At 45.2% G+C, this 72,089-nt stretch overlaps 2 protein-coding genes across 2 annotated transcripts; one reads left to right on the forward strand and one right to left on the reverse strand.

Moving 5' to 3' along the window:
• Positions 1–6,490: 6,490 nt before the first annotated feature.
• Positions 6,491–42,337, reverse strand: Sfxn1 (sideroflexin 1). Its single transcript, XM_052156922.1, has 11 exons — positions 42,230–42,337; positions 30,643–30,817; positions 27,169–27,339; positions 23,962–24,060; positions 22,841–22,916; positions 22,205–22,290; positions 21,249–21,376; positions 18,481–18,530; positions 9,664–9,713; positions 9,127–9,174; positions 6,491–8,442 (listed from the first exon to the last, which is right to left on the reverse strand). The coding sequence occupies exons 2-11, from the start codon at positions 30,804–30,806 to the stop codon at positions 8,346–8,348; spliced, it is 969 nt and encodes a 322-aa protein (XP_052012882.1). The 5' UTR covers positions 30,807–30,817; positions 42,230–42,337; the 3' UTR covers positions 6,491–8,345.
• A 20,282-nt stretch (positions 42,338–62,619) lies between these two features.
• Positions 62,620–64,566, forward strand: Drd1 (dopamine receptor D1). Its single transcript, XM_052157045.1, has one exon. It carries the CDS (start codon positions 62,781–62,783, stop codon positions 64,119–64,121), a length of 1,341 nt encoding a protein of 446 aa, XP_052013005.1. The 5' UTR covers positions 62,620–62,780; the 3' UTR covers positions 64,122–64,566.
• Positions 64,567–72,089: the final 7,523 nt, after the last annotated feature.

Raw genomic sequence — 72,089 nt, forward strand, 5'->3', positions numbered from 1 at the left:
CTCTAACGATCAGTCAGCTTTTGATAATGTCCCATTGCTGTCACTCTCTGTCCTTGTCCCTCCAAACTCTCCCCCCTACCTCTGGCCCTGTTCTGGGATGGATTCAGACCTGCTTCCTCCAGTTTTTGCTGGGAGGCTCTGCCTAAACACCTGGGGATTCCTTTGTTCCTCATGCTAAGTTCACAACACACTGCCTTTTCCTCTGTAGCAGCCCTACTTTACAAAGGAGCTTCACCTCCCTCCCCTCTCCTCTCCGTCCTCCTGTCCTCCTCCTCTCCATCCTCCTCCTTCCCCTTTTCCTCTCCATCCTCCTCTCCATCCTCCTCCTTCCCCTCCTCCTTCCCCTCCTCCTCTCCATTCTCCTCCCCCTTTTCCACCTCTTTCCTCTCCCTCCTCCTCTCTGCCCTCCTCCTTCTCCTCCTCTCCCTCCTCCTCCTTCCCCTCCTCCTCTCCATCTTCCTTCTCCTCTCCATTCTCCTCCCCTTCCTCCACCCCTCTCTCCTCTCCCTCCTCCTCTGCCCCTTCTCCTCTCCCTCCTCCTCCATTACCACCACTACCAGCTCCCACCATCAGTACCAGTACCGCCTTCTTTGATGTCTCCTGGCCTGTGCCTCCTTCTCTGCCCTCACCCACCCACTGCCCTTCAAGCTTCCCACCCTTCCTTACCCCACACCGCTCCTCTCTGAAAGTGGATTCCCAGCCCTTCCTTTCTCGTCTGAGATTATTATTCAGAGTTTGTACCATGGGGTTGGGCCCGTTCTTATTTCAATAGAACTGGTATTTTCCTCTCTATTTTTAGTTTTAAAAGGCTGTTCTCTCATATTACCATCTTTGTCAGAGTCACTGCTTCTGTAGTCAGCATTTTCATTATCAGAGTTGTGCACAGTCTACTAGAAAAGGGAAGAGAACAGAGCCTGGCTCATGACTGCTGTTAGCCTGGTCGGATCTGTGTGCCCAGGCCTGAAAGCACCTGCGCGGCTCTCCAGGACCACCTGAAGCTCCCGGAAGCAGCATGAGTGCCTTTCCATTTGGATGTTATTTTACAGGAAAAGGACAAGGGACTGGGTGATACAAACAGGCCCAGGGTTCCCTGGGAATCCTTATGTTCAGACTGCTCAGGGGAACGGATTGACCCACATGAGGAAACAGGCTCGGAGAGCCAAATTGACATGTCTCCTATCACAAAAGCAGCTCCAGACTATGCAGGTAGCCCAGGGCTGAGGCTGAAGCCATGCTGTCTCGGGTGCTTGGAGCTCCCAGGACAGGGATCCGTGGACTCTTTTCCAAAGCCACTGCGTGCTGCTCTGCTCTCTGGGTCTCTGCACAAAGCTGCCTTCCCCTGCAAGTGGCGTTCCCTTCCTGGTGACTTCTGCCACCATTATGGATGGCTCATTGGTGACAACCCAGGCTTGCTGGGGGCACACCCGCTCTCTGTCCCCTTCCACAAAAAGTTCAATGCTCACTTTCTGAGCTCCTGGAATGGCATCAGCTCTGGGGACACAGAGGTCAAGGGCAGGGCTTGGCCTATCTTAGTCCGGGGCATGACCATGCCTTTCTTATTTCCACCTAGGTCCCCTTTTACAATGTACTCTAAAGAAATGCACAGGGAGAGGAGTCCATCCTGCCCATGGACTCCAAACCACAGTGATTGCTACTGCTGGAGGAATTGTGTCTTTTTTCCAATCCTCTAGAACCACCTGCTTACGAGGCCTGGAAATTTGAGGGTCCATGCTTGGGGCTAGCCTGCTGCTTCAAGCCACCAGCAGACAGACAGCTCTGGGAAGCGGCTAGCACCAGCCTTGAGATCTTGCAGGCAATGCTGCTCTCTGGTGTCACCTCACAGTACTGCCATTCCTTTCTGGTCTGGAGCTAGGATCATAAAACCTGGCCTCAGGCCTGACAAGAGATGTGAGATAGATGTCTCTCATTGATTGGCCTGAGGCTCACCTATTAGGCCAGGCTGCCTTCCAGTGAGCCCCAAGAGACCAGCCGGTCTGTGTCTCTCCAGTTCTGGGTTACAGGTGACCACCAGGTGTTACAGCTTTTTCTGCAAACACTGGGGATTGAACTCAGGTCTTCATGGCTTTATGACCTCTTCAACCTCAGATTTACAGAGATCCATAAGTCTCTGCTTCCTGAGTGCAAAATTAAGTACTACTGCGGTCTATTATAGAGTTATTTTTCAATGTCAACAAACATTTCCTGAGATTAAGAAACAGAAAACAGGGGGAAAAATAAACCTCAGGCTACGGTCGGTCTTAGTGCCCGGTGGCAGTTTTTCTTCTTCCCAGCTTAGTTTTACATTGTGACAGTCAACTGCAGTGTACCTAGAGGTCTATTTTGCAAGACTTTAAAAAATACTAAAGGACTCGTGTTCTGCTGTCTTTGATTATTCCAATAACATTACATGCCTATTGGTTTTTGCTAGGACATACCTCACCACCCACTGGGAACATTCTCCAACCTCTCCCTCACCCCAGCCCTTGCCCCTTCCCCGACATACTTAGTTCACACGGCCTGCATGGAAGAAGCCAGAGGGCGTATCTCTGTGGGACTGATGTGTAGACCTGAAGTAGTTAAAAAGGAGGCATGCAAGTTTTATAAATTTTGACAGATATTGTCAAACTTGTACTGTGCCGTCAGGCATGCCCAGTTTCCAGTAGGGCCGCAGATGAAACGCCGTGGAACTCTATCTCAGAGTATTGAGCACAGACCATGCCAGGCAGCATGCTATGTGAACCCTCATTACCACGCAGGGAAGGAAGCCAGGCTACATGCTACGTGAACCCTCATTACCACGCAGGGAAGGAAGCCAGGCTACATGCTACGTGAATCCTCGTTACCACCCAGGGAAGGAAGTGCTGTCTTCACATTACAGCTGCGGGAACTGTGGTTTCAAGAGCTTCGCCTGCCTCAATTAAAGGAACAGAGCTGAACCCAAGCCAGGAGAGCCCAGCCACAGCCTGATTTCTCCCAGCCAGTGTTTCTCAGGTCTGTGTCTTTCAGAACCACTCAGGGTGTGTGTGAAAGCTGGCTGGGTCTGTCTACAGTTTTTGATTCCAGAAGTATGGGGTGGGCATGGGGATGGGCAGTTCTCAGTCTCCAGGGATGTAGCACTGTTCCAGGAAGCACACTGTGCTCAGGGACAACCATTGATCCTACGCTGGGACGTGGAGATGCTTAACTTTGGCTTTGACTGGGTGTGAGTTCAGACTGTGTTATTATCAAGTCTGCACATCTGTCTGAACAGACCCTGTCGTGGTCTTTTGAGTGTTTCGGGTAAGGTCTGTGATATCCTCTCTCTCTCTGGCATGTTATACACACTTGTTACTGTGTAGTGTATGCATGTGTACATGCACATGTATGCTTGTGCACGCATATGGAGGACAGCAGTAGACTTCAAGTATCTTTGCTTGGCTGCTCTTCACCTTTTTGTTTTCTTTGAAAGAACGTCTCTGTCTCTCACTGAGCCTAAACTTCATTGACAAGGCTAGGATGGTCAACCAATGAGTTTCAAGGACTAGCTGTCTGTCTCCTTTGCACTGGGGTTATAGGCAAGGCCTACCTTCCTGGCTTTTTAAATAGGATCTGGGATCAGAACCCAGGTCCTCGAGCTTGTACTTTACTGACTGAGCCATCTCCCATCCTTGGGATCTTTTCTTGCTTCCTGACTTTTGTTGTCATTGTTAACACGGCTTTATGACAGTTCTTACTTTTAATGGAGAAAATGCCCAGAGGAACCTTTGGGGGAGTTACTGTAGAGAAGATAGTTACATTGTAACAATGTGGAGTCACATGGAGATGGTAGAGCCTGCATCATGGACAGTTACATTGTAACGACAGATGAGCACCTCCAAGTTCAGCAGATATTGGTGGAGATAGCGGCTTGGCACCTGAGTATCACCAGACATGCCAAGCCACCTCTCAGAGTCTCACATCTTCTGAGAAAGGATGTATATGCACTAGAGTTAAGCAGACCATACAGAAACGGGGTGGGGGGTGGGGACTGGGGAGTGGGGGGGTGGGCAACCCTCTCAGAGGAGAAGGGGAGGGGTGGATTGTATGAGAGGAGGATCAGCAATCGGGATGTAAAATGAATAAATTAATGGAAAAAAAGTATGTACAACTCTAAGAAGGTTGCGTTGTGTTAGGCACTATGCTTTATGTAGATTTAATGACTACTCACATCCATCATTGCCACGAGGATACTATTTCCTTTAGCGTTTAGTAAAATTCTGAACACAGAAAAGACTAATTCTGGTTGTCTGTGCTTTATGGAGAGCTGTAGATTGGGCAACAGATCTGGGCTTCTGGTATAGTTTCAAGCGATCAAGACAGCTTTGAAAAGCACCGCAGGACAGCAGGCCTCAGTTTCCCTCCTGGGGGCAGAGTGCCCTCCTCACTCTCAAAGTGGTAGACCTTGATTGTTAGACAGGAAGGGATGTAGCCAGGCATCTATCTCTACTGACCATTTTAACCTGATACTTTTAGTTATCTCAGATGAAGTTTTCAAGGTTCTGAAAATTCTTAGCTGGAAAGATATACAAGCATCTAGAATACATAGCCTGTGCTCCTCCAGCAAATACTCAGTTGAAAACCATTTACACAATGTTTATTATGTGCCAGGAAACATGGTAACATCTGCATGGGGGGTTAGCTTCAATATTTACAGCTACTCAAGGGGCAGCACTAATTACTTTCTCTAATAATCAACACATAAATAGAGAGACACATAAACAGATACACACATTGTTCACAACACCAGTTTGGGTTTGACACACTCCTCAGTGGTCCATTTGTCAAGGTAGGGCTCTCAGGTAGTACCGCTGGGAGGTAATGGAACCTATAAAGCATGCTGTCTAGTCGGGAGGTCTTTGGATCACTGGGGACAAGCTACTGAAAGAAACCAAGGGGCCTTCTGTCCTTTTCTCTGCACTTACTGGTCAGTTCTGCAGTCTTAGCCCACCACTGCCAGCCCACACCTCTACCAGAGGCCCGAGAACAGTGGGCCCTTCTAAGCACAGACTAGAACTGTTAAATCCAGTAGCCAAGCAACACTTTCGACTTACTGATTGGCCTCGGGCATTCATTATAGTGATTGGATGCTACCTGTTGAAAAGTGGGCACACCCACCTTTATCTGACTCCTAGACCCACACTCTGGAGTACAGCACACAAGGTGAGAGTAGACACAGCAGTGACATCAACCCAGAGATATGAGCGAAGAGTTGAAAGCACTCAGCTCGGGGACTGTCAGGCGCCTCGGTAGTAGGTGCCTGCTGCTAGGGGTGATGACACACACTTGACCCCCAGGACTCACAAGGTGGAGTGTGACAACTGGTCCCCAGACACCATGACATCTATGTACACGCACCCACACAACACATACATGTGTTAGTCAATGTTCTATTGCTAGGAAGAGACACCACGGCCATGCAACTTTTAATTGGGCTGGCTTACAGTCTCAGAGGTTCAGTCCATCACCATCACTGCGGGGAGTGTGGTGGCACACAGGCAGACATGGTGCTGGGGGAGATGCTGAGAGCTGTAGATCTGGATCCAAACAAGCAGGAAGGGAGGGAGAAGGAAAATGGAGGAGAGAGGGAGGAAGGAAAGAAGGAGGGAGCAGGGAGGCTGGATCTAGCATGGGCTTTTGAAACCTCAGACCCCATCCCCAGTGACAGACTTCCTCCAACAAGGCCACACCTCCATATCCTTCTCAAGTAGTGCTACCCCCTATTGATTAAGCATATGAGTCTTTGGGGTCACTCTTATTTAAACTATCACAATAAATTTAAGAGAAAATAAAAATTAAAGTACTCAACTTTGTATCGTCCATCAACAAATCAGAATCACTTCCCAGTTGCAAATCAGGAAGTTTCTCTGTTTGAAAGGCCAGGCCTGGGGTGGAATCTGATGAGTAAACTGACTTCAGCCTCACAGAGGTCTGGAGCCAATCGGTTTACAATCAATGCTTCCAACTTACACCGTGTGAGGCTGGGGGCGTGACCGCCGAGAACTGTAGGTTCTTTGTAAATGTTTTTTTCCTGTTTTTCCTCATTATCCACCATGATCCAAAAAACATTATGGAAAAGTCCAGAAATAAACAATCCATGCATTTTAAATAACATATTATAGCACTGTTATAGCTCATGCCTCCTTATTGCCAGTTATCACTGTTACCCTTGTGTCTAAGTTATCAATGATATTTTCCCACTAGTATGAATATACTAGACAATACCCTACTCTTCAGAGAGCTGCTTCAGGTCTCCTTTGGGTGTCTCTGAGCACTCTGAGGAGAGAGGAGAACCATACTGCTCCTGTGAGGTTCAAGGGGATGGAAGACCAGAAGCCCAAAGCAGAAAGACACTATTTGTTAAAGGACAGATACCAACAGGAGATGTTACAACTGGGTTTTTTGTGATACCTGGATGAAGGCAGAACAGGTCACAACACTCAAGCCCCACACTTCACAGACAAGTAAGAGACAGTTTGTTTTCATTCTGCATTTATTTGACAGTTCATCCAGTTAAACTGAAATGACACACTGACTCTGATATCGGCAAGAGACCTCGCTAATACTGATAGCTGCTAGCCAGTCACACGCACACAATTCTATCTCGCATCAGAGAAATATCAACAAGTCACCGCACAACCTTATTGCACTTCATGTGGCTTTTTTTCTTCAGAAAAAAAAAGCATTTTTCGAAGAGCAGCAAAGATTGACAATTTTCATTCATTTGTTCATTTTTTATATATATATATAAATCATGATTAAACCACACAGTGAGTATTCCTATCCAAAAGCATTAAGAGGCTGAAACTTCACAAAACAAATTTAAAGGAGCCCAGCTCCATGTGTACTGCGCATTTCTCGCTACCTGGGCTGACACTTGGTGTGTTGGTCCATTTTACAACCAGCTACTTCATGTTCCTAGAGCTACACTCGCACTGGGGCAAGGACTCTGAGATTGGCTGGGTGGGCAGACCTCAAGGTTCAGCTTCTTCTGAAAGTGTCCTTTAAGCACCCATGGACTCTGCCTTGACCGCCAGGCTCTCACCACTGTTTAAACAGAAGCACTGAAGGCAGCGAGGCTCACCCGAGGCCAGAGTGTCACAGGGAGCCACTGCGTTTCAGGTGGCTTGTCAGTCAGCTCGACAGAAGATGCCAGCAGCGTGGGGGAGGGCCGAGAGCTTCGGATCCATCTTTCCTTTCAGAGAGAGAAGCGCAGACACAAGGCACACCATTTTTTCTTTATGAGAAAATTCGATCTGGAAACATTATTGGGAAAAACGTTTCTACAGAAACTAGACAGTCTCTATTTTGTTGTTGTTGTTTTCCCACATACAAATCTCTGAATTAATAGTGATTTTTCACTCAGTGTAGCAAGTGGCTTGTCTATGACATGGAACAGTCATAGACTTCCAAAGCTGCCTCAGCTATACTGAATATATCACATGTAAAAATCACTACAGAGATGTGGACATGCCACACAGCTTTCATGGTCTTCAAATGGTTTTCTTTCTATCTTCCTGAAAGCCCAATAATTCTACAAGGATGACAAAAAAAAAAAAAAAAAAAGGACTATGGTTTCACTTCTGAATAAAACACTCAGTAATGTCATATTGTACCGGCACTGAATATAGTCCTAATACCTGGCATTTGTACATTTCAGTTCATTATTTGATGGAAATTCATGATTAAAGTACCTGTGAGGTAAGATTAATATTTTAAGGACACTAAATAAATTGAAAAGTTAACCAAGAGAATCCAGGACTGCAGGGAAGGCACCCTCCCCGGGTCTGTGGCTGACTACAGGGATGTGTGTGGAGTGTCTATGCTCTGAACCTTCCATTTTTTTTAAAAAAATTAAGGTTCTACCTCAGAGTGGTCCATTGACAAACTGGAGACAAAGTTTCCTTAGTATTTAAATTTGGATATTTAGTCTTAGACCTTTTGTGTTTTCCCAATTCATTGCTGAGACCTCTGTGGAAGAGAAGTAGAAGTGGAATCTGGTAGTTGAGCAGGTATCCTTTTCAATGATTGATAGCCAATGTTTACTGTGTAACTGGAGCATCTAGACTATGGATACCAGTGCTTTTGAAAGCTCAAGGTGAGGGCTTTGGAAAAACAGAGTTATTAAAATCTACCAGAAGGGTATTTTTTGTAAATTACAACATGATTCAAATGTCAGGCTCCTGGCCGGCAGCTTGTCTCTAGCGCAGATCCCGCAGAGGCTTTTGTAGCTGGGAGTGCCCCGGCACACATATCTCCTCACTGCTGTGGCTTGGCGAGGCTCCCAGATGGCTCCGGCCTCGGCCTCTGGTGCTTGCTTGATCTTGGCTTCACAGGCCCTTGTTAAAGTACACACGCCGGATTTCAGGATGGCTCTTTTGGATGCTGGCTTGCAACTCATCCTCCAAACTTGTCACAGACATGGAACTGGGACAAGGTAGAAGGAAGAAGGTTATGACACAGGCCAGCATGGGAACCCTGAGCCAGGAAGGACAGGGAGAGGGCACAGGTTCAGAGACCCAGGGCTGGTGCAGAGCACACAGTAGAAAGGTTGCACCTGGCTACAAAAACAAGCATCCTGTTCTCTTCAGAAAAACAGTTGTCACTCATGAAGAACTGTGAGAAGCCATTTGCTAAGCCTGTTTACCTCTTATTTCTAGATGAAAATGTCTCATTGCTGGTAAGAGCATATGGCAAGGACATTCACAGTCCTGGATGACCATGGCACCGGGACTGTAGACAGCTACCCAAGTGAAGCGGAGAGCTGTGGTCAGGGAATCCACACTAGTGGATGAAGGATACGGATATGCTTGCTAAAGCTTGTAGAAGTGAAACCACGCAGGAGGTAGCCTGGTTCTCACGAAAGCTAAAAGGTTCCCAAATGTTACAAATAGTAGGGGGCAGACAAGACGTGGGTAGGCCGTCTTGAGGCCCCACAGACCAGAGCTAGCCCTCTAGCCTCTTTTTTTTTTTTTCCCCAGAGGCATGGTCTGCCCTGGCCTTTTAGAGTCCCAATTTCTTGCCACTGAAATCAAATAACTGCACTTGTGTCCCCAGCTCGTTTTCAGGATCAAAATTGACAAGAATTCTTAAGAAAAAATCAGCACCTACCTCTTCTGAGGAAACAGAGCGCAGCATAGGGGAGTGGCGAACACCAAACTTAAAAAAACAAAACCAAATGGAAAGTCAGCAGGCTGAAGGGGTCACTTCCTTTTCTCTCTATACGTATTTTAACAACAACCTCTTTCCTTTCTTTAGAGCACAAGATTGCCTTACAAATATGGACTGTCTGATCACCAAGATGACAAGCAAAAGTATCAAAACCATAGGGTTAGCTGGAGCTTACAGGAGAATACCTAAACAGCCAAATATATAGGCTCCCATACAGACAGTTTCCGTCTTTCTAATTATTGGAGCCACACATTCTAGGCATTTGGGGTTGGTGTCATTTTCAAAAGTTTTCTCTCCTATCACCCAACCTTCCATAGGCATTAAAAATAATTATATATGTGTAATTCCTGTTGGCTATCGTGATTATATACACTACACACACACACACACACACACACATACACACACACACTGAATACATACTTGCACAACAATAAAAGTAGTAGTCAATTTTTTAAAAGATTAGTTTCCACTTACCAAAAGCCAACCAACGTGACTTGAATTGGTGCACTCATCCACGGGAACCTCTGTGTTGAGAAAGACACATGTGTGAATACTTTTCATGTGCTTCTTCAAGGCAGTGTCCTGTGCTGACTGATGAGCATCCACAGGGTAGCAGACCCGATGGTAGCCATGGATTAGTGAGATCCAGGTCAATAGTGCCACACGCGTTAGTCCCGACTTCATGGACACGTGCAATGACCAGGCAGCAGCCACCACACCCCAAGTGTTATTTGTCTTTGTGCATGAGGTAGGGGACCAGCTGGCTAGCACTTACTTATGGTTTAACTGCTGCTAGGGAGGCAGAGGAGTCCGACATACAACCTTGAAGAGACATGAACTTGCACCAAATCTCTGCCTCACCACCACTGACTAACTGAAGAAAGCAGGCAGATCTCAGGGTTTGTTAAGATGCAAACTAGCAGTCCCTCTAAGGGTGAGGATGCAGACAAGCAGGAGCGACAGTGGTCAAGTGTGAGAAGAGCCCGGCAGACGCCACAGTCCACCCACTTGCACGTTCCTTCTTGGACTTAGCTGCTGTCAGTAGGTTAAAATTATTTCCGGAATTAACTATCGTTGCTGGGCAATAAGGGTGTAGCTTGGTATTTGAGAAAATAAACACGGTTAGATCTTTAGTTTTTAAAAAAGGAAAACATACAACACAAAGTGCTATAAGATACAGGGTTATCTAAGTAAGACCACAGACATTTCTGCAAGAGCCGTGAGTGGCTGGGATGTAATCAGACATCCCAGTTCTGAGTCACGCAGTTGTTGCAAGACACATGCGTCGGAGGCATACCCTCGTGCCCAAGGAGACTCCTTTGGTGAAAGGGATCATCGGAAGGTCAACATGGACGAGGAAAAGAAGGAAGAAGAGGAAGGGAAAAGAAGTCATCAAAATGAAACCAACCCACATGGGCTATGCTGGGGCGCCTTAACCCAAACGACTGAAAAGCAAACTACTGTCACGTGTCACTTAAAGACAGGGTACATTTTGAGAAATGCATCCTGGGGCCAGCTGTCTGGGTACTTACTAGCACCCATTCTAAATTCAGGTCACTGGGGTATACGATTTCAACACATATGGTCCTCCTACCTCTATGCAAATAACTGGTTGTTTAATGAGGGATTTTCACAGGGAGTTGATAAATTCTCACAAGATCCTTCTGGACATGAGACTCTGAGGATGGCACCCAGCCACAGGGATGGGACAGCAGGTTTAACTGTTGAGTGAGCTTGTAAGTGTGGAAAGACCAGGCCATCATCTCTAGTGGCCTCTCGTCTGCCTAAGTGAACAGAGCCAGACTTATCCAAAAGAGTGCACTTGGGTGTCACCTCAGGATAGATACACACCAACTGAAGGCTAGCTTAGGTTGAGGGTTCTTCATAGTGACAAGGACGCTGGAAAATTCTGACTTGCTTGCAAAACCGAACCCATCATCGGCCCCCTTCCCGACTCTGTCCCACTCCCTCATCCTCCCCGTTCTGCAAAGAGAATTTGCCCCGAGGCCCAGAAATGGGTGGACTGAGGATGTTCGCTCTTTTACTGCACACACACAATCCTCCAGGGTAAGGACATGTCTTTAACACTGTAAAAGGGGTATATTATACAAAAACCTTCAGATGAATCAAGATAACAGTAAGTTTAGAAGATATATTATCTTCAGGCTGATATGGCTCGGGGTACACAGTGACATAGCTATGCTTCTTGATGTTAATGTGAGTTTCAATTCCTTTCCCCTAATAGGTCCTTTTCCATTAAATTCATTGGCACACAATCAACATTAATCAATTAATGTGTACAATGTAATTTGTGACCTACATGCACAGTTACGATGCTGTCATCACAATAAAAATAATGAATCTATCCATTATTTTAAATCCTTTCTATGTTTCCAAGCCCTTTAGAGATTCCTCTCCTTTCCTGGTCTCTATCCCCTGGTAAAACTGTAGCTTTGATCTCACTATATATTGATATTCCCTAGGGTTTGAGTTAACATCTTTTTTTTCAGAGTCTCATGTAACCCAGGCTGGCCCAAGCAAACACATTACAGAGCCAAGAATGACCTTGAACTCCTGGTCATCCTGTTTCTACCCCCTAAAGGCTGGCGTTACAGGCACACATTACCAGGTCTGGATCTAGGCTTTTATATACAGTGGCTACATTTTTGTGTTGTTACTTTGGAAATTATTCATGCTGCTGCTTGCATCAATAATTCATTGCCTTTCACTGACGAGGTAAGAAGTTTTCCACAGAATGGGTTGACACACTTTCAGATGACTTTTGGACTGTTTCCAGTCGGAAAACAATATAAACAAAGTTTCGATAAAACTTTCTCCTTTATGGATATTTCTCTCTCTCTCTCTCTCTCTCTCTCTCTCTCTCTCTCTCTCTCTCTCTCTCTCTCTCTCTCTCTCTCTCTCTCTCTCTGTGTGTGTGTGTGTGTAGCCCTGGCTGTCCTGGATCTCACTCTGTAGACCAGGCTGTCCTCGAACTCAGAAATCCTCCTGCCTCTGCCCAAGTGCTGGGATTTTTTTGTTTTTGTTTTTGTGGTTTTTGTGTTTTGTTGGGGGGGGGGGCAGGATTTCTCTGTGCAGCCTTGGCTGTCCTGGAACTCACTCTGTAGCCCAGGCTGGCTTCAAACTCAGAAATCCGCCTGTCTCTGCCTCCCAAGTGCTAGGATTTTTTTGTTTGTGTTTGTGTGTGTGTGTGTGTGTGTGTGTTTCGAGACAGGGTTTCTCTCTGTAGCCCTGGCTGTCCTGGAACACACTCTATAGATGAGGCTGGCCTCAAACTCAGAAATGTGCCTGCCTCTGCCTCCCAGAGTGCTGGGATTACAGGCGTGTGTACCACCATCGCCCAGCCCAAGTGCGGGAATTAAAGGTATGTGCCACCACTGCCTGGCTGGACCTTCGTTTCTTTCAGGGAAACACTGAGAAGTGCCTGGATTGCGCTGTAGTGGATGTTTGTATAAGTGACTAGCAAAGCTTCTGAAGTGACTGCACTATTTCACATGGCTACCAGCAGCCTGTGAGGGCTCCAGTTCCTACCCACACTCACCAACACTTATTACTGTCAACCGGGAGCTGTGGCCATTCCAACAGGCATTTCATGTGGTCTTAATTTGAATTTCCCCAATGACTAAAAAAAAAAAAAAAAATCCAAGCATTTTCTATGTGCTATTTGTATGTGTGTGTGGTGGGCTTCCGCTGAACTCTTTGGCCTATTTCTGCTCTGTGTTATTTTCTTGATTGGGTGTTTGAAGTTCTTGACAAAATTCTTGGTTTCGTTTATTACCAAAAAGAGTTTCTTTGCTATATGTCTCACCTCCTGGGTTTCTTCTCTTTTACTCTCTGTGTTTTTGAAAGACAGAAAAAATATTTTAAAATAATCTAATCTCCTCCCCCTCTACCCCCAACTGTCATTCAATGATATTCTCTTTTTACAGTTGAGTTTTTACATTTAGATGGCATGATCTGTGGAGAGGTGATTTGCATAGAGGGTAGAATTAATTCCCTCTGTGTGACCAAACCATCCACAAGTCCCTGTGAAGCCACGTTCTCTTCTCAGGAAACTTTTACAGGACATGTGCCACCAGCTGATCCTCCGTGAGCCTATGACAGCCACCGCTCCTCTGCATTGTCTGCTGCCCCACGCTGAAGTCACTCTGAGCTGGGGCCTCTGGTCCTGCGCCTTACTCTTTCCCTGAGAGCAAGGCCCATGCCCTGCTTCTTTGACTTCCACTTCTGTGATTCTGCTCCCTAACACTGCTTACCACAGGCATCCAGCAAAGAGCTCAAGACTAAATACGTCTATGAATAAGTAAAGAACGTCACACTCATGTCCATTAGCAAACAATCCCAAACAGCTACCGAGCACACACAGCAGTCTGTTATTAGGGAAATATAAAAGATCCAGAATGAAAAGTCCTAAGAATGACAGCGGGGACCCAAACCTAGCCTTTTACTCCCAATGAAAATACCAGGCAGCTGAGGCCTATCCTTCAAGACAGCTACTCAAGGATACATTGTAATTAGGCAGCGAACTTTTGGCTAGCTGTAGGGATGCTGATGAGTCACCAGCCCATAGCTGGTTTGTTTTCCTAGCTTTCCACTTGGAAAAAGATGAGGTGTGGGGGAGGATGAGTCATGCAGAATGTTCCCCGAGAACTGTTTAAAAAGCTGAGAATGTTCAATTCGGTTTCATGTTGGTAGAGGAGTTTCGTCATCACAGAAAAATCTGCATTTCCAAAAAAAAAAAAAAAAAAAAAAAAAAAAAAAAACAACGCAAAAAACAAACCAGTTGAGAAAACGTTTTAAGCTCTAAATAGGAACGCTGATGTATCCTGCCCCACTGTATGCTTTGTATGTTTGCACAGTGGTCACACTATTAAAGAAGCCTCATGTGCAAAGATAATAAACACCCAAGTAGAACTTCACCCTTGAACTTGGGAGTGGTCGGTATGTGGGGATCAACTTTGAACTTGGGAGTGCTGCATATACGTGGTTCTTTCAAGAACACTTGGCTTTGACAGTTTCAGAGCAACGCGTTCCGTTGGAATTGGGAAGAATTCAGCTACAATCAGACTCTGACGCATGGAATGATCTGGAACTGTTCTGGCCACATCTGGAACTACCATGCCACCAGGATTCCAAAGCCAGTGGGCCCCTTTGGGGATTGCGATAGAGGGCATCCGAGGAAGTGTAAGTGAGTGGGAAACTTCCAAGTTACAGGAGGGTGTGGACACAAGTCATGCTGCAAACTACAAAGTAAGATGGGTGGAGGGCACCGATGGCTCAGTGGGTAAAGACGCTCGCTGTGTAAGCCTGGCAACCTGAGTTCAATCCCAGGAGCCGACATAAAGATAGAAAGAGAAGCAACCCCAAAAAGCTGGTACCCCGTCTCCACATGTGTGCCTACCCCATACATACATATACAAGAATACATTTTTAACAACTAAAAAGGGTGAGGTGGGATGACCATGACATGTATGATTTTTTAAGTATGTAGACGTGTAGGACAGCATGGATGGTGTTGCGTTGGTGAACAGAGTGTTTATTTCATCTAATGTCTTCCATGTCAGGAACTGTCAGAATGTATATACATCCAGGAACTTTGTCTATCAGAGCCAGAAAAATGTGTGATCTGACTAACCATTCTGTCCAGTGTCTGCCATGGTAAGATTGGAGTTACCATGGTAACCATTCCAACACAGAGACCCCAGGAGTTCAAAGGCATGAGTGAATTGGAATAGCAAAGAACTGACTTTATATCTCAGGTCCTCCTATCCCCTGGCCCCCTGGCCATTTGTCCTTCATCAAACAGATGCAAACTTTCAGGAATGGATGCAATTCCAAGCCCTGCTATCAGATACACAACGGCAGCCAGCATGCTCTGTGTCCGAGGCTGGAGTCAGACTCTTGTGAATAATGTCCTTCCTAAGGTGATGAGATTCCCAGCTTCTACACCGTCAAGCTGCCCGTCTGCCCGTGGAGTCGTGGAGTCTTCTGTTTAATACGTTTGGACTGTGGGTGACCCCCTCTAAGTGAAGCATAGTGTGAACCACTAACTGGGTGTGGGGTGATTCCAGGAAAGCTTACAGGGAGTGATTCTGCTATTGAAAGCAGCCTGCAAACTTTCCATAGTGACATAAAATCGTGATGCCCATGACCTGAATACCAAAGGACTAGCATTGACTATTCTTTTCTTGCAAAAGCTGTTACTTTTATGCCAGAAGAATGAACAGAGATGACAATAGTCAAGAAATTTAGCCACGCGCGCACGCGCACACACGCACACACACACACACAAAATTTTTAGTTGTGTTTGTGTTCGTCTGTATATGGGTGTATGTACATGAATATAGATGCCCCAGGAGGTCAGAAGAGGGCACTGTGTCTCCTGGAGTTGGAGTTACAGGATGTGGGTGCTTCGGAGAAGGATGTGATTCCTCAGCAAGAGCAGTCTTAACCACCAAGCCATGTTTCCAGGCCCAGCCTTGTCTTTAAAGACTCATATAACTTGCCTTTGGCAAGAAGGGATATTTGCCTTATTTAATATGTTCTTGATTCTCTGTTATTTTCAAAGCTATCTATGCCAATGCTTTAAGATAGGACCAAGCAGTCAAAAAGGCTGATTGGGTCAACATACATCCTCAGTGCAGATGATGAAGATCTGGAGCCTTCCCAGATCAAGAGCTGGCAGAGACCAGCTCAGGACCCCGACTCCCTGTCTGCACTCAGAGTCTGAATCTGTTCCTGTACCTCAAGCAGAGACCGACAGAGGAGGGCACATTTGTTTTTAGATTATCTGAAAGCCATGGAAATTTCTGATGGGCAAACTGCCTATGATGTCATCATTCAGTAGTTTATAGATAGTTTTATGTTAGTTAATATAAATGATCAGAACTGTTCCTAAACTTTGTTTTAGAAAAAGACTTTAGTAAAATCTTTTTATGTATCATTAAAATAATAGTTTATTGAAGTGGGTTAAATATCAAGAGAGGACACAGTGTCATTTTGTTCTAGACGTCAACTCCCCTTCCCTAAGCCCCCAAGTGGTTGCCTAGAACTTGGAATAGTGCCAAGCCCGGCACATACCATGTTTCTGCTTATACGTGGCTTCCAAGGACCACATCTAACATAAATCAGAGATACGGAGCCAATAAGAACAGTATTGGCAGTAGCTGATTACATAATTATTAGTTCTAAGAATAAGAATTATTACAAAATAGTACAAGTGCCAGGATCACTACCTGCTCTTTGGGGCTGTTACTGAATAATTAAAGGATACTCAGAAGCAAGCACAATGAAACTGTGGCAGCTGACATGAGCAGAGAGGCGGCTGCCAAGGGCTGAAGAGGAAGATATTGTGAAGAGCATGGACACCCGGCACAAGAGGCTGATTTACACCCTAGCTGGGATGCAGAGGATCATTCAGAAAGGATCACAATTTTAAACATATGCACTGCGGTTTCTGGAATTTTCCACTTAGTATTCCTGGATTGTGGGTGACCCTAGGAAACTGAGACCTAAGGGATCCACTGCTGGGATGACAGGCTCACTCCGAAGTATGACTTTCTGCTTTTGCCTTTTTGTCAACTTGAGGCTAAGGCCACCAGCAGCCTCCCGCGTACGGCTTTCTGGAGAAACAGGAGGATTTCCTCTGACAATGCTCCAAGAGCGAAGAGACATTTTGTCAGTACCTAGTGACTCTGACACTACTGCACATTGCCAAGTTAGAGTGACAGAGCCTTGATGTTTCAGAGAGTATAGCTTGGGGGTTTTAATTCTCCACTGTCCCCAGAGGTTCTGGGAGCACGGCCGAGAGTTCCTTTCCCTTACAGGGGCCCAGTGAGGTGTCACACTGTCTCTTCACAGCATACTTTCTTGGCTTATACAGAGAAAGTGTTTATGGAATGCTCATCCATCATTTGGACTTCCTTTTCCCAGGTGCCCAAGTGGAGCACATACAATCTATGAACAGACAAAGGATCTCCTCCAGAAGCACCTGGTCCGAGGCAGCATCCTTTTCCTGACCTTCTGTGCATGCCACCCCCTTGTTTTCACAGTTCTGTGTTTAAGACTCAAATGGTCCACTCCAAGGGAGCTGCTGTGCTCACCCAGCACTCCAGGGAGGGCCAGGACCTCTGCTCCTGGGAACATCTCCATGCACAGCATGATACGAAAGAGCCATCCCAACTGGGCTGATCCTTGAACCTCTAAAACACAATCTGGAGGCACAGAGATGGTGCACAGTAACGCACACTTCCTTGTGTGATATTTCCAGGCCTTCAGGGTGAACAGTAGACATATTAACAAGCTTTTAGATACAACTACCTAAGAGAAATACTAAATTCAATGATCCACGAAGCTATCTCTCCAGATCTTCCCATTTCCCTTCCGTCTTCCCTGTGTTACCCAGTTAGGCATGCAGTTGATGACTGGGCGGACAGCCTCACCCCAGCAGAGTGGAGAAAAGTTCTCAGAAGCAACTTTGTAACTTTCCTAGGGAAACTGACTTTCAAGCTGTCACTTGGAAGCCACTTTGTAACTTTCTAAGGGAAACTTGTTGGAAACAGCAAAGTTGGCCTGGCCTAACTGCTGTGGGAGGCAGGCACCGGTAGGTTTTTCAGGTTAGCATCTGAGGCCCCTGGGGCACTGTGTGCCTTTGGGCAGTGAAGTGTTGTGTTTCTGCATGTTCCCTTAGAAGTCAAGGGACCATGGAAGGAGGGCAGGACAATTCAGACATTAATCTGTGTAATCTGTCTGTATAGCTTGCAAACACCATTGGATGCTGGCAACCACAACTGTATTGATCCCCGGCAATTGTCACTCTATTCTGTTTCTGATAAGGGTATGCAAAGTCAGTGCTCAATAAACTTGTCACAACCTCAGTCTTGCTGAGGCCCCTGCAACCCAAGCCTGGCTTAATTTCTCCACAGCAACATCAGGTAACCTTGGCCCAGTAAGTATGTGCACACACAGTCACTCTAACTTCTCTGTTCAGTGTTAAGTCTGAAGAGTACAGGAAAGGACTCACAGCTGTGCACACCTTTGATCCCAGCGCCTGCGAGGCAGTTGTAGGTTAATCTCTGTGAGTTCAATGCTAGCCTGGTCTACATAGTGAGTCCCAAGACAGCCAGGACTACATAGAGAAATCCTGTCTCAAAAACAAAAACAAAAACAAAAACCAAACAAGCGAACAAACAAACAAATAAACAAAAGAAAAGAGAAAAGAAAAGAAAAGAAAGAAAAGGACTCATAAAAGGAGAGCAGAAGAACTCATCTTACCTTCAAAAAGGCTTTCTTTTCCAAGGTGTTCATGATAAACGGAGGGACGGCTGTAATAAAGAAGACAGGCCACTTAAATCTGCACTTACTGCCCGTTTTCAGCTGCGTTTCCCACAACAATCTGATAGAACGCTGTGTCCCTTTTAGTCTAGTTTTACATTGGCAGAATGAAATCTACTGGAGCAATCTTTAATTGATTAGTTTTCGATTTACTGATTGTTACACGTCAGATGTGAGATGAATTATCCCAGCATGCCTCACAGATTTATCCAACAGAAATAATAATAAAGAAGGAACTGGAATCTTAGAGACGGCTAAGTGGTTAAGACAAATGCAGCTCTCAGAGGGCCTGGGTTGGTTCCTGCACCCACCCACACCGGCCACTCACAAACTCACTATAACTTTAGGTCCAGGGAATCTTTAGTCTTTATCCACATGATGTATGTGGCTTACACAGACCATGCATATACACAGAAATAAATACTTTTTTGCCTGAAATTCACAATACTAGATACTAGGAATGTTTTTCCTTCTTGTGTTAGCAAAATAAATGTCATTTTCCTTGGGTGTCTTCCATGCAGGGAAGGCAGCTGGAAGAGTCCTGCTTTGGCTCAGATAAAAACTGTTCAGGACATTTGAGGTGCCTTGCCTGCTGGGGGTCCTGGATGACCCAATTTCTAAGAGCCCCAGTTTTCTGTTTTCCCATTTATAAAACAGGGACCATTACATTAAGCTGGCTGTGCTGTGGGAGGCAGCCCCAGTTCATCAGCTCACAGCTCTTATGAGTTTAACAACACGTTGGCTATTTCAGCATGCCCATGACTCTCACAGATGCCAATAGCACAGAGAGACTGGGGCTTCTATGAGGATGAAACGGTGTGGAAAATAACCAAGCTTCCAGAAGCATGGACACTGAGCTGGTGGACTCTGGGAGGAGGGTATCTCGAAAACAGGAAAGACTCAAGCCAAGGCAAATGCAGAGCTGGAGCTGAGGGGAAGCTGAGGCACAATGCTGTTTTCAGGAAGTCTGGAAATCGGGGCTCCGGAGGTGTGCGAGGGGCTCATAGCCTTCTCTTTGGCAGCGACAAGAGCGCTGGTCTTGGACTGAATGGAGTCTCTGTATGTTGCAGGACTGTAGTTTCCTAGATACCTTCACAGACCACACTGGCATCCCACTAGAACACAGAAGGGTTTTTCTGTTCGGTTAGACAAAGGGGATCTCCCCTAGTTAGCTGAAATGCAGTGTTCCTTATCCCTCAGTATCTACAGGGGATGGATCCAGGACTCTTATAGGTACAAAGTGCATGGATACTCAGCCTTCAAGATGCAGTCATCTCTAGGTGACTTACAGCACACAGTATAACATAAATGATGTGCCAATGGTTACATTGTATCATTGAGGGTAACAGAAAGCCTGAATGTGTTCAATCCACAAGCCTTATCCTTTTCAAAGGTTGGCTGGCTTTTTGGATGCTGAGCTGCATATACACAGGGTCAACTGCAAAAACTCAGTTTTACTTCCTGTACTTTTCTTCAGCTTCTGTTGCTCATTCAAACTCAAGCCAGCTCAGTGCACCATGCGACAACAGCCAAAATATCAGCATGCAAACCCGGTGGCAGCTGACAAGATCCGCTCCGTGTGAGAGCATCTCCTAATAGCCAAGTGCTGTTCACACCGAGCTTAGGTGAAGAAGTCCAAGCACTCCTGGCTCTCTTCCTTTGTTTTTCCCACAGAGAAGGCTGTCACTCCCAGGCCATTGGATTCTAAGTGTCTGAGAACTTTCTCTAGGCCCTCTGAGGAGCCCACTGGGTAGCCGGGAGATTCCCAAAGGGTCTTAATATGATACAGATGTTCTCTCAGTGCATGCTGACCCCACATCACATAAACACCAGACCGGTAGTCAGGCGTATATTTTCTAAAAGCTGTCCTCAGTGTGACCATTGCTTGCTGCCTGTGGTGCTGAGACAGCCTCCCGAACAGTCTCCACTCACCCCTGCAGCATCCCTTTAACCCAGTCTCACATAGCACCATGGTCACATAATTACCACCTTCACAACTGTGCATGGTCCTCTATTGTGCAGAGCTTGGAATGCCCCAGTACCCAGCCCCAGGGTTGGCCCCAGGAGCTGACTCCAGTCTTTGGAGGCCTCTAAAAATCCTCTTTCTCCTCCAGCTGCACCTGCCTTTGCAGAATTCCTCCCACAGAAACTGCAAGCTCCTGTCTCCTCGCTGATACCTGCTCTACCTGATTGACCATGTCTACCTGGTCCCTTGCCTGCCGGCCATGCTTCTTCTATCCTTACTATCCCCTACCTTTAACTGTCATCTCTGAAATAGTTCCAGATCAGAAACTTGTGGAGAACCAAATGATGTCCTAAGTCACAGGACACATCTGTTGGGATGCATGCCTACAATATTATGAAACCGTCAGCAACGTTGCATGGAATTATTTTTAGGCCACATGTACCAGATGTATATGAATCATCAATAAACTTCAAATTTAACATTGGGCCTTATCTTCAAGATAGCTTGTTATATATGTGTAAATGTTCCAAAACCCAAACAAATCCTATATCTGGGATACTTCTGAAAGCCCCAAGCATTTGGGTAAGGGATGTCTCATTTGTAGTACATTTATTTACTTGGTCAATCCCGGCTCCGCCACCAGAAGGTCATTTCCACAGAGGGGAATTGTGTTTGCTGTTCTGTTTTCCGACACATAAAAGCTTGGCGTGGACTACAAGGCAGGAGCACCAAGCTCACTCACCCATGCCCGGGGCCGCCATGAGGATCCTGGAGACGACCACCTGAGTGATAGCTTGCTTTGCTGCGTTGGTCGACTCTCCCAAGCGCGTGCCGTTTTCATCAGTGACAGGAATCCCAACCTTGAGCTCCCTGGAGAGTAGAACACATACCAAGGGGTTCACAGAAGCCTTCACGAGCATCCCGAAGGAGGACTCTGTTGGGAGAGATCAAGTGCCTCCTTCACCCAGTTTCCCACCCAAGTGTCATTTTTTGGCACTGATAAGCCTATTTTTAAATACCACGAACAGGTTCAAGCCTCCCGTGATAGACATGAACGGAAAATAACACAAGTGCTTTCTCCCCACCCTGAAGGATGGATGTACCTTTCCAATAATGATATGATTTGAGGGGTGGATATGCCAGCTCAAAGGTGAGGTTAATTTCTATGCTCCTGTACAGATTTGAACAACTTTCTAAATCAGAAATAGATACGGTACATGGTGTTTTTGAGTAAACTCAAGCACTGAAGTCATTGTAACATAGCCCTGCTGGATATTCGTTAGCTACAGTTCTTAACATCGGGAGCCCAACTCCTATTATTGCTTCAGTTTTTGTCCAAAATGCTCACTCTTTTTTCTCCCTTTATTTCTACCCATTCTAAGAGACCAAAATTAACTTAAGCTGCATAAGGAAATTTCAAGGATAACTCAGAAAACGCTTGGTTTTTCTCTCTGGTCACGATCATACAGAATTCTCTCTTTGCAGAGGTTCTAGCCCAGAGTCACACCTTTGAAACGGGAAGGCTATGCATTCTAAGCCTCTAGGCAGTTTTTGACCCACTTCACTAAGCCAGAACCTAAAGGGCTCGCCCATACAGTCCTCACCCCAGAGTATTTCAAAGCAGAGGTCAGAATTCATTTCTTTCCTAAACTCTATTGTCAGGCACGAGGCCTTGTCCACTGCACCTGTTTATCTTACCGTTGTCTCATCAGCGGGATGTTAATGCAGTTAGCAGCAGCTACAGCAGCGAAGGGAACAAAACGTCCTATCAGTGGCGAGACACGCTGTAGAAAAGATAATTCCAGAAGCATTGCCTTACTTTTCCTGGATGGCTGAATGGAAATGCTATGTCCTCCGAAAAACACAGCAGCCCTGGCTGGATAGAGCCAGGCCAAGAGGCCCTCAAACTCTTGGCTTAGAAGTATTTCTGTATCTTAGGCAAGGACATACAGAAACAATGTATCCATCTCAGATACTTTGATAGTTTAGTTCAGGTGCTGAAAGCACAGGACTTCAGAGTCCTCAAATACCAGAACTTTGATGTGAGATGCTAGCTCTACCTCTTCAAGGCATATACCCTAACCCCCCACTCCCATTCCCGTCTCAGAAGGGCTTTTTAGAGAAAGGCATTTAATAGTTGATCCTCAAAGCCAGGAACAGACCAGTCTTGGATGATGCTTCTAATTACAACCCTTCCTTGATCCACTAGAAGATAAAATTAAAGATGGCTACAAGCAAGCTAAATGACTGAAACTCTGAGAAATAACAGAAGCATCCAGAGTGACAGGTGAGAACAGGTTGAGACACTTTACCATGGAAACAAAGCTAAAATACCTTGGTTAAGGCATTGAGTCCAAGGGCCGTCGCCACAGCGCCAGTGGTTGCAGAAACATAAGCTGTTCCCAGCTCACTGAAAAGAATAAAGACACTGTGTAAAGGACAGGTATACATCGGGGATCATGAACATAGGACCTGACCTGACAGAAACTGGGGAGATAGAAATGAACGATAAGAAACCGAGAATCTGCAGAGCAAAATCTGAGGTCACTGTGTCAGTGTGAGAGCATCCAGAGATAAAGCAAACACATCCCTACAACTGGGCTACAACCCCAAACAGGCAGACATGCAGATGGGGCACAGGGAAGGTGAGGAAGGAACAGGGCTGGGAGTGTGGAGAGCCACGGACACAGGAAAGCCTCTGGACGAAGTGTCCGGGGCACATTTGCACAAATCAAAATTATTACTCAAAATATTAACATACAGAAAGCAAAGGGAAGCTCTGCATTCTTACAGTGTTACCTCACTGTATAAAAAAAGAGTCCAAGCTTATCTCTAACGTGCAGCCAAGCCCAAACCATTCTGCTCATTGTGAGAGAGACACCACTGGGTGGCAGGTTTTGGAGTTCTTTGCTTTGTTTGATGATGTCAACGTATTGGGAGTCAAAGGCAATTTTCAGAAATAAACAGGAAAACGATTTCTCTTCCAAATACACCAAAGTGATATCTATAGTTTTATTTATTCAATCTCAGCTTGTCCGCACCCTCCAACCCCACCCGATCTTCTTAAACAGGAGACAAACTCATAAGGTCACTGCTTTCTGTGGACGCCGGAAATGAGGCGCTTTTTAAACCAAAGCGTCTAGAAAGGTCACCCAACTGCAAAGTCCCTTCATTTTGTTTTGAGACTGGTGGCTTTGACTCATGCAGCCCAGAGGAGAGTTAATTTAACAGAGGCAGGGCCAAGGGCTGCCTGGTAGGCATTTTGCAGGGCCTTGAGCTTGGGGTATAAGAGAGACATCACACACAAATAATGACACAAGTGACATCCGAGAAGGCAGGACAACAGCAGACAATCCGAGAGGAAGGAGGGGAGATGATGCTCGAGCCATGCTTTTAAGTCATTGCTATGTAAGGAGCAGGGACTCGTGGGGGACAGGACAGCCCCATAGCCTTACTTTACAGTGAGGGGAGCGTCGCCGCTTCTGTTGGTGTAGTTGACCACGGCATTGAAGGACTGGTTTATCCACTGCCAGAAGAGCACAGCCGGTGTGGTCCTACAAGACAGCAGAGATGTCACATAGCACTAGCACCCGGGAGCATCCCTCAGTACGTAAAGAGATGTTAACCATCAGCTACCAGCCAAGGAAAGGTGCTATGCAGGGAGACAGCCTGGGCTGCCGATGCAGGTTCCACAGAGCGTCTACCTTGACACTCCATTTCTTTATCTTCAAGCTCACAAGGCCCCTGTTTTTGGGTTTCTATTTCTGTGGTGAACATCATGACTAAAAGCCACTTGGGGAGGAAAGGGTTTATTCAGTTGACACTTTCACATCACTGCCCATCACGGAAGGAAGTCAGGGTAGGAACTTAAGGCAGGACCCTGGAGGCAGGAGCTGATGCAGAGGCCATGGAGGGTGCTGCTTACTGGCTTGCTCCCCTGGCTTGCTCAGTCTGCTTTCTTATAGAACCCAGGACCACCAGCGCAGGGTGATATTACCCACTGTGAGCTGGTCTCCCCCATATCAACTATTAATCAAGAAAATGACTAACAGACTCATGCCTATAATGCCTTCGGATAAGATTTTTCTTAATTGAAAGTCTCCCTTCCCAAATGATGCTAGTTTGTGTCAAGTTGACAAAAAGACTATCCAGGACATCTTCTATCACTAACTAACTAACTAACTAACTAACTAACTAACTTATAAAAAACCTGGCACAGAATAGATAATAAGTGGAAAGTTTCTTCTCTTGGGTAAAACAAAACTATTTGCAAGCAAGGCAGGCTTGGCTCGTCCTATGGGTTTAATGCACGAGGACGCTGCATCTTTGTCTATCGCTATGCCTAAGCACCTCTGCATCTACAGAGAGAAAGAGCAGAATTTGTTTCTACACTTTTTTTTTAATCTCATTTTCTTTCTTTTTTTTTTTAAACACTAAACAGGGTTTCTCTATATAGCCCTGGCTGTCCTGGAACTCACTCTGTAGACCAGGCTGGCCTTGAACTCAGAAATCCACCTGCCTCTGCCTCCCAAGTGCTGGGATTAAAGGCATGCGCCACCACTGCCCAGCTCTATCTCATTTTCTTAAGGCCTTCAGACTCAGGGAAAATGTCACCTTCTACCACACTGACCCCAGTAGAATCTGTGTGACAAGTTCCACAGACTGAGACATTAGACTTCAAAAGAAGGAGAGCGCCTGGAACTGGTCTGTGGAACTCTCGGCTGGAGAAAACAATTGAGTCATAGTTCTCATGGCAATTTTTCTGTTTTGTTCTCTTTCATTCCTTTCCTTACCTACAGGTCCCTGGTAGCCCAGACAATGATCTTAAGCAAGAATGATGGGTACGAAACCACCCCTTGAGACGGGTCACTAACATGACCTTCTCTCCAGGGAAACCAATGCTCTACTTTTCAAATCATTTACAAAATTATTATGATAGATAGAAACTTTCCCAACAATAAAATTTCATATGGCTACATGTGTGTCATCAGAGGTGGGTTTTGGTATATGGTAAAGAAAGCCTTAATTGGAAAGAATTAAAATAGTTTAAATTTATGCTTTGAAGATTTATAAAAATTCAGGCATTAGATGTTAAGCAATAATTAACCATAGGGGCTGGAAAGTTAGCTCAATGGTTAAGAGCACTGACCATAAAGATTTATTAACTTATTCTTGGGAATATGCCACTAGCTTTGGATGATTGCCCTATTGAACATATTCTTTTAGAATTGTTATATTTTGATGATGACATTACCTGTTCTGTTTGTGAGTCACTGAACATGTAGTTCAGAGTCGTAATGCTTAGATGATTTTTGTATTTTACTGTGCCAAATGATTCTTGTTAGTATTCATGGTTGTTTCTCTGGATATGGTTTCTAAGAGTTGTGTCATGTTTGGTTTAATGTATAAAATCCCCTGCTTGAGAGCTGCAAAATACACTCAGGTTCAACCTACCTCTGTGTTTGTTTCTGTTTGTCACTGCTGAATCCTTACCCACCTGGACTTTGAGAACCCTCATCCCAGGGACCCCCATACCTGGCTGGTCTGGTCTGTGGCAAACTTCTCTTTAAACAAAAGTGTTATTTAGTATCTTTTAAAAGAGCTTTATTTATTTTTATCTTAGGTGTATGAGTGTTTTACCTGTATGTATGTGTATGCACCATATGTATACAGTGCCTGCCAGAAGGTGTTGGATTCCTTGAGCCTGGAATTGCAGACAGTTGTGAGCGACCATGTGGGGCTAGGAACTGAGCTAGGTAGGGTCCTTCCTCTGCAGGTGCAGCAAGTGAGAGCTCTTAGCCACAGAGCCGCTTCTCTGGTCCCCTATTTTTCATTATTTGAGGCAAAACATGCATTCAAATAAAATGAATTGTAGTATTATTATTACCATAATTATAATTATTTTATTTTGTTTGACAGGAATGATGTCAAAGTCATGGCCTCTGAGCACCTTAGTTTCCTGTGTGCTAGGATTCCAGACATGCCCCTCTGAGCCCAGATAAACCCGGTGTTTATTTACACATCTCATGCTAAAGCCTGCTGAAGAGGGCGGCAACAGTCTCTCAGAGTGGACTCACTCTAGAAACACCTTAATGTAGAAGCAACACTGCCTCGTCCTTATCTTAGTAATTACTTTTGTTGTTGTTCTTGCTAGTTTGAGACAGGTGTTGGCTGTGTCACCAGGCTGGTGTCACAGTCAAAGACTTAGCCTCCTTAGAGCTGAAGTTCCAGGGGTGAGACAATCTATCCACTTCTTCCTTATTTCCAGCTGTCATATGTTCTATTTTATTTTAAAGTATTTAATTCGAATTTTTATTTATTTTGTACGCGTGTGCACATGCTCACACCTGGAGGTCAGAGGTCATCTTATAACAATTCAGCTTCCTCCATCCACAGTGGAGCCATGCGCTCAGGCTTGGTGGCAAGCCCTTTTACTCAAAGAGCCGTCTTGCCCGACCTGCATCTTTTATTTATTTATTTTTTTACTGACTATATTTATGGGGTACAACATGTTCTGACACACTTTTGGGATGAATTCATCTTTCTTGTTAACATTATCACTCTGACATTTATTTTGGTAGAACTCGTATTAAAATATTCTTTGAATGACTGCAATAGCGCTCCGACTAACACGTGACTCGCACCCCGCTGCTGTAACCTACCGGTAGAAGGTCATCATGCAGCCCGTGATGGTCATGTTCATCGGGACCTGAGCGGACATTCTTCCTATCAGAGTCATCTTTTCGCCCGTGTCAGGATGGAAGGCCGAGTCATACGCGTACTTCGCTCTCCATAGCTCATTTTCTGTGAGGCCGGCAGGAACGATTCCTTGTCTAGAAGAAGACAACAATTGGTCCAGCAACCGCCCCTTTCCCTGGGCATCGCCGACCGTGAACTTCATGGTTTTCACAACTTTACTATGCCTATGGGACCTGGCAGGACCCTTAGAGTGTGAGTTATAATTATTGTTTTGTTTTTGTTTTTGTTTTTTTTTTAATATTTATGTTTTGGGTGCTAGGGATTGAACCCAGAGCCTCACACATACTGAGCATGCGCTGTGTGTTCATGCATACTGAGCATGAACTGTGGTATTATTATTATCATAATTATAATTATTTTATTTTGTTTGACAGGAATGATGTCAAAGTCATGGCCTCTGAGCGCCTTAGTGTCCTGACCCACACTCACAGCCTAGAGCCTAAGAACAAATTCCACTGCAGCAAACTCCTCAAACCCACTCATCTCAATTATCCATAATTTGGAAAATAACAGAAAGTAACATGTCTACGAAGGAGTAACTTGAAGATATTCATTGTTTTAGGTTTTGTTTTTTTTGGGGGGGGAGGGGTGTTGAGACAGGGTTTCTCTGTGTAGACCTGGCTGTCCTGGAACTCACTCTGTAGACCAGGCTAGCCTCGAACTCAGAAATCCACCTGCCTCTGCCTCTCAAGTGCTGGGATTAAAGGCGTGCGTCACAACTGCCTGAGTATTCATGGTTTTAAATGACATATTAAAAGTGTCTTCTGAATCTGGCAAACTCTGAACCACTTTTAGCCAATCAGACCAACATGACAACTCTCAAGGCTGTTGCTTTATTTCAAACCTGTAGTTGGCGAACAAGTTAGGGACCGTTTGGTACAAATAAAGGGCTTGGTATACACTTTGTCATATTTTATCATCAATGAAATACTCATTGTCAGAAATTTAGAAAATGTTCAAATTTAGTGGAGCCATGAAATTACCCAGAACATATCTACTGTTTGCCACTGGCAACATTTGGGCAAAGGTATGATGCCAAACCAGATGCTCATTAACCAGTCTTTATTCATTAATAGTCTGTATATTTCTTTGCCTGTGTATATAACATTCTTCTAAACCATCAACATTGGGTTAACTCCCAAGTTAACTCCACAATGAAGAGCATATGGCTCTTTAGGTGCAATTAGCCAGAGTGAACTCCTATTGGATAAGTGGTCGATAAAGCCAAGGAATAGTGTCTACGTATAAGCAGAGAAGACTAAGAATACAGTCACACACCCATAAGCCAAGGCCAGGACAGAGAGGACTCTCCCCGAGAGTCTTCAGAGGGACCGTGATCCTTCTGTGATTCAGATCCCTCCTTCAAACATTACAGATTACACTATAATGCGAGTTTAAAATATCACTCTCCTAATATTGGGATTTTAATTGTCCTACCTTTTCCATTTACAAAGGATGTGAGAATTAAGCCTTCATAACAGAATTCTCCCCACATCCAAGATTATTTAGAAATGAGTACATTTGCTAATGCAACAGCCATGTAAATAAAATATTAAATGTTCCTATCATTTTTATATCCTTTGTACTTGAGTCTGAGTTTGTAAGATGTAGAGCAAGTCCCCTGGGAGAATGTATATAACAAAGACCAAGGCCTCAAATCCACGGGAACCTGGCAAAGCCAGATCTCCATATGGACCAGGCTCTAGGAAGATGGCCAAGGGTGAGTTCATGAATGAGTGTGCAAAGATCAGCAGCTGCAGCTTCCTCCTCCAGGGCGTTTGCAGCCCCAGCCTGCTTATCCACGGAGCCCTCCAGCCCAGCCTATCCCGTGCCTCCTCTGTGCTCTACCTATAAACAGCTGACGTTCTGGGTTGCCTGGTAGGTGCCCTCCAGCCCAGCCCACAGCCCCACTGGATGCCAGTTTCCCTGTATGCGCGTGTCTGTCTTTCCTTCCTTCCCTCCCTGCCTCATTCAGGGTTCCAGGACCCAAGCTGCAGGTTGTAGCAGCCAAAGCTACGCCTTTCACCTTTTGATCTCGGGCAGGAATGTATCATAAGTATGAAAATGTGAAATTGCTTACTCTCACTTCTAGTTGGCTGGCTTCTCTCAGCGGAGGTGTGAGGAGGCGTGAGGTGTGTCAGGTTTGGCTTCTAGGCTCCTGCTGTGTTCCTGCTTAATCCCTCCCTTCCTTCCTTTCTTGATATACTGCAGAATCTGGTCGGACTTGCTATTTACTGGTCGCTTTCTAACTGCCTGGCCTCAGGTGCGCTACTCCTGGAATGTTTCGGTGCAGCGTTCCTTGATGGCCCAATTCCCTGTATCTGATTGGCTTTTCCCTTCAGCAGAAGTCAGCCAATTACTGTCCATGGCCTGGATGTCCCTTGGATCATAGGGATCTTACTTTTAAGAGGATTATTCTGAGATTAGGGTATTGTCTCTAGAATGCATGATATTTGTTTATTTGTATTTAATTCCAAACGTTCCTCATTTATTTTTGAGATGGGATCTTACAACATTGCTCAGGCTTGTCTTAGGCACTGGCTCAGTGAGTCTCCTGCCTCAGCCTCAGTCGCTGAGACTCAGACAGGTAGCATCATGTCTGCGTTCTTTCTAATACATTGGTATCGTCTCTAGATTACCTGTCACACCTCAAGAAGTAGAAATGCCCTGTACAGTTAGACTGTGTATGGAATATTCACAAGAAAGTCTGTCCATGCCTAATATTGACATAAGGCTTTTTTTCTAGTGGTTTCTACTAGAACTGGTTGAATTGGTGATTTTAATTGAACCGGTTGAATCCCGGCCAGGGAACTGGTGACTATGGAGGACAGATTGTCCCTGCATGGGTGGCATCCTCTTAGCCTCCCGTGTGGCTCTCTCAGCGATGGGGTACATCTCATATCTGCATCCCTGAACTCCAGTTAGATTCTTTCCCATCTCAACACACACCTAGAAAGTCTTTCTCACTGGGGCTGTATCTCAGCAGTCATGACCCTACCCTAGTTATCAGGAGCCAGTTTCTTGAATGATGCTGTTTCTGTCCAAAGAGAGAAAGATGCTTGAAGAAAGTTGTATTAGAGAAAAGGATTCAGGACTCTGGGCCTCAGGACCTCACAGCTACAACGAACACTGGTTATTTGTGGTTCTACTTGGTCTTCCTATTATTCTTGTTTTGGTAAGCAGCAGTTTACTGGGGGAAAACGTACTGCAAAATCATTACACAGTTTGAAAACAACAACTAATTCATCATGCTTAGGCTAAGCCAGGAAATGCAGCGCCGGCTGGTGGCGTTACTTGTAATTGCGCACCATGCAGTGCTGGCAGAGTTACCTGTAATTGCGGACCATGCAGCCGAGCATGCGCAGTGCCAACATTACCTGTAATCATGCACCACTTTCCTCGCATTCTCTAGCTGTTCATTCGTTAAAAGGATGTTTCTGGGATCAGTAACTGTGAAGAAGTGACTGGCTCGGCCAATGAACGTGCTCTGGTCCCATCGAGGCTCCTTGATGTTAATGTTGGGTGGCACTTCCCCAGACATCGTCCCAGATCCTGAAAAGCGAAAGACAAGCCAGGTGAAGTGACACTGTCACTATCAGCTTATTTTGTAGCCACTTAACCTGTGTGTAAAGACACTCGGTGGACAAAGGTTTACCACACCAGCGTGGTGACCTGTATTCTACTCCTGGAATCTCCATCAAAGGAAGGAAGATCAACTCCATAAACTTGTCCTCCAATTTCCACTGGAGTGCAACTGCACGTGCCTAACCCCTCCCCCACACAGCACACACACTCTTATGCACATAAGTAATTAATTTAAAAAAAATCACACAAAAATACTTCATGTTTAAGTTTTGATTTTGTTTGGCCACACTCAGAGCTATCATGGGGTGCACACAGTAAGCTGGAAACTGGTCTAAACCAAAGCAAGCTGTTTACAAACCTCAGTGTATTTCAGCAAGACTTTAGAAATTTACGACATCTTTCTCATCTCTAAAGAACATAGTATTTCATCATTGCTTTCCTGTAGGAAAGTCAGAATTACTCTAGATAAGTCAGGAGCACACTAAGTTTTAACAAGGGCTGGGGTGGGGAAGGGGCTGGCTCAGTGAGTAAACTGCCCGCCATACAGCACGCTGGCCCACGCAGGAACCAGACCAGCCAGCTCTGGGCTCAGCAGGGGACCCTGTTTCAAAAAAAAAAAAGCATGGAGAAAGATCTAGGAAGACACTTGATACCAACTCTTGAGCAAAGCAGCCGATGTCAAAGTTACCACATTCTGGCCTAACAAATGTCATTCCTGTGGGAAGTAATGGACGATGCACAAGATTATAAAGCTATCAATAGTGAGAACAGATGCTAACAATTATAAAACTGAAAAAGATGGCAGGTTCTTTCAGCCTGTTCAGCACAAAACCCACTCATCAAAAATTAAAGATCATCTTCTTTAATTTACCAGAGACGAGCAAAGCCAGACTAGACAGCCCCACAGACCAAAGGAGGCTCCTCCCCTTCCCCTCGGGCAAGCCTGCTCTCTGGCCCATGACTGCTCATTTACTTTCGAAGAATATTGCTTACTTCAGAACTGCACTGTAGGGTTGTACTGTATGATTCTGATTTACTCCACCCTAGCCGAGCCCAGCCCAGCCCAGCCCACCCCAGCCCTGCTGGTTCTTACAATCTTTCTACCTCTTTCTTGGATATATACTTACAGTTGTTTCATAAAAATCCTCCAGAGGTGTCAGCTCCTCACTGTGGACCCACAATAACCCTTTTAGTCCTGCTTTGTGTTAGCTTTCTATGTTACACATAGCACCACAGTCTTGTCTGGGGCTCTCTTCTGTCATGTCTGGTGATTCTCTTGCATGAATTCTCTGGTGATGGTGGGTCAAAGGATCCAATCACTACAGAGGTCTCATATTATAATCTTCTTACACTTTTTTGTTTTTGTTTCTAACATAAGTTCTAACCATAGCTTTGTTTAGTGTTTCATGAATTCTAGTCATCACTAAGGCATCAGATGCAAATGCTAGGTCACCCTATCATTTGTCCGTAATAATGCATCACTGACCACTGGGTCAAAATTGAACATGTCAGTCAGGCACCCAAGCCTGAAGTGGTGCAGCCAGTGGTGAAGTGATAGAGTAAAATCTAGCTGTTGATAAAGCAGGCTGGGACAGCGGACCCAGATAAAAGTAGGTGGGGAGCCAACAGGAAACTACTTTCCTCCCAGCTGGGAAGTGTCAACAGCCCCATGTCTGAGTGACACCAGTTCCTAGATTAGGCTTTGCATAATCACAGATGCTCAGAAACTTTGTGATTTGAAACATAAGAATGAATCAACCTCACCCTCCTCTGCTCCCAGACATGAGAGTCGCTGAGTTCTCAGCCCAGGCATGGGACTTCACTAGGGAAATTCTGGACTCAGCATCCTAAGTTCATCTCAACATTATAGTTTCCAAGGCAACATGGATGCCGGTCCACTTCTCAGTGCAAACTTTTTCCCCCCGGTCATGGCTTGTGCTCATCATAATGCTGCAGCAATAAGTTACACTGTTCTCTACAGTGCTAAGGTAGACTTCCTTCTCTGCTTGGCTAAAGCCCACACGACTCCCCTGGTTATGACCTCCTTTACCATAATGAGCCCGGAAGTACATCTCCACTGGGCAGCAGCTCCATCCCCGCTAGTTGTTGCCTGATAAGGTTATAATATAGAACAGACCCAAAGTATAAATTAGAATAAACAGTTGTGGATGTTAAATCCAGGAACAGAGACATAGAGTAATTCACCTTATCCTTTATGCTTAATACAGATAACAAGACTACATTTTAAATGCAGCTTACACAGAATTCCAGTTCTTAACAACAAATCTTGTCCAATGTGTTAAATACAAGCACTATTTTGGCTAAATTGTAACCAGCACTGCCATTATAACAGAGTGGATACTTTGTAGCAATATTGCATAAGAACTACACAGGACCTTACAACCGAGTTATCCAACAAGTTCATCATACAGACAGGACAACTGAGACCCAAGGGAAGGAAATACTCTGTCAGGTGACATGACTGAAGGTGAGAGGACCCCAGCACATCACTTTTTCTCTCTAGTCTCTTTAGCATTTTTTTAAAGGATAAAATCAGTTACTATCTATAGAGATCTGGATGGAGTTCTCTTTAAATAAGAAAGAGAACTTCTTAGAAAGAAACTTCTAGTACAGTGGATGTCAAAACTTCATAGCACATAGCCCAACAGAGACACAGGTCCACTGCAGACAGAGGCCTTGCGAAATATCCCTTCTATGGCACAAAGATGGGCCGGGACGTGAACATTTTTCGACTGAACGCAGGGATACCCTGGATGCGTAAGAGAATGTGCTCTCCCCTCAGGCCAGTGTTGAAATAAGGCAGCTCATTTTCCACAACAGCTCTGTCCTTTCCACACAGTACAGACATCTTAGAGATGAGGAAAGATTTTCAGAGGCTATTCCCAACCTGCAGAGGGAGAAGCAAGGCAGCTTAGCTTCCACTGTCACACTCCAGGCTAAACTGCCAAACCTCAGAAACCACAAAGCACCATGGGAGGCCTCTTGTCCTTGTGGGCAGAAGAATGGTCTCCCAAGATGTGCACCCAGATGTGCACGGCATGGTGCCCAAGAACTGAGGAAATGTTGCAGTCATAGTTCTGAGGCTTGCCTAAGGGATTTCAGTTCCAGATCCTGAGATTATCTGAGTAGGTCTGGAGTCCCAGGCTGGAGCTGAGGTGAGGCTGGGTAGGCAGCTGAACAGCGCAGGGCCTTCCAGTGCCTGGAAAGGCAAAGGGACTCTTCCCAGGTGGAAAGATGCCTCAGTCAGGCTTCTGACCTCCAGCACACTAAGAGAACAAATAAACTTGTTTTAGGTACTAAATATCTGGTTTGTTAGTGTGGCAAAGGGAACAAACAGGGCTCCCTCCCCTCACTGTGAGTCCAAGTGGCTTTCTACTGGCACAAACTGGATGTGGCAACCTGTGCTTCCCACGCCTAGAAAAAGAAAGGCTACTAGATTCATCAGTAAGCTGTCTCAGCATCCTGACTGACAAGGCTGATAGAGAGCCAGATAAAATGGAACTATTTACTATGATCAACTATCTAAACCCTTTTTAAATTATAAATTTCCTCCAGCAAGCAGAGCTTTCACTTTCTCCATTTTCATCTTCTTCAGGAACTGATTAGTTTTATTAAAAAAACAAACCAAAAAACCCAAAAAATAAAAACAAAACAAAGAAAAAACAACAACAACAACAAAACAAACAAAAAAGAAAGAAAAGCAAAAAACCTACCTCCTCCCAGCCCCGCCCCTACCCTGACTCCCAAGTTCACTTGGGTCAGCCATGGGCAGGGACAGGGTTGCTCTTGTACTTGATACTTAGGAGTAATGTGTGTATCAGGTGTAGGAAGGACAGAGGAAGCAAGGCTGAGATATGTCTGGCCAGCCTCACTTTGGGTCAAGAGTGGGCCACGGAAGGACTGCAGCACGTGTAAAGCAGCAGTTGGATGGTGGTGGCACAGAGTACCTGGGTTAGCGGCCCGAGTGACATAGAGAGATGGGGTGCCTGCTTGGCACGCACTGGTCAGCCTGACTGGGAATACCACACACACATCTTTTAAGAAGTGAGGTTGTGGGGGGAGGGGTTGTGGGGAGGTGGGTCAAGTAACAGGATGGACTTGGAGTGAAGAACATCTGGTTAATATGTGGAGAGCAGGCGTCCAATGACTGTAGTTACAGACTAATCCTGAAGGCTGAGACGGGACAGAGCTCAAAGTACTTTTAGAGGAGTATTCTTGAGCCAGGAAACAAGAGATTCCTGATAATCAGTGCTGTGGGTTCTCCAGCAGATGAGTTAGCTGGGAGAGGTTGCTGCCTGCCTACAGAAGGGCCTTCTGCTACTCAGCCTTACCCTGGTACTGGGGACAGCACGTATGCTCACACAGCCATGGATAGTTCAAGATGTTGGAGGACCCTCCAGACAGCCAGCAAAGATGCAGGAGCATCAGGGCCACACCCCACGCCGGTGGCACTCAATAGAGCACCCAGAGGAGGCATCCGCAGCATCCCCAGCTGACAGTGAATGGTGCTGGGCTTCACATAGCACACTGGCAGATTCCTCATGCTTCTCAGTCTGAAGGGAACCGGTGCTGCAAGCACACTAGCCTGCCTGCAGCAGACACACTAGAAGAAAGACTTGGGGCAAGAGGTCTCCCTGTGCATTTCAAAAGCTGAACTGTTAACTCCTGGAGCTTTGGCTAGGGGAGTGGGAGGGCTGGAGAAATGGGGGAGGTGGGGGGGTGAGTTCTGAATCAGGTCTGTTCCCACTGATGCTTGATTCCACTGGTCAGTTGAGCTATTAATTCCTATTACAGGACATTTTTTTCCTCTAAGTGATTTTAATCCTTAGAGTTAGCACCTTGGGTTTTAAAAAACACCTGCTTTTATAAGAAACACACACACACACACAAACAGAATGAGCTGCAAAGGATTTTCTGTAGTTTACTAAGAAGTAAAGTGATCTCAAGCTATTTGTCTATGAATGATATTAGCTTGTACTAGTCATTTACTCTCAGTCTCATAAACAAGTTAGGATGTTTAGGACCATTAATGATTATAGCATTATGCTGCTTTGGGAACTGGAATTACAGATGGTTGAGCTGCCACTGTGGGTGCTGTGAATTGAACCCAGGTGCTCTGCAGGAGCAGTAAGTTTTAGGAGGCCCAGAGGTCCTTGTGCTCACAGAGAAATGCTAGGGAAAGCCAGGAATGTTAAACACGAAGTTGTCTCTTCAAAAGAAGAGAGTGGAGAACCTGTTTTTCTGTCCAGAGGCAGATAGTGGGGGTGGTTCATAGCCTGGAGACCTTTGCATTATCTGAATGACTAAGACCACACCAGATTCTCCCCACCCTCCAACCCCCTCAACCTTTACGATGGCACATGCAGTCAGTCTATAGGATTCAACTTTATGGAAGATGTCATATGTGCTTTACAAGGAATCTTGATGTAGTCACTCCATGCCTTAAGCTTTGTTGCACACATGGGATTGAGGTGACTGTCACCAGGAAATTTTTTTCCAAATCGTGCTGTGCTTAAATATTCCTCAAACAAATGGCCAGAAGTCAGACTTGCAAATTTTGAACCACCCCTGAGTACTGAGCTGTGCTGAACCAGACTTCCATCCCAGCTCACACCGATCGGTAGGTACCCTGCTGATCGTGGTGTTGGCAGAGACCCCCATAATAAGCTTTCTTTCTTATCCATAGAGGCAACCATTTTTTTAGTCTATTCATTTTGCATGTGTGTGTCAATGCGCATGCGCACAGGTGTTTCTGGGTGTCATGGTGCACAAGTCATAGGTTAACTCGCAATAGTTGGCTCTCCTGAAGGTGGAGATCTTGGAGATCTACCTCAGGCCATCAGGCTAAGCACCAGGTACCTGTGGAGTCATTGCGCCAGACCTTGAAACAGCTTTCTAAGGGGACAGGAACATTCTGTTAGTGCTAACATATTCTTGGCCAAGGCTCAGGGAGCCTCATCAAAACACATTTCTCTAGTCTCTGTAGACATTCATTAACGAACACAGTTAACAAACGCAGCCAGTGCACACCAAGGCAGTTTCGCTGGCTTAGGCTCGCTTCCAGTGTTCTTAACATGCAAAACATCAGGTTGAAAAGCAAACAGATTATAATGGAACACATCCTACATTAATCTCGCCAAATGCACTTGCAGAGACCCTTCACGCGGCAAGCTGTCTACGCACAGGCCTCATCCAAGTTTGCCGAAGGAGGCGTTGTCAGACCACTAACCCAGCAAACCCTGTGTGAGACTGCCATTGACTGGTGTTTGAATCCACACACTGGTCAAAGATACTCCTTATTTCAACGGGCTCAAGCTGCTTTAAAGTTCACAACGGCTAAGTCACATGCAAAGCAAACTGAGGAGCACAGGACGACGGCGCATCCTCAGCACATTACACTGTAAGGCAGGCAAATGGCTGGGTCAGCTCCTTCCCAGCGCCACCGATGGTAACTGAAGCAATGACTGAATTAACCTGCTCCTGGAACTTAGAAGCCTGTGTCTGTCAGACTATTCTCTCCAAAGAAATAATTAACCAAGAGAATGATTCTTACCTGAAAACAAGAAACTACCAAAAAACAACACTCCTTATCCAACCATGTTTCTTTAGATGATATGGGACCCTCTCATGCATCTGGGATCCCTGAGGACTAGTGGACAATTCAGAAACCACACCAAGAACACTGGCTGCTGGAAGATTTAGTGACCCCTTGGGCACTCATGGCTCTAAGATTAGAGCCCTTAGGAATGCCAAGTAAGTTTGTATCTGCAACCCCTGGCGTGAAGGAGTGTGTATGAAAGTCCTCTGCCTTCTGACTCATCAGCTTGCTGCCAGTAACGTTGTTTTCTGTTTCTTCTGTCTCCTGGGAACCAGACTGTTCATGTTTATAAGACTACATGTCCCAATCTTCATGAGCAATTTAGTGAGAATACCACTGCCTTCTCCCTCGGGAAGATTCCTCCCTGCCTCCCTTACAGCTGGGTAAGGGAAAGGACCAGCCCTTGACACCCAGGCCCTGGGGTCCTTCCTTCACTCACCCATATCCGTGACTCCAGGCTAAGTTTGTTATGATGGGGCACTGTCAACCAGTGGGCTAGTCACTTAAATAGACCTGAGATGCCAAATCCACCCTACCTGCTGGTCTGTAGCTTGAGTCCTAGATGGAGGGGCGTGGGCTATGCGCGAGAGATGCTTCTAGGCTAAAGGCAGAAACTTATGCTGTGGGCAGAGCAAATCTGAGCTCAGACCTCAGCTCTGGTCTGCCAGCTACTTGGAGAACTGATGTATGCTGTTCAACATCTTAAAAACATTTATAAACATCGACTTATGGCTACCAATAATATTTGCCAACCACTTACTTTAAAAAGCTGTCCTCATAGCATCTGTGATGGTTTGTATATGCGTAACCACACCATTAGGAGGTGTGGCCTTGTAGGAGTAGGTGTGACACTGTGGGTTTGGGCTTAAGACCCTCTTCCTAGCTGCCTGGAAGCCAGTATTCTCCTAGCAGCCTTCAGATGAAGATGTAGAACTCTCAGCTCCTCCTGCACCATGCCTGCCTGGATGCTACCATGTTCCTGTCATGATGATAATGGACTGAACCTCTTGTCCTGTAAGCCAGCCCCAATTAAATGCTGTCCTTAAAAGAGGTGCCTTGGCCATGGTGTCTATTCCCAGCATCAAACCCCTAAGACAGCATTCCCATTTAAACTATAGAACCATAACTACCCTCATATGGCACAGGAAGGCAGTTCCTTGACTTAACTTGGGCAGTGTCCAGATGTGACCCAAGTTACTTGATGCCAAAATCTCTGCCCCTTTGAGAAAGGCCTGTAACTTGGTGACAGCATGGAGATGTAGAGTGTCTGACAGAACAGAGCTGAGGTAAAACTAGTTTGTCAGAGGTACACTGACCAGGCAAGCTGGGAAACACAGATGGAGAAAACTTAAATAAAAACCAAGTGACCCAGACTTACAGAAGACCTTTAAGGCCTGAGCTAGAACAGTGTAAATATTTCAGTGATGGCCCAGGTCTTTGCATCTGCTGTTACTGGTCAGTTTTCTAGGCTGGCTCCAGCCTAGAGAGGATCCCTAGTTTGTGACCTACCCATGGGAGTCGAATCAACTGTGGCAGCCAACAGAATGGGAAGTGAGCCAAATAAATGTGACTCGGATTGGAGTATGGGCTTTACAACCCCACAAAACAGGCGTTACATTTCATCCTAAATCTCAAAGAAACCAGACACCGGAGCCATTTCTCAGAGCCCGTAGGACCACCACATGGAAGGCAGTATTGACCTCATAGATGGAAAGCGGCAGAGGTAGGGCGGCTGAGCAGGCCCTGCTGGAGAGCGGAGGCTGCCGCCCTCACTGGCAGTGGCTGGCAGAGAATGGAGGGGCCGCACTCGCTTTCCAGAGAGCGTCACAAGTGTCTAAGCAAAAGAAGCTTTCTTCAAAATAAACCGAATTTCAAGCCTTCGGATACATGCCAGACTATGTTCAATTACTGGTTTTAAAAAGGAATTCTCTAAAATTTCATAGAAAATGAACACGGAATGAACTTCCTCAGAGATTGGTGACAAACCTTTAACCCTGGCTAAAGATTAACAATGGTAAAACTACATTATTAAACTGGAAAGCAGGTTGTTGGTTAGAAGTATTGTACTTTGGAGAAGCAAAGCAAAGGTTAGGGCTGGGACCTGGCTCAGTGGCTGAGTACCGGCCCTGGCTCCAGTCCCTGTACTGAAAGGGAGGTGGGGCTTACTGTCCAGTCTGGCTCCTTTGGGGCTGGGCAGGTGTGAAGTAACCTAATAGAACTACTGTGGCCCACTGCTTGGGGATTCTCGGGTTCAGACACCGGGCTTTCCATGCAGCAGCAGACTGCTAAATCCTCATCAGCTCCTGAGGTATCTCCTCACATTCTAAGCGACAGCCTGGGCAGTTCTGTTACACACACACTCACACATACACTCACACATACACACATACACATATATACACACACATACACACACACTCACACATACACTCACATACACATATACACACACACACACATACTCACACACACACACATATATATACACACATATACACACACTCATACACATATATGTATATGTATATATATGTATGTAAATGTGTGTATACACACATGTGTATATTTTACATATATATGTAAATTTGTATTTTTACATATATATATAATTAGCAGTCACCCAGAACAGGGTGATACTAAATAAAATTTTTATTGATTTCCTTTTGAGATGGTGGCATTAATTTGCAAAAATGATAAGACACTACCCAACCATGAACAGAATATTTTGGATATATTCAGTCATATGATTTGCCATTCAGAAGAATCAACTTGGGGTTGGGAGTTTACCTCAGTGGTAGAATGCTTGTTTAGCAAGTACAAGGCCCTGAATTTAGTTCTCAGTTCCAGGAAAAAAAAAATCAACTCATAGATTATATATAACAAAGTCTATAAAATTATGTTACAAATTAATAGTGTCAACTAAACAATAAATTTGAACTTTGTACAGATGAAGGACCTGGGTGTTCTCTCTATCTCCCTCATTAAGTGATATAAAGTTTATACAATGATAGAGTCCTAACAATGAGTTTTTACTTCCAAATGAATAACTAGAAAAGAAAAAAAGGAATGAAACAGGCTATTACAGAGTATTCTAGATTTCTTACCTTGAACTCCAAACAGTATTTTGGCCTTTTTCACAACTCCACACAGCTAAAGGCACTTAATGTTTGCACAGCTAAAGCTGCCATTTCTGCAGGGATACTTTGTTTCACCTTTAAGCAGCAGGAGTCACAGGGTAAGGGTCTGGGAGATGGCTAAGTGGTTAACTTGTTATTCTTCAGAAGATCTGAGTTTGCCACTCTAAATGGCAACTACAATTCCAGGAGGAGCTGATGCCCTCTTCTGGCCCCTAAGGACCCTTGCACACAGGCGTATGCAGACATATGTATCACACACACACACACACACACACACACACACACACACACACACACACACACACAGTTTAGATAAAAAAGAAAGTGGGCCACTGCTTTATGAGTCCTTTTGGCCTGGCTGGCCTGGCTGTCTTCACAGCTTTCTTGGCAGGAAGTTAGGAGGGAAAGGGGATGTTTCTTCTCAGCCAGAAGCTTTTGCTCCACACCCCGGGTGGGGGTGGGAGGGTGTTTCACCAAACTTTCACAGAAAACTAAGTACACTCTCTCCATTTTGCAGACCTTTGGCTGCACCCTTCACATAACCCTTGAATACACAGATGGAGCAATCCCTTATCAGAGCTGGGTGGGAACTAACAAACTCTTCCCAAACACTGTCATTCCTGTGAATGTGACAGCCTCAGTCCTCAGGGGAGGAGGGGATGTCCTGAGGTACTGGGACTTCCTGCTGAACTTCCATTTGTCCTCCAAACAGCTCTCCTTCATACAGCAAGCCTGAGCCCAGCATTCTAAGAGCCACAAAGTTCCCTTCTTTACCTGGGTGCTTGCCGCTTTACTACCGCCTCTGCCTGGAGCAGGAACAGAGAAAAATCTAGGCAGTGGTTTTCAACCTTCCTACTGCTGCAACTTGTAATACAGTATCTCGTGGTTTAGTGATTCCCCCCAACTATAAATTTATTTCCTTGCCATTTCAGAAACCATACTCGATCGCCTGGCTCTCCCCCTGGTCAGCTGTGACACTTTAGGCAAGTTATCCAACTTCTGAGCCTCAGTTTTCAAATCTGGATTATAGAGACAATATTAAGGATTTGGCAGCATTGGATGAACACAAAAGTCAGAGCTCTAACCCCGGAGGCACAGACCTTAGTGTGGTCATTGTCATTCTGGGGCAGTTGGACCTGAGATAATCAGTAGGAACACCATGTGGGAGCTGAGGGTCCCATGGCTCTCTACCTGGGACACTTCGGTCCCTTGCAGAAATTAAGAGCTGGAGGTCGGCCACTAGGTGGTCTCCTCCGGGTCTCAGCTGCTAAGAGCCACCTGGTCACCTGGCAATTGCGCGCGCCCATCCTCGTGGAGACAGTCCCCTGGCAGCCATCTTGGCCGCCTGCACCCAGCAAGTTTCGTCACGCGGTGGCTAGGAACGCGTGGCACGGTGTGTGATGCGTCCCTTCACATCAGTTCCACGAGACCGGTTCCACGCTGGGGCCTCCCGAGCCGCAGGCTAGAGCTGAGGACCCACGAGGTCCCAGGGCGCAGGTACCCGCCCCAGGCATACCCCAGCGCTCACAGCGGACCCTGCTGGGTCCCCCGCAGCCCCCGAGACCGCGCCATCCCGCGCGTCCCCGACTCCCCGCGCGCGCTCCGCAGCCCCCCGCCACTCACCGCCTCCCCGGCCGCCACCCGCGCCGCTCAGTCCCGCTCGGCGCCGCCTCCCGCTGCCGGAAGCGCCACGGTCCCGCGCGCCACCTCCAGGAGCGCGGCCCCGACGCGCGCTCACGACGCGCGGCCCCGCCCAGAGGTTCTTGCCTCTGCCTCGGTGTCACTCAAGCCTTTGGCGGGTCTGCGCACGCCCCTTGTGCCCGCGCTTCTGCCTCTGGCCCCACCGAGAAAGCCTAAGTTTATCCCAGCCGCGGCCAGGTCAACGCCACTGTTTTTCAGTTTGGTTTCCTTTAGAAGATCACCGGTCGTTATTGCTCCTCCATTCATTTGGGCTAACGCTTCTGAAAATGTGGCGCTTGGCACAACCAGAGCTATAAGAAAAACTAGACAATGCAAGTTCCACCTTCAAAAGAGTCACTAGCTGCGGGACAGAGACGGGACCATAGGGGAGGTGCAGACCAGCGGTCTTTTCTGGAGGATCATGAGCTTAGCCAGTTTGGACCTGGTTAGACCAGGTTGGACTATGTGGAGAGATGTATAGAATCTCAGACGTATTTTGAAGGCCAGCACAATACGACAAATAAACGAATTGCATTCTGTGCACAAGTAGAAAAATTCCATTTTTTTGAAGACACAGATTTCCCCTTCCCCCCAATAACCTCTACAAGCAATGAGATTCCGAACTGAATTTGGACTCTGTGTGTGCGCGCGCGCGTGCGTGTGGCACGTGCATCTGTGGTCTGTAACCTAACAAGGTGACTGTAAACTGCATATGAGAAAATAAAGAGCCTGAGCCAGCCACAACACTTTGAAGGCGTAGATTGTCCTACAGTTACACAATTTGGCGCAGAGCAATGGTAATGAAGAAAGGATGTGTCTGTACTAGGGTCAAAGAGGAGGTCCATTCAGCCAGTCATGCCAGACCAAGCTGAAAAAAGGGTCGCCAGAGAGAGATGGGAAAGGGATCAGGATCCTTTTAGGGGCTTCCATTGTGGGAGGCTGGTCCAAGAAGACCCCAATAACATTGTAAAGAAAAGTGGTGCTCCTTCTGAGCGTGGAGGGGCTGGTGTGACCAGGCCCACACTGATGGAATTAGCTACCAGTTGGTATTAAAGAGGTGTGCCGAGGAGCCCAGAGAATGTGACGTGACCACTGCTTCCAGCTCCAGCTGCCCTGACTTCCCCTGCATGATAGACTGTGCTCTCCAGCTGTGACCTAAAATGAACCCCTCCTTCCCTTGGGTTGCTTTTGTCGGGATGTTTTATCACAGCAACAGAAAAAGAAGCCAAAACAGTCCCCACATTAAAAACTGGTCAAAGTCAGGAAGTACGTCTCTTACTGCTTTGCCCCACTGTCCTATGCCTGTTAAACTTTCTGCTTAGTACAGGCTCACGTGACTTCTTTTACTGCCCACCAATCCCCACTATACATGTGGCTACTGAATATACTGTATTATAAGGCAGTAGGATATAGGCTAGGTATTCACCAAACACACTGCTTTAGACAACATAAAACTAACTCAATTGCAAGCAAATTCATAAAACAAACATGGAGAACAAAACTTGAAGCAGTATTCCCCGGACATTTTCAACGGTATTCATTACACTCAGAACTTCCCTGTGTCCTTAGTCTGATTCTAAAACAGACTGAAAAAGGATTGAGAGAGAAAGCGAAGACTCAACGTCCTGGCTAGTTTTTTTTTTTTTATTCGATATATTTTTTATTTACATTTCAAATGATTTCCCCTTTTCTGGTCCCCCACTCCCCGAAAGTCACATAAGCCCCCTTCCCTCCCTCTGCTCTCCCACCCACCCCTTCCCACTTCCCTGTTCTGGTTTTGTCCTATACTGCTACACTGAGTCTTTCCAGAACAAGGGGCCACTCCTCCGTTCTTCTTGTACCTCATTTGATGTGTGGATTATGTTTTTGGTATTCTAGTTTTCTAGGTTAATATCCACTTATTAGTGAGTGCATACCATGATTCATCTTTTGAGTCTGGGTTACCTCACTTAGTATGATGTTCTCCAGCTTGATCCATTTGCTTAAGAATTTCATGAATTCATTGTTTCTAATGGGTGAATAGTACTCCATTGTGTATATATACCACAATTTTTGCATCCATTCTTCTGTTGAGGGATACCTGGGTTCTTTCCAGCTTCTGGCTATTATAAATAGGGCTGCTATGAACATAGTGAAGTAAATATCCTTATTACATGCCGGGGAATCCTCTGGGTATATGTCCAGGAGTGGTATAGCAGGATCTTCCGGAAGTGACATGCCCAGTTTTCTGAGGAACTGCCAGACTGATTTCCTGAGTGGTTGTACCAATTTGCAACCCCACCAACAGTGGAGGAGTGTTCTTCTTTCTCCACATCCTCGCCAATACCTGCTGTCTCCTGAATTTTTAATCTTAGCCATTCTGACTGGTGTAAGGTGAAATCTCAGGGTTGTTTTGATTTGCATTTCCCTAATGACTAATGAAGTTGAGCATTTTTCAAAGATGCTTCTCTGCCATCCAAAGTTCTTCAGGTGAAAATTCTTTGTTTAACTCTGTACCCCATTTTTTAATAGGTTTATTTGGTTTTCTGGCGTCTAACTTCTTGAGTTCTTTGTATATATTGGATATTACTGGCTAGTTTTCTATCAACTCTACACATGTTAGAGTCATCAGGGAGGAGGAGCCTTAATTGAGAATATGCCTCTATAAGATCAGGCTGTTAGCAAGCCGGTGGCACTAATTAATTTCTTAATTAGTTATTGATGGGGAGGGAGGGCCCTCCCATTGTGAGTCACGCCACTCATGGGAATTAGCCCCTAGGTTCTACAAGAAAGCAGGCTGAGCAAGCCACGAGGACCAACTCTGTAAGCAGCACCCCTCCATGCTCTGTCAGTATCAGCTCCTGCCTCCAGGTTCCTGCCCTGTTTGAGTTCCTGTCCTGACTTCCTTAGGTGATGAACAGTGAATGATGAGGATGTGTAAGCCAAATAAGCCTGTTTCTCCACAACTTGCTTTGGTCATAGTGTTTTATCACAGTAATTGTAACCCTAACTAACACGACCAACACAACACAAAAGGACTCTACAAAGAGCTAGTGGGGGGGGGGAAGCATACATGGTAAACAAGTATTTAAGGTGAATGGTACCAATCCACTGTGAACTTTGCAACAGTAGAATATCTAACTTAACATCTTTGCAACAGTATTTATATCTGAGGGCTATGTAAGCCACCAGGTTGGCGGCAGAGCAGAAGGCATATAGTAGCTACAACATATCAGTTTTCTGTTGCTATAGTAACTACATATCATAACTCTAAAACCCCAGGCAGTACAACTGTAACTGTGTGTTCTGTCTCTGAGTCTTTGGGCTGGCTTGGTGTTTCTACTTCTTTGGCTTCTCTCTGCTAGCTTCTCCTTCCTCCCTAGATGACTGGTGGCTGTACTCATCTCTGCACCTGAGGGAGGCCTTAGGTAGAACAGTTGGATGACTTCATTCTTCTCTGGTTTCTTTTTTTTTATGGGCTGTGCTTGTGCTGGGCATGTTTGCATAGCAGGAAAACATGGGAAGGAAGACAGCAGAGGCCAAGACTTAGAACAGACACACTTGCATTTCTGCTGCAGTCTGTGGGTTCAAGCAAGTGGTAAAACCACCAGTCATTCAGGAGGAAAAGATCACATCCCTATGGTAAGGAGCTGCCAAGCAACATTGTGCAAGTGAAGGCTTGGGTGTCCCCCAAATTCTGTCATATGTGTCTTTGCCCTTTCTCCTGGGAATAGGCCCTTTCCCTCCTTCCATTTGATCTGATGATCATTTATCCCCTTAGACCTGCCTCAGTTACAGGTACATGGCCCACATTGGGTCAAACAGCTTCCTGGCTTGAATTTATAAACACTGGAAAAGAGACATTAATCCTCTCTAGTTCCTTTGCCACACAGGAACATAATTGAGGGTGCTAAGTTAAGAAGATTTCAGCCAAAGGAGTCAAGTCATCCCCTCTGCCAGTTTGCAGAAGTGAACTAGCAGAAAGATAGTTTGGAGGACATGTCAAACCTTGAGCCTAGCCAACCCTGGGCTTTTAGTTACAGGGACAAGAAATCTGTCCTTTCCTGTCTTTGCTTGGGTTTTATCGCTATGAAGAGATACCATGACCAAGGCAACTCTTGCAAAGGTAAATATTTAATTGTGGGCAGACGCTGAGAATTCTCCATCTTGACCTGAAGGTAGCCAGGAGATGACTATCTTCCAAGCAGCTAGGACGAGGGTCTTAAAGCCACCCCTATATTGACACACTTTCTCCTCCAAGGCCACACCATCTAATAGTGCTACTCTCTGGGCCATAATATTCAAACCGCCACAACCCCTCACCCTGTGCATATCTTTTGAGCTGGATTTCCATACCTGGTTGACTGGGAATTCAAGGCAAAATCCAAGGTGAATAGAGCTATTGAAAAAGTGGAAGGCAAAGGTGCATAAAGGAGGAAGAAATGAGAGGCTGCATTAAAAGAGAAAGTGGGTGTTTGCCCTGTTGCTTTAAATAGACAGGTTTTGTCATTATTGTTTATTTGTTTTGTTTTCCCCCAGGGCAGTAGCTTTCCTGGGACTAAGGGGCCTTTGTTCCTTATTGAAACAGAAAGAAACAGAAGGCTTGGAGAGTTTTGCTCTTGGGACTTTGCATTTGAATGTGGACTTCGAGCTGAACAAAGCAATTCCATAGTCAGCAACAGCCCGCACATTTCTGAGCATCAGGAAAGTTTGGTGTTCTGAGCAAAGAAGTTGCTGAGTGCTGATTCTGCGTTTGCTTTGTTGATTGGTTGTATGTTTTCCTTCAAGTGATGAGGGAGCCTAACGGTCCTGAGTCCAGCAATTCAGCAGAGCTTTACGGATAGGAGAAGACTGGCAATAACAGGATGTTCGTCATGAGCTGGGCATGCACTGTAATGTGTGCAGTTTTCTCTAGTTGTCACATGGTCATTCGGCCATGGTAAAAAACATGGGAAGTCTATATGCAGAAGTGGCTGTACATTGCTTCTGGGCTTTGCTCCACAGAAAACATATGTCTAGTTTGTCTGTGTTGAGATAGGCTATGCTTTCCTCTAGGAGTGATACAGTTGTTGCTCATGTTAACACAACGCTGATGGGTGATGCATTTCGTTATGAGGCCATGAGGTTAAATGTTTTAAGATGTAGGTTGGTATGAGCATATATGCTATACAATTATTATATGGAATCAGTATTTTTCATAAAAAGACAAAAAGTGTTAAATTTAGAGTTAAATTATTAATATGGAATCAGTATTTTTCATAAAAACAAAAATTGTTAAATTTAGAGTCTCCGCCGGGTGGTGGTGGTGCACGCCTGTAATCCCAGCACTCTGGGAGGCAGAGGCAGGCGGATCTCTGAGTTCGAGGCCAGCCTGGTCTACAGAGTGAGTTCCAGGACAGCCAGGGCTACACAGAGAAACCCTGTCTCGAAAAAACCAAAAAATCCAAAAAAAAAAAAAATTTAGAGTCTCTATGTCCACTTAATATTACTATATGTAATTACATTACTATATGTAATATTAAGTAATATTAAGTCTCTATGTCAGACTTAATATTACTATAATATAATCTATATAATGAAGTCTTTGATGTGCAACATGATAAAAACTCATTAAAAATGTTACTTTTTATGGATTGAGATCTTATTTTAAAGAAATATATGATGTTTGTATCTATAAATGACCCAGTTTGTTAGAAGTATATATATAAGATAATATATATATATATATATTATCTTATGAAAGTAAATCTTATAAGAAAAATTCACATGAAGTAAGTCAGTAATAATGGAAACATTGTTTAAAAGGAATTTTTAAATGCACTCAATTGAAGCAATTTGACTTTCTTAGAAGGTTGTCTGTAGTACAATTTAAAAAGGTCTGTCTCACTGTGTTGAATGTCCACGGCAGCACAGGGTAGCTCTCATATTAATTAACATGCATAAAGCACAAAGTTAATCAATATCGTGATTGGAGGTCAAAGGCTCAGAGGCTGGGCAGGGTCATGATAACAAGAGACACAGAGGACCTGTTGCTTAGCCAAGATGGCACACCCAGCACATCCACCACCCAAGGGCTGGGTCTGCCTAGTCAGCACACTGTCCCGGCGGGTATAAGGGATCTACGTGGTCACCTCTTCTGATTTGTTCCAACCAAAGCCATAAGTCAGGATTTTTAATGCAAATTTTTCTAATTTTTTGAATGCTGGCCATTAATTTGTTATTAAACAGAAGGTGAGACAGCCCGAAGTTGTCACACCCTAGGCCTGTGACTCTTGGCACTAACTTGCTCCTTGCTGTAACTTCGAGCTTTCCCACCCAAGCATAAGTACCCTGAAATAATGACTCTGGGACTCAGATATGTTTACAAATACTTTGGCCATAAGCTTTGGCTTTTTCTCTAACTAGCTCATAACCCAATATCCCATTTATTCTAATCTAAGTTCTGCCATGTGGCTGGTCACCTCAGCTCAGCATTCATTCATCTGTCCTCCGTCATGTCCCAAGGCAAATCCTCCCACACTTGACTCTATCCAAGAATCCTTTCCATCTTCTGGAAGTCCCACATTCTAGTCTACTGTTTCCTATAGGCCACTGATTTTTTATTGACAGGTGATGCATCCATACAATACACAAGAGATTCTCTCTATGCCTTGCACACAGAGCTTCACTGTCTAAAATATGTATACTGATAACTCTTACGTTGAAAGAACAAGAACAAAAATTGTGAGACTATGACTGCTTGTAGCTAAAATGAAGATTGGTCTACATCCCAACCACTAGACTGTCAGTTCTCTGTGTCCCATGAACATTAATCATGATGTTCTCAGATGTGTATCTTAGGTGAGGCTGAGCGCATTCAGGGTGTTGGGGAATAATGGGGTGAGTTACATATATCTGAATCAAGATAATCAGGGTGGAGGAAGAAGCAGATCATCTTAGCAACAGATAGGCCCAGAAGAAGGAATTAGTTCATGTGGTGTGTGTATTGTGGAGGCTTCAGGGAGGGGGGACAGATTAATTGAGGTTCAAAGGATGAATTGGGAGAAGAGGTGTGGGAAGGGACCATCGTGTGTGACTACTTGAAACTCCTCCAGGCAGCTGTGGGTGAGAAGCTGCAGCTGCTGGGATGCTGGGCATGAGGTGGACATGGATGGTTGCTAGGGCTGGGTGTAGTTCTGCCATGTAGTATAGCTAGAGGACATGTAGGGATCCTGCCTTCAAGAGGGGCTGAGGTAAAGGGTCTCGGGCCACCAGCACGGGCTCCTGTAGGGAGAGGTAGGAGCCATAGCTAGGGTCAGAAGGAGACCTTGAGACCAAGAGAAAGAGCAAAATGCAGATGTGGCCAGAAAGGCCATTCTCCAAGAGAAGTGTGGACATTGGAACTCCATTGTCAGTTGCACAGGTCCACACTAGCTCCATGCTGAAACCAACTAGGAAACTTTGAAGACCCCCCTTTCCTCTCCAAATGGAGAATACAGAATCTGGATTCTGTGTGCTTTGATGCAGAGGCAGACATGGGTGACAGGGAATCATCTCCCTGAAGTTGTGAGTCTTCAGTTTCTGTACCATCTTAGAGGGGACTGCCATGGTGACCTGCCATTCTCCAGCTAGTGGTACTGGACATGGTCCAGCAAGCCACTTTTTTGCCAAGTCCACAATAATCTGACACACATTCTTGCATTCAAGTGGCAGTCTAGCAGGTCTCCTGTGCAAAGCCCCCAAAGTGACTCTTTCTTTAAAAATAAAGCAATTCTCAGAGTATTGAGGTTGAGTCCAGCATGAGCACATCATCTAGCACTCAAGAGACAGCGGCAGGAGGATAACCACAAGTTACAAGCCAGCTGGTCCACACTACCAGTTCCAGGCCAATCAGGACTACACAGTGAGACCCTCTCTCTCTGAAAGCAAAAGTGTCAAGGAAAATAAAATAAGCTAATTGTGTCTCTTAAATGGGTCAGAGGCCAAATTGATGGTGTTTCTGTCAAGAAACTGAAGCTGATCCATCATGGGCTCTGAAGGAAGCTGATCTACTAGTCAAATGAGCCACTAAAAATGTTATATATGTGTGTGGTGTGTGTGTTGTATGTGTTTGTGTGTCTATGTGCATGTATGTTTATGTGTGTTTGTGTGTGCACATGTTTTGTGTCTATGTGCATGTATGTATTTGCGTGTGTCTGTGCATGTATGTTTATGTGTGTACATGTATGTTTATGAGTGTGTGTATCTCTGTGTGTATTTGCATGTGTATGTGCAGGCACATGTGTGTGTGTGTATTTGTATGTATGTGTGTGTGCCCACATTAGCATGTGCATATGCCACAGGGCACATGTGAAGCAGGTTAGAGGATTTGGGAGAGTGGATTTGGTTCTCTCCTTTTGCCATGCAGGTACTGAGAACTGAACTTAAGTTGTCCAGCATGGCTGCAAGCTGAGCCATCTTTTCTGCCCAATCAAATGAATCTTAATGTAAGGTAACTGGACTTTAGATTTCTTTGTCTGTGGCGGAGTCCTTGTTGCTCCGCTTCCCTAACTGCTTGGCATTTAGATCCAATCCAGTCATTCTGATACCAAACATCACGGGTGGTGTCTCATCTTGGTGAATCTGAAACCAAAGTCAGTACAGCCATGGTATGGAAGGGCAGAGAGCGATTCATGACCTGCAGCAGGCACAGGACCAGGAAGTCATTTTCAAAGCAATGCTCCCTCAGAGAAGCAGGGAGTTCAGAGACTTTATTCAGGGCCTGTCTGAGCTCATAAAGAAGGAGCCCCTGCAGCATCTCCTTGTCCAGTGGCCATTCTGAGTCTCCTCCTGCTTCTCGCTTTCCCAGTCCAGTCCTAACAATGACCTCATGAAGCAGGATTCAAAAGGGTGGAGAATAGAGGCCCAAGGAGGTGGCAGGCTTGCTCTAAGTCAGTTGCCTTCAGTGGCAAGGCCGAAACCCTGGCACAGGGTTTTCTCTGCCAGCATGTGACTTGCTGTTATTGCTGTCTTCCTGCCCTACTGCAGCCCTATGTGCAGGAGATGTTTCTTAAGTGGCCAAGTCAGGCCTCAGGGGTCAACTCCTCTGTTTTGTCTGCTGCATAGGAAAGTCTCCAGAGGAACTGGGTTTGCTTTGACCTCACGGGTAAGGAAGAGAAAGGAAGAAACAACTTTTAAAAGACACCAAAGAGGGGCTAAAGGAGCACAAATTTCAAACCATTTTCCTAGGTTGTATCTAAGGTACTCAACATTTCCAATGGTAGTCTAAGCTTTGCTGAAAGGTGGCTGGCTACTTTACACAATGCTGGGGAAGGAGTCTGACTTTTTTCAAGCTAGGGAGACTTGAAAGTTGGAAGTCTTTTTAGTCATACTACTGACTGCCAGGTGTGTATGTGATCTATCCCTCCTCCCCCCTCCACACACACTTGTGTGAACATGCTTCAGAGGCTTCTAGAATGTGCAGGGTCGCCGGGCGGTGGTGGCACACGCCTGTAATCCCAGCATGCTGGGACACAGAGGCAGGCAGATTTCTGAGTTCGAGGCCAGCCTGGTCTACAGAGTAAGTTCCAGAACAGCCACGGCTATACAGAGAAACCCTGTCTCGAAAAAACAAAAACAAAAACAAACAACAGAAAAAAACAACCCCCAAAACCCAAAACCCAAAACCAAAAAACAACAAAAAAAGAATGTGCAGGGCCTTGTGGATTTGTCCTAGTGATCTGCCATTTATTTTGAGCACACAGATCCATCAGTTTTGTCTAGTGTGCTCTATCTAGCCCATACCGCCCTGCAGAGTTCTCTGGTGCAACAGCAGATTCTTCTCCCAGGATAGATACAGTAGAGTTTGCAATAGTTTATTAGGTATTTTGCAAACCTGCACAGTGATTGAGAACCATGTTCATACAGTTGAGAGAAATAGTTGTATCCACATTGATACATTGTATCTAAGCTGATACATTATATCCAAGCTGATATACTGTATCCAAGCATATACAATGTATCCAAGCTGATACAACATGTCCAAGTCCATACATTGGGTCCAGGCTGATACATTGTATCCAGGCTGATACATGGAGCTATCACTATCACCACTGAGCACCAGGCCTCTGGCCTGTCAGCCACACAGGTAGCCAGGTAAGCCTGCTACACATTGGATTTAGACTGTTCAGGGTCACATCCCAGTTTCTTGATGGATAAGACAAGCTATAACTAATCTCTCTACTGCAACGTAATCTGGGGAAAGTGTTTTGTAACTTGGATCCCCTATAGAACAGGGAGAAAGCCAGGAGAGGCTTGGAATGAGTTTATTCAGTTCCTGCTGTGATTCCACCTTGCCTGTGGCAGAGATAAGGTGTCTTTGTTGTCCTGCATAGGCCAAAGTTTTAAAGTGACATTTTGAGCTTATTTTCTTCTTTGGCTACAGATACCATACAGGTGTGCAGAGCTTTGAAAGTTCTCTCTAATCAAAGTTATTCCTAATTGTGTTTTCTTGTATTTTCTTTTAAGAAATTCATAGCAGTTACAATTAAGTCATAAATATCCACATTTGTGTGTGTGTGAGTGTGTGTGTATGTGTGTGTGTGTGTGTAGATTAATAAAGGACCATGGAGAAAGGCAATTTTACACCCCCCCCAATCAGTCCTGCCTCTTATTAGTGACATCAGGCAAGTTGATAAATACTAGTGTTTTCATGTTTGAAACAGGCTGATAAAACTTGCCTCAGAATTGGTCTCCAGAGGGCGCTAACAGGACGATATTCGCTTTCCATGGTTTTTTAGTTTTGTTTTTGTTTTTGTATGTATTTCAGTTTAACAAATTTGAACAGAATAATGGAATTCATCATACTGAAATGAAAATAAATCAGTTTTATACTGGCTTTGAATCTAAAATCCCCATCCTTTGGGAACTGGCTTTGCTTCAATGTAGTTCAATACAACTTATTAATTCTATAATTTGTAAGTTCAGGTAATGACCTCTTGTCCTGCCATTGAATCTTATACAGTAATTATATAGTCAATATAGATTTAATAAAAGCATGTGCTGATATAAAGACTGCTTTGTTTTAATTTATAAATTTGTTTTTCACACTTTCAAGTAGTCAAAAAATTCTATTTTTTTAAAGTAATTTGAGTCCTTGTCCGAATCCATTTGAGGCGCTAACTTTGACTCTCTAGTGCCTGACAGAATGGTGAGCATTAAGTTTTGCTGAAGATATGGCTTTATTGTATCTTTAAAGGTTTATGTGTCAGAAGCCTCCAGTGTGCTGTGCTAAGACACTAGAAGCTTTTGGAGATGAGGCCGAGTAGAAAGAAGTCAGGGGTCCTAGGTCATCACCCCGGGAAGAATTAATATGGATCTTAGAGAATCACTCTAAATTTCTGCAAAATGGAACGTGGAAAAGAGAAGCCTGGGCCTCGGCTCTCTGACTTCCTGTCTCATCTTGTGACCTTTCTTTCTTGCACACACTCTCCCCCTTCACACCTTGTTACGTTGTAATAGAACAGGAACCCACCCCCCCTCCAAAGCAGATAAGCATCCAATGCTCCCGAATCTCCAGGACTATAAGATGACTAGATCTCTGTTCTGTTTAAAAAAAAACAGATTGTCCCTATTTATAGACAGATGAACTAACACAGCTTAATCCTCACTTCACCAAATAGAGATTGTATAGCATGTACAGCTGGAAAGGACTAGACAAGATGCAACCGGCAACTCCATTCTGTGTCTGGACAAACACATCCCCCTTTCTTCTCCCAATCTTCCCATGCAGGCAAGACTCACGTGGAATATTACATCATGGCCAAATCCCAGGACTTTGCCAGTTGGTAGCTCTGACTTGTTCCTAGAATGTGCATACATGTCACCCAGGGAAAGAATATTGCAGATAAACCCAAACAAAACTGTCTAAGTATAACATCCAAGAAATCTTAAGTGTGTAGCAACTGAACAGACAGGGTGACCTGGAGTGAGGAACCAGGTGCAATGTAAACAGAACCTGGGAAGGGTGCACACGGTAACTATTATTTATTGTAATGAAGATTAAACTAAGGATGCTCCTTGCTTGGCAGCTTTTGCTATATCTTTTAGCCGTCAGTTTTTCAGTTGATGCTCTTTTACAAAAATGAGTCCGTGAGCCCACACTGGATGCCTCAGGCCACGAGAGGGCTTCATTGTACAGGCAATGAGGAATCCAGAGGCTGGATAGGAACTCTGGCCTGCCAGATTATCAGAGCAGCAGAAAAGCACGGGGCTGCAGCAACACACCTGTCAGGGCGTCACTCTGGAGACCACTGTTGCTGGTTCAGATCCCACATCCTTTTGTTTGTTTGTTTGTTTGTTTGTTTTTAGCATTGTGATAAAATAGCATAAAATTTGCCATGTTAATCTTTGAAGCACACACTTCTGCAACTCCAAGCACATTACATCATGGTGGACTCATCACTACTAGCCACCCCAGAACTCCATAATGAGAACTCTTTCTGCTGTGATAGCTGTGGGTGGCTGTCAAACATAGGTAGTTGATCAAGGGAAGGAAATGGAATGCTGCTTGATGGTTTAATCTACTGCATGTCTATTGTTAACAATGGAAGTTTATAGATGAGATAAGTCATTGGGAAGATGGCTTTTATAGTCACCATGTAAGTTACATAGGCTAGTCTCCCAGGGGAAAACCCTGAGACCCTTTCTTTGTTTTCAATTTTTTTTTCTTTGCTGCCCAGGCAAATAAAAGCAGTGTTTGCAGTTCATTTACATAAAATTAAAGCATGAAATGTACCCTTCCTCCTCCTCCTGCTGATCAGAGAGTGCTTCCTGGGTAAGGGTCACAGAATTTCACTATAGCTATGCTAAGCACAAGCATGGTCCCCCTGGCCAAAGGGTGTGGCTTGGGAATGGATAGGAAGCAAAGCACACAGAGTGCAGAGTGTCTGCAAACAAGTCACAAGCAGTTTCTCGAAGCAGAAGCAGTCTGGTCAAGGTGATATTGTTGGGACACACGGCTTCTCATCCAATCAAACTTTTCTCTCTCCCCTGTCCTTCTCACAGAGGAAGCACCTGATTATTCAACTTCAGATCAGAGGTCTATCCTATAGCAAGGATAAGCAGGCTACTTTATCATACCAAGGAAATGTATTCAGTGAAGAGCACCCAGTTGCCCCAAACTCAACAAATGCTCACTTGAAAGTAGCCTTTGCTAAGACGAGGTGTTAGAAAATAACATTTCCTGACCAGAAATGTTCCTCAGTGTTTCATCGATAGAACTTCATTTGCTCCTCACCGTCTTTGTGTGGTAAATAGCATTTTTCAGGTATAGATAAAGGTACCAGAAGGATGTAGAAACCTGGCTTCTCACAGGCAGATGGTAATGAAGTCAGTCTTCAATGCTTCAGTGAAGTCCATTCACTTCAGGTCCCTGCACTGATATCTTAGGGTTTTATTGCTGCAAACAGACACCATGAGCATGGCAACTCTTATAAAGGACAACATTTATTTGGAGATGGTTTGTTGGTTTAGAGGTTCAGTCTATTATCATCATGATGGAAGCATGGCAATGACCAGGCAGGCTTGGTATAGAAGGAGCTACATTTTGATCCAAAGGCAGACTAAAGACTAGCACCCTCAGGCAGCAAGGAGGAAGCTCTCAAAGCCCACTCCCACACGGACACACCTACTCCACCCACTCCAAGGTGGCTATACTTTCTAATAGGGCCACTCCCTGTGGCAAGCATATTCAAATCACCACAGCTCATTACTTTTATTTTTTAAATAACAGTAATCAAATTCCTGAGGAAAAGCAACTTGAGGAATGAGAGGATTATTTTGGCCAATACTATCTGGGGACGCAGTTCATCCTGGCAGGAAGGCTTGGCAGTACAAATGTGAGGCAACTGCTTGCTTGTGTCTCAGGGACCAGGAAACAGGGAGCAGACCTGAAGCAAAAGCGGGTTTTTAAGCCCTTAAGGCCCACCCCTAATGACCTACTTCTCTCAGCAAAACTCAGCCTCCTAAGGTTCTACAGCTTCCAAAGAAAGAACAGTAGGATGGGCCTTGGTGCAGGAAGTACTTCCAGACTGAAGGATCCCTCTGGGGTTAGTCATGTATCTTCTGGGCCCACTGGAAACTCTTGTAACTTTAGTTTCTCCACAGAGCAGCCATTTCCAGTCTGAAGAATCCAGTTTAGCAACATGTTTACAATGACTACTGCTACTATATTGTCCATAAACTGTTACCAAAAACTCTCTCTGAATACAGAGTAAGTATATTTTATGAATTAACATTTCTTTTGCCCTGGCTTAGGTTCTCTTTCTCTTCCTCTCCCTCTTTCTTTCTCTTGTTTTTAGTAAGCTCATTCTTTGCTTTTTGTAACAGGAACAAAAGTGAACTGCACTGCAGTTCTGAACTGTGCAGTACAAAAGGTAGCTATCCTTTACCACTGAAATATAAAGTCTCTGATTATAGAGATGTTTGCTTTCTCATGGCTGTGGTCTTAGCACATGGACTAGCAGCTGTCCAGGAACACACTCAAAAACATTTACAGACTACATGGGAACATTTACAATAGTTGCATCACTTATAAAGAGTTAACTATGCTCCTGATGCCCAAAAGCCAGCCTAGGCCAAACAGATTCTGCATCTCTCAAAACTAAGGGATTTCAATGGGAGAAGGGAGAACCTGGGTGTCATTACCATAGATGGGGCTGGCACTTGAACCTATGGAATAGCCGACCAGGATCATGCGATGGTAGAAGTGTCCCAGCAAGAAAAGAAAATCCACAAGACAACAAGACAGCTTAGTGGAAAAGGCGCTTGCTGCTCAGTGACACAGCCTGAGTTTAATCTCCAGGATGTGCATTGTGGCAGGAGCAAATTCATCTCACAAGCTGCCCTCTGACCTTCACATGTGTGCCGTGCCATATGAGTACCTCTACATATACACATAAATAAATAAATGTAAAAAAAAGTGCTTGTCAAAAGAAAAAATCCAAAAGACAACCCATATACTCATTCATATACATTTATCCCAGCTCTCCTTGCCTGTCAAGAATCTTTTGCCGGTTTAGCTTTAAAATAAAAAAAAAAAAAGTCAAGAATAAAATGTAAAAGTTGAGATATTTCCTGACTTCTTAACATCAAGTGAGAAGGGATGTTAAAGTCCCTCCCGGTGCAAATCCTGGGTGGAGAGTGGACAGGTGTCCCTGCTTCCTGATTCCCCCTACCCCATGGGAAACCAGGGAGATGAACTGGACAGGTGCATGTACTTCCTGTTTCAAGAGAAGTTCCCACTCCTGGAGTAGTCTGGGAGACTCTCCAAATTGAATACTTGAAAACATTCAAGAGCAAAATAGCTAGAAACTCTGAGTGGGGCAGGAGGAAAGAAACAGAGAGAAAGAGAGAGAGAGAATGAGAAAGAATATTGATAGCTTCAGAGAATCTTTTCTGAGTTCATCAGAGAACTAACCCCTGCATGAAGATGAGGATATACAAATGAGAAGAATCTGACAGGTTCCAAGGCTGTGGACAGCATCTGTTTGCATCAGTCAGACTAAAACCCCATCAGTCACTGCACGTGGGGCAGAGGGACACAGAAGTTCATCTCAGTTATATTAAAATAGCCTCAGATCAAAAACTGTCCAGTTCTACTCAGTAAAACTTCAGTGCAAGATCTGAAAAGATCACGTGGTTTCGGGGCAGTTCTCCAGGACCCCGGGAATTAGACAAAGGTCCAAATGTTTGAGGAGATTCAGAAGAATGCCATTGTAATGTCCCTATGTATATATGGGCTAATCTATCACTTGGAGGCAGACTGTGGGAAGATATAATCTGTGAGATGCAAACCAGGAAGCAATCATGAACATAACAAGAAGTTAGAAAAAAAATAAAAGAATAAATGGTAGAGGAGATGCAGTGGAGTGTGGCTTGGGGTGGAGGGCTTGATCAGTGTCCGAGAGGTCGTAGGATTAACCCACCACCTTGAAAGACAAACCCCGAACCAAAGCTCAGCTAAGCCTGTAAGAGAGGAAGAAGGGAAGAACCAAAGCAAATATAGTGGGCACCACAGTTGTCAAGTTTCACCCAAAGGGACAGGTATTGATTTAAAGATGTGTGATCGCTATGGAAAACGGAAACAGGACACAGGATTAGCGGTTTATTGTCTGTAAGGAGAAATGCAGTTACTTGCTAAAGATCAAGCTATTGACGCTCTGCGCTAACATTGCAAGCAACCATTTTAGGTAGTTAATAAGCCAGTTTTAATAATCCCAGAAGCTGCCTACATACAGTGTTTGAGAACACTTGACAGTGCGTTTATCTGACAGCGCCTTCTACATTCACTGACGTTTACAATCCCAAAAATAAAAAAGTTATTGAAAACATCTTTTAACCTTTACCTCCTCACCATGCATAAATCACAGTATACGGACAAAGACATGCTGATTTGGGAGACAAAGATGCTTTTGTGTTTGTGTCTACATTCCCAGCATGATCAAATGCTAATATCTGCTTGCATTTATATTCATGTGCTCGCTGTTTGTAGGGAGATTTTAAAAGAATAAATTAGAAGATTTTTGCTTCACCTTGACTCCAAAGTGGGTGGGTGGGTGGGGCGGCAGAAGAAAACAAACAAAAACCAAATCTCTAGTCAAACTTTGAGATCCCCATGATGTTCACACCATGTACGGTTGAAATCCTGAGATTTAAGCCTTCCCCTTTCTTGTCCTCCTAGGGACTTTGTTTACATGCCAGTGAACTCAGTCTGACAGGAAGGGGTCCTGGGTGTGTGTTTCCAAATTAAAGAATCATAGAGAAATAATCCAACACGTTTCCCGCAGAGGAGAAGCAAATCAACCCTTTAGGAGTACATTTCTTCCTTCTCCCATCTCTGTTGGTCACAGGCATCTTCTATTTGTCTGCTGATTTCTTCGGAAAAACAGACAACCTGATGCTTTTATATCAAAATGGCTGACATTTTCCCGGGGTGGAGAAATATCACGAGCAAAGAGATAACTGACAGTGAAGAAGACAGAAGCTAGGGTTGGGCTGGGTTTAATAACTTAGAGGCAATTTCAATCAGAGATCACTCTGAGTAGCTGCCAGTGTTGGAAGAAACTAAGGTTGTCCTATGCACCACGATTAGCCTTTCCTCCCATTTTATATGAATTCTGTTGCTGGGGACTGGCAGTGCAGGCAAAGCGATGCCACCACAGACAGTCTTAGTATGGCTGTTATCCTACTTTAAAGAGCAGTGGCCATTTTCCACAGTAGTTGGCTTGGGGACACTTCTCCAAAGCAAGTCATTAGGGGAAGTCCTACTCCTCAAATTGCCCTCATTGTCACCTCCAGGTTCTGTTGCCACTAAGTGTTTCTGCTCTGTTGCTTCTTCCTCAAGTGCTTGCTAGAGGAGCACTGTTCCTCGCTGAGGGAGTCCTCCCTCCTCCAGGAGCTCAGCCCCGCCCTAAAGGATTCCTCAGAAGCTTCCTTGACTTCCAGAGGGCCCTATGCCCTTATCTTCCCTATTTCAGGGAATTGCAGGGTAGGTAGATGGTGAAGAGTTGCAATCCCAGACTCAGAGGGCCATCTTGGACTTCAAACACCGTCTAATTTGTGTTTACAGGTCAAAAATGAAGAAGTATGGTGAAATAAAGTTCCAGTTGCTTAGACAGTGACTGCGTCAGGGATGAGAATCCCTTCACAGTTTTACACTGCTCTGACTCAAGGCTCTAAAGCAGTGGTTCTCAACTTGTGACCCCCTTCCGCGGGTGGGGTGTGTGTGTGTCATGTGTTAGATAGCCTGTATATCACATATTTATATTATGATTCACAACAGTAGCAAAATTACAGTTATGAAACAGTGACAAAATAATTTTATGGTTGGGGGCCACCACATGTGGAACTGTATTAAAGGCTCACAGCATTGGGAAAGTTGACAACCATTGTTTTAAAGGCACATGGTTCTTGGGGTATATGTCTGATCACGAGTCCGTGGAACTTTGTGTGTGGCAGCAAGGCTGTTAGTGGGAGGACACAACTGGGAGCACAGGTGGAGGAGGATCTGCGTCAATCATTTGACTACATCCAAAACCAAGATCTGATTTCTGCTGGCTAATTAGGATAGCTATTTAGGTTGTTTAGAGAAAGTGCAGGCATTCAGTGTGGTGTGTGGTTCTCATGGAGACAAGACTACTTTTTTTTTTTTTAAACTGGTCCCCGAAGAATTTTTGACCACCAAGGGCTGACTGAGTCCATATCTGGTGTCCAACTCTTAAATAAATATCCCATTTAATTCTTACATCAGTAAGCACAGGAGTCCAGGCAAAGTGATTCCAGGTTCCATACTCTACCTCTTTTCACAGGGATGGGAAGGCACTCTGGTGTTGTGTCTATGCACCAAATGTCTCCTGAGGCCACACATTCCTGTCTTTACTTTATCCCCGTGGTAATTGTTCAGATAGTGGGCTCCATACTACATAGGATCGTGCAAGTGACAGTCAGGTGGACAGGCCACCATCCCCATTAGTTACTGATCCCACACTTTTTCTGAGCATCAGTTTCCACAGAGATGAGATGGAGCCATGCAAGCCTATAAGGAAGGAGTTTTGCAAGAAGTTGAACATCATATGGTGTGTGTGTGTGTGTGTGTTTAGGGAACACAGAGGCTGCTAAGTTTATGCCAGAGGTCTCTGGTCACTTGCAGAGTAAATTGACATGTTGTCCCTACTGCTGCACCAGCCTTGGCACACAGGGGACAGAAAATGAAAATCCTGGTTTAGAGAATAAAAACCTAGCTAAAGGGACTTGTTACTCTTGTGAGTTTTTAGCGTTGTTTCAAGGAGGGAGCTCAGAGCGCGGAAGACCTGCCTCTCACCGTCCAGATTCTGGCAAAGGGGGTTAGGGAAAAGCAGGGTCTAGGCCCAGTATCTTGGGTATACACTGAGTCCTCCTTGATCTGAACCTGCTAGGGCGCAGGCGGGGTGCAGGAAACCATAGGCACCAGCAGAGGGCGCCGGGTACCTGCTGAGAGTGCGGCACAGTGTTTGGGGTGCTTGCGGGGCGCGGGTCACGGGCTGCACTCGTGAGTTGACCGCAGAAGCGCCTCGGCGGGCGGAGCGTGGATCGCAGAGCGAGCGGCCCGAGAGCTGGCGCAGGGTTGGCAGAGTCGAGGAGCGTGTCCTCCCAGATCGGTGAGCACTCTCGTCCGGGGGCTCCCCGTACCCCTGCTGCGGGGCACTCAGAGACAGCTCAGAGATGCGGGCAGTGTCCAAGGATAGCAGGGCGTGGGCGTGGGCAGGGTCGACTCTGACCCCGAGCTTTGGGTGGAACTTGGGGTTGACCCGAAGAGGCGCTGAGTGAGAGTTTGGTTTACTTGATTTGAGCACCAGGATTTGTCCTTCGGGGTTCTGTCTTGTGCAGGGGTCTCCCGGGGGAGGGACAGAGATAGCTAGGGAGGGCACGGTGATTAGGTAGGCGTCCCACACCTCTGCTCCAGCTGTGCTTTCAGTGAACCACGTGTGGCTGTCGCCGGCCACCCTGCCTGTCAAACTCAGCCCACCACTAGGGCCCGGGAGGGGACGCGGAGGCGGGGTGGGCTGTGCCCCACTGGAACCCAGCCGGCCGGTGTGTCCTCACCGGAGCTGCTATGCTTGCCTGGAGCTTCTGCCATTGCTGACAGGGAGCGAGCGGGTGGTGCCCGCCACGGAGAGGCTCAGGGTCCTGTCCTAAGAGCCAAAGGGGTGCCTAGCGCTGGGGTCCCTCAGACAGGACAGAAAGCTGCCCCAGTGACTAGTCCTGGAGGTTCCTCTCCTAAGGAACCTCCAAGAATGCTCCCGGGGGCGGGGGCAGCAATCTGTAGGTGGGCAAGGTAGCAGGAGGGGCGCTGCTTCCCTGGGTACCTGGTCTGGGATTCCTTTCCCAAATCAGTCCCAGAGGTTTTTCTGCATGAGAAGGGGAACACTTGCTCTGCTGGCGGGATTCATTGTGGGAGCTTCAGGGGTTTGGGAAGAAGTGACCCTAAGCAAGGTAGGTGGTCTTGGTGGAGTTGTCCAGGAGGTGATGGGCTGGGATTTTGAGTAGCTAAATGTGCTTGTCTGCAGAGTCTTGGTGAACGACTTTGTGCTTCCCTTTGCCTTTTAGGGCATTTGGAGAGATGTGGCGCCAGGGTCTTGGAGTAGAAATGTATGTATTTTAGGTTGTGTCTCAGAAGAAGAGACAGCCTCACTGAAAAGTGACTGAAATTGATCAGGAAGAGGCCTTTGAATGTGCTTAAGAGCATCTGCATTTCTTGGGAAATCTAGGGACCAGCCGATGCTGGGGACCAGTGGCCCAGAGCACTGAATCCAGGAGACAGGTGGAAAGCGAGAGGGTCCTTTTACCGGCATGGCTTGGATCGCCTCGGAGATGCTCCTGACAGAACACCACTGGCCTTCAATCCAGGCAGCAACTGCGGCTGGACAAGGGGCTGGGTGGTGAGTGATTGGGGGAAGTCTGGCTAAGCCTGGTCAAGAACGTGAGGGCCAAGCCACCGGAAGTGCTTTCCTTCTGGAAGATGGCTCCTAACACATCTACCATGGATGAGGCCGGACTGCCAGTGGAGAGGGATTTCTCCTTTCGCATCCTCACAGCCTGTTTCCTGTCGCTGCTCATCCTGTCCACTCTCCTGGGAAATACCCTAGTCTGTGCCGCTGTCATCAGGTTTCGACACCTGCGGTCCAAGGTGACCAACTTCTTTGTCATCTCTTTAGCTGTGTCAGATCTCCTGGTGGCTGTCTTGGTCATGCCCTGGAAGGCTGTGGCTGAGATTGCTGGCTTTTGGCCCTTTGGGTCCTTCTGTAACATCTGGGTCGCCTTTGACATCATGTGCTCCACGGCATCCATCCTTAACCTCTGTGTGATCAGTGTGGACAGGTATTGGGCTATCTCTAGCCCTTTCCAGTATGAGAGGAAGATGACCCCCAAGGCAGCCTTCATCCTGATTAGCGTAGCATGGACTTTGTCTGTTCTCATATCCTTCATCCCGGTGCAGCTAAGCTGGCACAAGGCAAAGCCCACATGGCCATTGGACGGCAATTTTACTTTCCTGGAAGACACCGACGATGATAATTGTGACACAAGGTTGAGCAGGACATACGCCATCTCATCGTCCCTCATAAGCTTTTACATCCCCGTAGCCATTATGATCGTCACCTACACCAGTATCTACAGGATTGCCCAGAAGCAAATCCGGCGCATCTCAGCCTTGGAGAGGGCAGCGGTCCATGCCAAGAGCTGCCAGACCGCCACAGGTAACGGGAACCCCGTCGAATGCTCTCAATCCGAAAGTTCCTTCAAGATGTCCTTTAAGAGAGAGACGAAAGTCCTGAAGACACTGTCTGTGATCATGGGGGTATTTGTGTGCTGTTGGCTTCCTTTCTTCATTTCTAACTGCATGGTGCCCTTCTGTGGCTCCGAGGAGACCCAGCCGTTCTGCATCGATTCCATCACCTTCGATGTATTTGTGTGGTTTGGGTGGGCGAATTCCTCCCTGAACCCCATTATTTATGCTTTCAATGCCGATTTCCAGAAGGCATTCTCAACCCTCTTAGGATGCTACAGACTCTGCCCTACGACAAATAATGCCATAGAGACAGTAAGCATCAACAACAACGGGGCAGTGATGTTTTCCAGCCACCACGAGCCCCGAGGCTCCATCTCCAAGGACTGTAATCTGGTTTACCTGATCCCTCACGCTGTGGGCTCTTCTGAGGAGCTGAAGAAGGAGGAGGCTGGGGGAATCGCTAAGCCACTGGAGAAGCTGTCTCCGGCCTTATCTGTCATATTGGACTATGACACTGATGTCTCTCTAGAAAAGATCCAACCCATTGCACACAGTGGACAGCATTCAACCTGAATATTCGGTTCTCATCTCTGAAGCTGTGAGTTTCCTAGGGATGGCTGTTAAGGAATTAACACGAGATTCCTCTGCTGCTTTTTGGGCAATTACAAAGCTCCTCAAACTCACTGATGTCAGTGTATTCTCTAGCCACAAGGGAAATGACTTCGGCCCTGAAATCATTTTTGAAGCATTATCTTAGGACATTAGATCAATATATATATATAAATAGGGCCAAAAGTCAACTGTAAACAGCTTCACTTAAAAATCAAACTTTCCAGGAAGAAAGTGTGAGAGTTGAGTTTGCTGTATCCAATCAGGTGCTAAAACTGTTCAAGCAGTTTTCAGATTGTAAAGGTAGGTGCATGCCTTTGTTCATTAACTTCTCCAACGACAATTGAGCCTTACAGCAAGAGTGGGATTTCTTTTCTTTTCTTCTCAGAATTGACAGATGCATTGTTGATAACGGTTTTATTTATTTATTTATTTATTGTACTATATGGATATTTTAAATTTATCATAGTGAATCTATATTTAGCATATTTAACAGAACAAAGCAATGTTAAATCCGAGATGGAACTGTCCATTGTCCTAGCACTTTATGAGCCAATGAAACAAACACATAGACTCGGAGATTCTGAACTGTGAATTACTTCCGGGAACACAGCTAATACTGGGGTGGTGGCTCCTTAACTCAGCACAGACACAAACAAACGCAAGATGAGAAGTGGCTATCACCACCAGTGCTCTCCCCCTAAAAAGATTTTCAAAGCTCTGTTTTTTAAAAAGAAGCTACTATTGTGTTCTGAATGTTGTAAATGGCAGAGGCTTTCCCTGGGGCGAATTTGCACTTCTGTAAATAGCTATGTAAAAGCCAGCTCAAGAAGACTACGACTTTAGATTTCTGTCTTTGGATGGTGAGGAAGAGCATATGCCACTTTGTATTTATGTAAAATAATTGGCCCTCCCTGTCATTTCTCATTTCATGCTTGAAATAGCTTTCTGAAACAAACGAATGGCTGTCCAGGATTAAGATGGGCAGGGCGGTGAATGAGTTGTAAATTCACAGGTCACAGCAGCCCCTCCAATAGTTGGGCTCATCACTGGCTCTTCATCTGCCCAGGTCTAACCAAGCCGGCTGCTCAAGGGGCTACTTTTGTAGTGCTTTAATCCGAATTTAGTATCCTCTCTTTAAAAAAAAAAAGCTCTTTTATGTTAGTGGTAAACTAGCTAATGAACAGCACCTCATCGTTGCATAATACACTTCTGTTGGTGTGGGGACTAGAAGAGCCCCTTCCTGCTGTGTGTGGAGCACCACAAAGCCATCAGCATCACTAGTCACAAATGCTATTATTTTTTCCTCTGTGGTTTTGAATCTAGTTTCTAAGTCATAGCCTGGACTGCAAAAAGTACTACTATCAAGTCCCCACGTGTGGGGGCATTGCAACAGTGTTTCTTTTGTTGTTTGAAATGTTTACAAGGTGTTCTTTGGAAGCAGTTGCAACATGTGGATAGAACTGAAGAAAAGATTGACTGGCTTGCTAACAGTATCTCCTGCAGGGGTCTGTGTTAAGTACTTTGAATGTTCTCTCAGCTCTACCGCTTGTATGCTTTCTTACATACAATAAAATTATTTTGTGAATTCAAACCAACCCCAAATGGAGCTCTGTGGCATTTGTTAAACCCATCCTAAAGCTATACTATTTCATGTTGTCAGCTAAAAAAAAAAACCAGAGGACATCTTCAGATATTTGCTCCTCTTTAAGATAGGGATTTTTCTCCTATGTGCCCTTGGTTGCTTTTGAATGTTTATGTGGAAAACATTGCCACACATGTTCCTTATATTTTAACTATGTTTTAAAAAGAAACCTTTGTTCAGTTGAAGAATTATTCTGCTTCTCTCTCTCTCTCTCTCTCTCTCTCTCTCTCTCACTATCTCTCTCTCTTTCAGATTTGAATATTGTCATTTTTAGCTCTTTCTTTTTAAGAGATTATTTGTAAATGGAATAAACATTTTAGAAAGGACTGCCTTGCTCTCAGGGGTTGTGGCTTTGTAGCTGAGGGCAACCACCATGCATCTGAGTAGCGTTTACTTCAAAACATCCTAGCAATGATCTATTTTAAAGAATACACGGCTTGTGATGCTGGGATCACCATAATGCTTAGCAGGCACACTTGTAAGTTCTGCTACTGCTACTTGTGAGCTAACCCAAGGAAGGAAAAGGGCTTGGCTGCTGGTGATGTAGACATTAAGGGTTAAGTTTGTAGTCTGGAGTATCACACAGCAGAAGGTGCCTCTTTGGAGTCCCAATTGCGTATCCCAGGCCCTGGCACTCATTGAACACATCTGGAGTGAGCTTTAGGAAAAACCCTGTGCCTTTCTTTCAAACCTCATAGCTTCTGGATGTCTTTACTCCTGGAGGCTCAACATCAGGTTCAACACAGAGGCTCAACCAGCCACAGGCTACAGTGCTCGGGCAAGGTTGTCATTGCGGAGCCAATGAACCCTGACCTAAGAGTGTCTTTTCAATAGTGCATTTAGAAGCCATTTGACTGAAGCCATCTAAAGAATGTTAGTACCTGAGAAGTATAAAAGCAAAGTTGTGGTAAGACGCATATTTAATTTTTTAACTCTAGTCAGGGGTTGTAATAATTTCCAATATATGTGAAATACCTAACCAAAGATGGAGACAATTTCAGATTTTCTCTTTCTTCTTCATGAAAAAAAGCTGCCTTCATTAAACTGTAGATGCAGTAACAAGCATGACAGGTAGGAGGCCTGAGCTCAGGCCTGGGAATGACCCAGAACTTCCCACAGGCCAGTCCATGGCTCCTCCTGGGACCTAAGCAAGTATTGCCGTGAGTGCCACTTGAGTGTGTCCATCAATGGGAAGGGTGGAGCTTCTGCTTAGGTTTCTTCTGGAAAGGCTCAGTCTACAATTGTAAAATTGGCTTCAGAGACTTCCTGAGTTCTTCATTTTCTCTGGGGACCCCATGTGACCTTGAGCCAGGCATGCACTAGTGTTTCTTCCCATTTCCACTTTCTATCCCAAGCCCTCTGCAGAGAGTACAGGGTCCTCTTTCAATAAGAGTGATCACAAACGGGGATATTTACTTCTCTCAGCCCACGTGCTCTTTTTGGGAGATGAGGTTTCGTGTGCAGGTTGTCTGAGGGTTGGAATGAAGCAGTATGCGGGAGCCTGGGATACTGTCTCATAACATTGACCTTTAGTATAAATGGATCTGCTATTTGATTTTTCTAATGGAATGTAATTAATTTTCAGCATATACTTGGTTGGGGATCCTCTTTTGCTGTAGCTATTCACCCTTCCAGAAACAAGTGACATTTTATGTCTTCCTGGTTGAGAAAATTGCCTTAAGCTGCCGCTACACGATGATCAAATCTGCACACAACATTTTAATCCACCAAATCTCCTTATCTTAGAGAATTTGTCTCAGGAATCGTAAGCCAATGGCTTGCCTAGTCTGGGCTAGTAAATGTACACTTGCTTGTCTGTGTGGCTGGTGTACAGAGGTCATTTGAAGGAAGCAGCTTGGTGGGTCACAAGATTGTGACACTGTGTAGATATGATGTAGCTGTACAGATTTGTTTGAAGTCCCTACATAGGAAACATGACCTGTTTATTTGCCAGAGGACTGAGGGCACAGCGTGTCACAGTGCAGACATACTGCTAAGGTTTCTGCCTGGCCGTTTGTCACATTGATGTTCATGGGATGCACAGATTTATAGCAGTAGCATTTGGACTGTAGGCTGTTCAAGATTTGGGACTTGTAATTTAAATAGTATTAGACGCTCAGGATTAAATCTCTGATTTTAAAAAGGTTTAAGCTTCTAATCGCTATGAGAAAAAATATATGGAGCCAGCTAGAACAGACCCCATCAGCACCTGACATTTGTAGATGTCTTTACCCACAGGGAAGGATTTGGTCTGAGGCCACCTCCACACGTCCCTGGGAACAGAGATGAGAGTAAAGTGGCAGATGGCAGTGGGACCCATGAAGACTGTGTTACAGGGCAGGATGCTTCGTTTCACTTAAACAAATGGGTCCATTATTGACATCACCTGAAAGTAAGTGCTCATCCCTATGACAAGGATGTGGTTGGAGTGAGCAGAGGGAGGGGCTCAGATCTGTCTGGTTGGGAATTATGAGATGTGAGCTCCATTATGGGCAAAGGTTGACCCTGACAGGTTTCCTCCAGGTAGACTCTCTTTGCTGTTAGAAACCTTAAAAAAGGAAAGTTTTCATTGGCATAGTAAAGGACTTCCTTATGCCACCTGACACGTTCTCTCCCTCCCCCACTTCTGCTGTCCCCTTCTCTTTCTGAGTAGCCCTCTTCTGCTTCCCAGGCATACATGTTCTGCCTTACCTAAGATTTCTTTCCCCCTTCTCATGGCCTTTTTTATCCTTTCATGGGCTGTACCTCTGTTCCCACCAAAACATATTTGTACTGGCTGGTTTTGTGTGTCAACTTGACACAAACTGGAGTTATCACAGAGGAAGGAGCCTCCCTTGAGGAAATGCCTTCATGAGATCCAGCTGTAAGACATTTTCTCAATTGGTGATCAAGGGTGGGAGGGCCCCTTGTGGGTGGTGCCATTTCTGGGCTGGTGGTCTTGGGTTCTATAAGAAAGCAAGCTAAGCAAGCCAGGGGAAGCAAGCCAGTAAGTAACATCCCTCCATGGCCTCTGCATCACATTACCACATCTGCTTCCTGACCTGCTTCAGTTCCAGTCCTGACTTCTTTTGGTGATCAACAGCAATGTGGAAGTGTAAGTAGAATAAACCCTTTCCTCCCCAACTTGCTTCTTGGTCATGATGTTTTGTGCAGGAATAGAAACCCTGACTAAGACAATATTCCTATGTAAAAAAGGTGAAATCTCAGATGTGCAAATGAGAGAAAACATGGTTCTTGTCTTCCCAGTGTGTGCAATTCCGTCCCCTTTCCTCCAAATATGGTAGAGTTTCGACTTCTTTGGGTAACTGCCCAGGACTGGTATAATCCTGTTACCCAGTAATCCCTCCCATTTTTGATTTTCTGAGAAGCCTTTATGCTTGTTCCACAGTGCTTTATACTCAGTTTACACTCAGACCTGTAGTTAATAAGGGCCCCTCCCCCAGCATCACCAGCAACTTTTAAAAAATGATAGCCATTCTGACTGGGAAGAGACTGAATCATAAAGCAGTTTTAATTTGCATCTCAAGAAGTTATTTTAAATATTCAAACAGAAGTAGGTTTTACCTATTGGAAGCATTCTTGAATGGATTCTAGTTGTTGTTGTTGTTGTTGTTGTTGTTGTTGTTATTATTATTAGAAAAAATCATCACACTTACTCAAGAACCTTTATGATCAAGCCTAAAGGTAGCCTGGTGGCCTCTGCAGCCTCACATCTGTCATCACGTGCGCCATCCCACAAGCATTTCCAGTTCTGTGCAGCGAGTGCCTGGAGTCCTTTCCTGCTTTTACACCTTTGCACATGCTTTTTGTACTGCTGGAATGTCCTTCCCTGCTGCCAGTGTTTGAACTCCTTACCCTTTAAGATTGTGTTAGGGAAAACTGCCAGAGGGTCCCCTTAGCCACTTCCTTTCTCCTATCACGCTGTTTGGGGGTGATCTTCTTTATTACCTTCGGAATGAGGTGGGACAGACTCCATTATTGTGCTGAGGTCCTAGGCCTGGCCAGATGGAAGCTTATTTTCTTCTATGCTCCTATATTATTTTAAAAAGTTTATTGAAATGGAAAAAAAATTGTCACAGAGATGACAATTGGATTCCTCAGAACTAGAGTTACAGGTGGTTGTGAGGTGCCATGGGGGTGCTGGGAACTGAACCTGGGTCCTCTGGGAAAACAGCTAGTGCGCATATTCACTGAGCCGTCTCTCCAGCCCTCTGTGTCTGTTCTTATTCAGGATGTGTGTGACTTACAGGACTTGTTCATCAAAGCTCCACTGAATGAATCAATGCATTGAAGCAGGGGATGTTGGCACCACGAAAGTATTTATGTATTCACTTACTTGTGTGTATGTGCACGCACAGGCAGTGTATGTGTGCCTACAGGTACACATGGGTGTGGAGGCTACTGGACTGTCTAGACTTGCTGGCCAGTGAGTCGAGATTTGTCTGTCTGTCTCCATGCCAACTGTACTAGATGCTACAGATGTACACTTGAATGTTTTAACAGGGGCTCTGGAGCACTGGTCTCAGTTCTTCCTGCTTGCATGGCAGGCACATTACTAGTGGGACCATCTTCATAGCCCCCACAGTTTTTAAATGTATTTATTTATTTGTATGTGTTTGTTTGCAAACATGTGGGTACATGTGTATATGGAGGCCAGAAATCAACCTTGAACTTAATTTTCTTTCTTTTATTTTTTTTTAAATTTTTAATTTTTTTTTTTTTTTGGTAAAGGTCTCAGTGGTGCCTAGGCTGGCTGGTCAGGGAGCCCCAGGGGTTATTCTGACTCTGTTTCCCCATCTCCCCAGTACTGGAATTGCAAACTGTGCCACCATGCCTGTCCTTTATGTGGTTAGTTGGGTTCAAAGTCAGGTTCTTTTAATTGTATGGCAAATGCTTTACTGATTCAATTATCTTTCTGTGATCCCTGGAGATGCTTTTGATATATTTGGACATTTGATATATTTGCATGTCTTCTATGCTCTCGCTAATGTGTTTGGATTCATTCTTCACTTGGTCCCTGAGCTATAGTTCCTTGAAGTCTGTCACAGCTGTACAGAGAGATAATACTGCACATATATCACAGGAAAAGCTTCTGTGCATACACACACACACACACACACACATACATCCATTTAGCTAGGCTCATTAGCATGTGGCTGGTTATGTAATATACGTGTATTTGTAAACACACAACTTGATATAGTTTTCAGTTAGTAACCTCCTAAGAACATCTTGTGTGGGCAGATCCCATGCTGCATGCTAGAGGTATGGGAACAAATCAGATTTTATTCCAGTCTTGGAGGGCCTTCACACTGGACCAGAGGGACATGCAATCAAACCGTTAGTCCTGAGAGTGTGATGTAGGCGACAGGAAGTGTGCTCTCCCGGATGTGCCAGCAGCTATGGTGAGCTTCAGGAAGGACGACTCCAGCACCAAGTCCCATCCTTATGGAGTGGGTCTCAACCTGTGCGTCACAATCCCCTTAGGGATTTCAATGACACTTTTAACGGGTCACCTCAGAGCACCAGAAAACTCAGACATTTACACTGCAATTCGTAGCAGTAGCAAAATTTACAGTGATAAAGTAGCAACAAAAATAGTTTTATGGTTGTGGTCAGTACAACTTGAGGCGCTGTATTAAAGGGTCACAGCACTAGGAAGGTGGGGAAGCGCTGCTTTAGGGGCTCCGTCTATCCTCACACGCATCCGACAGGGCATTGTTAATACCACCATCCACACTTCAATCAATATCAGAGAGAGAGAGAGAGAGAGAGAAAGAGAGAGTGAATATAGGATATGTTCAAGGTCACACAGCTGGAAAATGATTCTTTTTAACCATAAACCCATTCTCTTTACCAGGAAATAGTCCTTATTGATTAAGTAACTTCTTAAAAAGTTACTTAATCAATAAGGACTATTGATTGTTATGAATCACTTCAAGTTGGTGTATTAAGAAAAGAAACCCTTTTATTGTGGATACTTCCCTAGGCACATACAGAATTCCATCACTGTAAACTAGGTGGATGTCAGCTTCATCCTATGTGGTTCCGACCACTCACCCAGCTCCAAGCTATAGCGTAGAGCCCCGGGGGTTGGTTTTAAAGGTGTCCATGAGTAATGACAACAAGAAATCTGTGTCTTTGAGAGGTGCATAGAGTTTATTAAGACCAGCATATCTTTAAGACATTGAAATTTCAAAAATCATAACCTGGTGCAGTTCAAGGAAATCCAGAGGCTACTTATTCTCAGCTAAGATCTGCCTTTGCACGCCAGCTTTATTAGACAC

This window comes from Apodemus sylvaticus, chromosome 14 (genome assembly GCF_947179515.1).
Source record: "Apodemus sylvaticus chromosome 14, mApoSyl1.1, whole genome shotgun sequence".
Lineage (NCBI taxonomy): Eukaryota > Metazoa > Chordata > Mammalia > Rodentia > Muridae > Apodemus > Apodemus sylvaticus.

Excerpts from the sequence above, each read along its gene's own strand:
- Sfxn1 (XM_052156922.1), bottom strand. The coding sequence starts at position 30,806 with ATGTCTGGGGAAGTGCCACCCAACATTAACATCAAGGAGCCTCGATGG. Across the intron at positions 22,917-23,961 it reads GACGCTCCCCTCACTGTAAA|TGAGCTGGGAACAGCTTATG; the intron begins GTAAGGCTATGG and ends TATTCTTTTCAG. Across the intron at positions 21,377-22,204 it reads ATCCCGCTGATGAGACAACG|GGAGCTCAAGGTTGGGATTC; the intron begins GTAAGATAAACA and ends TCTACTCTCCAG.
- Drd1 (XM_052157045.1), top strand. The coding sequence starts at position 62,781 with ATGGCTCCTAACACATCTACCATGGATGAGGCCGGACTGCCAGTGGAG.